Source organism: Sinohyriopsis cumingii, chromosome 9 (genome assembly GCF_028554795.1).
Source record: "Sinohyriopsis cumingii isolate HCF-2022 chromosome 9, ASM2855479v2, whole genome shotgun sequence".
Classification (NCBI taxonomy): domain Eukaryota; kingdom Metazoa; phylum Mollusca; class Bivalvia; order Unionida; family Unionidae; genus Sinohyriopsis; species Sinohyriopsis cumingii.
In genome coordinates this window covers 118,330,467-118,402,555 of record NC_142969.1, presented here as the reverse complement: position 1 = coordinate 118,402,555, position 72,089 = coordinate 118,330,467, and the positions used below count along the sequence as shown (strand labels likewise).

Genomic DNA, 72,089 nt, shown 5'->3' with positions numbered 1-72,089 from the left:
TAATCGGATGGCCTGAGGTAATTTGGCCGTGAAAAAGTACAAAGTATTATGGGGAATCATGTCCATGGAACTGTCACTGGATAACGTTAAGTACAATTGGTTATTTATAATTCCAGAGTTCTGCTGTCCGAGTGATCACTCGAGGTCAGAGGAGTGTCTAAAGAGGATTGTTGTTATTGTGACTGTTGGAAGGGTGCCTGACGTTTGAGATCGTTCCATGTCAGATCTAAATTTGGTTGAGCTGATTCCATACTTTTCATCGATTCTATTTGCAGTAATGGAACAACAGATGCGTTGTATTTCTTGGCATTTTCTTGCATTTATATATTTTTTATATTTTAAAAAGAAATTATTCGACTTTCACTGCCTGTAAATCCACTATCCCTTTCTTCCGTAAATGTACTCCGAGTTGTCGGTGCATTTCCATTTCCGCCTTATGGTCTCAAAAACTCATCCATGAATTTTTTTAAATATCCTTAACAGACATCGAGTACAGCTTGGTAGTTGTATTGAAATTGCCTTGAGCCACATCGAGATATTCTAAATATGACACGTATTCGCTAATGCAGCCATGACGACATTATTTTACCGCCATTCATACTGGTAACCATTGATATGACTTCAAGAACAACTCAGACTGGAGTACCTAACGTAGTAAATGTAGTCGTGATTCCCACCACATCAAGGTCAATGATAATTGGCACTGCGATTCCGCAAATAGTATCTAAGACCACACACATTTGCTTGTACTAAATTACGTGGTTCTCTTGAAAATTTCGTATCACAGCTATTGTTCCGCTCCGATTATATTTTCGCGTCGGTAACACTGATAGTCTGCCATAGTCCTTTTATTGATAATGTGATAGTAGTATATTTGCTCGAAAAGGAAATGTACTTCTAACTAGTTATACTTTTTACTGGTACAAATATCATACAGTTGTAGAACATCTCTGTCTGGCGAATATTTAAGTCTTCGATGAGTGTGCGTTCTGAATGCGTAACATCACGTTCATATAGAAACAAACCAACTAAACCATTTAATGCTGTATGAAACGATCGTTTTTGTCTTTTCTTAGAACTGTTACAATATTATTGAATTACGTCCGAGATTTTTCTCTTCTTGGCTGAATCATTGCTGGTGCAAGAAAATGAACGGGGAATGCAGCTAGGGTAGATTTGACGGTGACTCATATTTCATTTTTGTAGGAAGAATCGGTGAGTGTTTTAACGTGCTAATGTTATAACTTCAAGCTGACCTCCAGTTGGTATTACTATATTGGAGTGGTTCCAACGGTCGATTGTTATTTGGTCTTTAACAACCTTAAATCTGAGAGTACATGAGGGTTTGATAACACCACTCTTAGAGAGTTATTTGTTAACAAGTGGAACTAAACTGCTATCAGTGCAAACGTCCGTCGCTAGGTGATCCAATACCCCGTCTGCAAATTATGCAGCTCGTCACAGTGTTTAGTATCCATCACTTTAATGTAATAGCAAATCTTAAACACAAATACCAAAGACGGTTAATTTCACGTACACGTATATATTGAATTCTTCAAACATAATTTCATCGCTGGCGATGAACGGCCTTTTAGTTTTAAAGTGTAAGATTATTTAACATTACTGTTGATGATATGTGATACTATCATATTATCAAGTCGCTTGTCTTTTTCCACTATTGTTATTGCACCCACACCTGGTTTTAATTCCTGTTAAGATGATCAAGTGTATTCCGCACACGGGTACCTTTAAGATAAGAGGTTTAGGTTCATCAAAAGCATATTATTGAAAACATGTCGACGATTTTCTGGGCTCTTTGTTTTCTCCTCAGCTTTACTGTTTTATATTCTTGTCATTTTCTACAGTCCTACACGTACTGGTGAGGGTATGACTGATATTACCTGGGCAGCGTTTTCATCGACGTAGCCTTGATCACTCCAAGTACTGATAGTGAATCGGGGAAGATAATAGTGTTCAATACATTTTCTTTCGATATATTGCAGAGCATGGTCTATTGATTTGATTTCGGCTGAAAAAAAATCGATGTATTATTAGGTAAGCGAACTATTTTGTGTGTGTTTTTCCACTAAAGAGGGCTGCAATAGCCTTTTCTTCATTCTTTGATCCATCAGTGTACATTTTTGTGTAGTTATTAAATTCAGTGAGGAGTTATGGAGGATGGAATGGTTAGTCTCATATTATTTTCATAGTGTAGCGTAAAAAGTAATTTTGGTTGCTTAAGTAACCAGGGAGGTGTTTTAGGGATGGATGTTTTCTGAATTTTAGAAAGATTAATTTTTATACTGTCAAGGCTGGATGATATTCTAATGCCAAAGGAAGGTGGCATTTTGGTTTATTTTCGTGTAATTTTTTGTGCATGGGTTGAAAAACAGACGAAAAAGCAGGGTTCACAGGGTTCAATCTTAATTTGAGAGCATGCTGTATGGAAATCATTTCTAAACGATGTGATAAAGGTGGCTCGCTTGCTTCAACGAGACGACTTTCACATGGTGATGTACAAAATGCTCCCAGAGCAAGTCTTATTCCTTGATGATGAATTGAGTCAAGCATCTGCAAGTAGGACTTTCTTGCTGAACCATAAACAATGCAACCATAGTCCAATTTTGAGCGAATAAACGTTCTATTTAAACTGAAGAATGTTTTTTATCAGCACCCCAGTCAGTGTGCGCTACTACTACTACTACTACTACTACTACTACTACTACTACTACTACTACTTTAAGATTCCAAGCATTTAGCTCTCAAGTTCTTTATTACACAGTAGAAAATTAGAAAAAAATATTACTAACCAATATTCTTCTCCAAAATACTGAAATGTGTACCACTCACAATATAATATATTGTTGGCTACACATCCATAATGGTATTAAAGTTAATGAAAAAGTAGATCGCGCTGCTAAATGGCCCTATCCATACAACCGTAACATACACTGAGTTTAAGCCTAGTATCAAAAGGTCTTTACGTCTGAAGCGGTAGGCTTCATGGAATGATGCAGTGAATAACAAACTTCATGCGATCAAGCCAACCCTAGGAGAATGGGCTTCTTCCTGCAAAAATTTCCACAGGGACGTGGTAGCCATTGTAATTAATAGAACTGGTAATACTTATATAACCTACTCCTACATGCTAAAAGGACAAGACGCATCAGGGTGCATTTTGCAATGAATCATTCACTGTTAAGCACTTTAAGATCGATTGTCTCGATCTCCAACCTATGTGCGACCAGTTCTACAATGTGCACGACATGAAGGAACTTTTTGGTACAATAAACGTCTCTTGCATTTTGAACTTCCTGAAAGAAGTAAACATTTATTCTAAGACATGACTTGTATGCTGTCACCGTGAGTATTTTTATGCATGCAATGTATATACCGTCGTTCATACACAATACTTTTCCATTTAAATCTTCACTGACACACACCATCGGGAAGCTTTATATATTACCGTCACCAGCTCATCATTTTGCTTTTAACTGTTTGATTTTATGATTGCTGGACGATACGAAACGTTTTATCAACTGTTGTAATGCTACATACAACATATTCTATGGCGCAAAATAGCCCAACAGTGCTGATGCGCCGTAAAACTAAAATCAAGCCAACAATCAATCTCTTTTGTGATGCTATAATGAATGGCATTTGTTATATAAAATAATCACGTCTTCATAGTATGTGCGATGCCAGCTGAAATCTCGCACTGCAGATTAAGTGCTGGTTGTAACACCAAGTGGTAGAGCTGTGCTCACTGGAACTTGTGTTTGATGTGAAAACAAGTAGATTCACGTTTGTGGGACTTTCCAGGTTCATGGCCATAGACACCCAGGGTGTTAAAAACGTAGTCGGCCGTGATTTCGCTACTGTATAAACGTAACTACATGTAAAATGATGGAACAAATACCCTGGTTTAAAACACATCTGGTTCTCTGCGAGACTAATATGCAATTACTTTGGGTCTGGAAAACCGATGAATATACTATTTGATCCTAACAACCAACCGGAACCTTGGGAAACACCTATAAACCAAGTTCATGCTACATGTCACTTGTATAATCTTGCTAATAAATCATCAAATGATACCTGTGCAGGTAAATCCTATCGATGACTGGAATTGTTTCTTACGATGTCTCAGATTTGGAGTGAAGGCACGCTAGAGCCACCCCGCAAGTGGGTAGCTATACTTTCATCAGTTATACAAGCAATCGGTGAGGATACCTCACGCACAGTTGGGATAAAACCTGATGCGATGATTCGACTGAATATAATTTCATAACTACCACTCTTCTGGATACTCCGGTCAACTTTATAAAAGTATACGATATCACTTTTACAGTCGTACTTATGAATAAGTACGCTCTCGAGATTGACCCATTGAAACCCATTAACATGCATGGGCTGAATCATTGCCCAACCATAAAGATGTTTCAAAACAAAATACATAATTGTTTTCAGTTAATTGTGGCGCCTCTTGAAAAGTCCTAACATTACATGCATGTCAGCTTTTCTCTCACAAAATGGTATTCGTAACTCACTCTCTAGTGCACATTGTTAGCTTTCTTATGTATAAGGAAAACATTTTCTAATCGAACCATTTTGTATTATTGGTTTTATTTTAGCAGGATCAGAATCCTAACTATCGTTTCACTGAATTATTTGTCTGTTTCCTCAGCAAGGTTAGGTTATTATTTGTATCTACAATTATAGTTTCGGCAAGACATTGCCTGCGCCAGCGATAATTTTCCCTAATAGATCCGCATGGCCTGCAAAACTGTTTACGCGACCATAATCGCATAACATATTTAAGATATGGTCTGGCACAGAGACAAACACGTAGATCCAGTAAATAGTGTTTACATTATTCATAATGGTATGTTTTGCTGTATAGGCCGCGCCTTCTAAGACATACACCTTTACAGTGAATGCGTCCTAATGCCATTTAAGTTTTTTTACGAAAGTTCATATGAGTAACAACGCAAGACCATGTGTTCACTGATGGTAATACGCAATAATGTGCGAGGGTCTTGTAAATATACAACCTTGCCGTCTGACTAATCAGTAATAAACAAATCAATAAATGGTGTCAAGTTTTCCTCGTTCAGCTTGCAAGGTAATTCCTAAGTCAATTCATTTATCAAGACGAGTTTTAAAAAGCATACAACATATTTTGATCATCTTTGATAAATGTGTAAGATTCTTTCAACCGAAATAGTGATCTAATCTTTTCTGTAACATTAGAAACACTCCATTGATTTTGTAATATGATACCCTCATTATATACGCTTGTGCACTCTTTCAATACATTACATGACCAAATTATCGCAGTAACTAATTAATATAAAAGAAAACATCTTATTTAGGCTTGCGCTTGTGAATCGGTATATTTGAGATCATAGGAAATCTACCGATTGTAAGCTGTTACACACGAAGTTATTATGTTGAACCTAATGTGTTTAGTCTATGTCAATTGCAGCGGTTTGAATGCATCACCAGATGAGCCCCCTGGTGTGATAAACGACATACTTGACGGTCCAGAGGTTGATCAATCTATGTACGTCTCAAAGAATTATGCCTGCATCGTATTTGTATTGACATGTACCTGCATCGTACTTGTAATTGACATGTACGTGCATCGTACTTGTAATTGACATGTACCTGCATCGTACTTGTAATTGACATGTACCTGCATCGTACTTGTAATTGACATGTACCTGCATCGTACTTGTAATTGACATGTGCCTGCATCGTACTTGTAATTGACATGTACCTGCATCGTACTTGTAATTGACATGTACCTTATATTACCCAATTAACATTCATTTTTTATCTTCAAACAAATAGAGCTTCGACGTTTTCTCAATTATTTAGAAAAATAAAAAAATTGGTGACTGGGAGTCGAGCAAGCAATATTCTGATTAGTAGTATCACAATGTTAATGACTATGCCACCGAGCACACATAGCAAGTACACGAACAAATTCATTCTTTATATTTAATTGCTGGTGGAAAGATTACGCACACCCTCTTCATATTAAGCCAGTGTAAAAGCTACGCCATTTTGAATTACTATTCCATGGCTTATTACGTACCTATCCATACATGGTCCCGTGTAATGGTAGCCTGCCTAGCCTAGGAATAATAACTTGTTGGTCTCTCATATATTTGCTAGTACTTCCACCAACCTTAATTTCAGTAGCATTTATAGTGGTGAGCTAGAACTGGTATAAAGACAGTAAATACATAATTTCGCTTTGAGACATTGGCGCGCCAGATTTATACATTTCTTGACAAAACCTATTTTCCTTTGAGAATTGAATGACACGCGAAAAGAACTGAATACATCATTATACAAGAACCAGTCTCCGCTATACGAAGAAATAACAGAGATGCAACAGAAGTCTCTATGTAAATATTGATCGATCTGCAAGCACTGCTGCCCTAAGAAAATATAATCATATTCACATTGTGTGCGTGTAATACATTTTCACACTCGTGTTCAAAGATTCTTTCCACGCATGAATTGTTGCAAATCATGTGTGTATTCGCATCATACGTGTAGTCCTTGTGGAGCGTGTACTGAGTAGTATATTAATAGCGCGTTTGTTGATTACTGAGATAAATAGCTATTTTGTTGATTCCTGATCTAAATAGTGGTTTTGTTGATTACTGATCTAGGTTGAATCCTTCTACCTATCATAACTTTGTTCTTACAGGGGCATCTGTTGGTAACGTTCATGTGTGGATATATGCGTGTGATATGAAGACAAAACCATGGGGTTAGAAAGATTTAACCAAGGTCCAAAAAATCACAAACTTCTAATACCATACTACTTCCAGATAAACTTTATTTATAAGATCTGATTTTGTATTTCTTCCAAACCATTTTGAACCTTTCTCTGAAACAACAGTACTCAAAATTATAAGCTAAGTTCATTTTATTTTGTCAGGAATTTGCGCGCAAATCTAGACAGCCAGTGATGATACGGAGAAAACGAAAATACTTCATTTGCAGATAGATCACATGTAAAGATGCTATTGAAACTGTAGAGTTATTACAGAGACATACATTACACTGAGATAGGCAAATCCCAAATATACTGTGCTGTCTGATCCCACTTTTTTTTAAATGAAGTCGACGACATGGTGAGTGCCTAGAAAAAGGTCAGTTTATGCGTGCGCGGTGGATCACGAGTCGGAGATAGTTTGGTTTGGTTCTTCTGAGTTTAACGTCAGTTTTCATCATGTGACAGACTTTACATATCGGCCAGTATAACTGGTTGAGAATGAACCCGAGTAAACCTTGGAAGAACCCCCGACCTACGTGAAACAAGTGGCAAGCTTTATGACATGCCCACATAAGTAGAATGGTAAGGATCGGTAAAGACCTGCGTCTCAGACCAATGTGCCCACAGTGGTCCCATGTCAGTCATGTAACTAGCGGTAACTTTATCATAGTAAACAGGTGATGACACTTTAGCTGGTTGTTTAAGAACGACACTTCTCAGATTAATGGGTTTTATAAGTCAAAAATGCATGATGACATTTCCACAAGAATACAGTCAGTTGATGAATATTGCTGATGATAAGCTGCAGCACTGTTTCACACGTACGCGTTGGACATTCCTTTATCATACGACAAAAGTGGTTAGGCTTTATCTCATTCATAGACCTTAAATACCGTCCTTAAGCCTTGGATATGGCCATTCAGATTAACGTTAGCTTTACGAACGTCTGTGCAATCAAAACAATAATTATTTAGCTTTTAAATAATACTAAATATGGTCTAATTAAATGGGAGATGAAGAAATTTATAGAATAGAGACACTGGTATGTAATTCACTGTTTCAGTGGAAAAGAGGTACACGTTATTTCAAAGACAGAATTTTATGCGTGTGTATAAACTTTAAATGTGGCATTCAAAATTCCGACCATGACTTGATTTAATGCAAGATATATATTTTAAAAAAACGCATAAGCGATAGACAATGGAAATATTACCCGCCTAATTAACTATCGATATCATCACACTCACCCACCCTTCGACTCTTTATTCACTGAAATCCTTGGTACAAAATTTCAAAGAAGAGATAATACTGATAATACTTTGTTAAACATAGATGACATAAACATAGATGACATAAACATAGATGACATATCCAGGAGATATCACAGAATAATAGGATGAAATAATCGCAGAAATATCAAATTATAATAATAAAATGATATATTCTAGACATAGCACAGAATAATAAAATGATATATCCGAGAGATACTACAGAAAATAAGATGATATTTGCTAGAGATATTATAAATCCAGCTTAATTTCGAGACGCAATATGAAGATACGTGTTCTTGCAGCAGACTCGAAATGCAGCTGCCCCGATTGGAATCCCGCCTAGTCATGCAACTCCACGCGATTTCGCCGAGACAATAACACGCGATTTGGCGGAGATTTGCCAATCTCTGTGTTAAATATGCATGTAGTTATTGACCAGTCGTTTTATCATCGTTATACTAATTAGCACTTTAATTAACGGTATTATTACGCCAAAATATAAATGCAATCTATTATGAAATTGTTTAAATAACTTTACCGTCACTTCGCCATAAATACTATATTCTGTAAAGCTAATTCGAAGAAGAACTGAGGCTGTAGATAATACACCCCAGTAATAATTTCATCGAAATAATAAGATTCTTGAACTCTTCTTGAATTTCGCTGATAAATACAAGACAAAATGAGAAAATGTACAGCATGAGTTACATCAGTGCATAAGTCCTAGCTGAAGATAATGGTACCAGTAAAGTACAGTTTGACTCGTGACTTGAAAACCTCAATATAAAAAACGTGACTTGAAAACCTCAATGTAAAGAACGTGACTTGAAAACCTCAATGTAAAGAACGTGACTTGAAAACCTCAGTATAAAGAACGTGACTTGAAAACCTCAATGTAAAGAACGTGACTTGAAAACCTCAATATAAAGAAAATGCTCATTAAGATCCCGATGTGTATTTTGTGTTTAAATGGCCTGCTCTAAGTACTTCTCTCCCTCTCTCTCTCTCTCTCTCTCTCTCTCTCTCTCTCTCTCTCCGTATTGAATAATTGTCCATACCTTCAGCGTCAGCTCATTGGGCAATCTGTAGGGTTATTATAGCAACATTGGCTAATAGGCAAACATTGGCCAATAGGTAAAAAACTTGATATAAGCACTGGCCAATAGGTACAGCACTTGATGCAAGCATTGACCAATAGGTACATCACTTGATACAAGCATTGGCCAATAGGTACATCACTTGATGCAAACATTGGTCTTTTGACCAATAGGTACAACACTTAATATAAGTATTGACCAAGGTACAACACTTGATACAAGCATTGACCAATAGGTACAACACTTGATGCAAACACTGGCCAAAAGGTACATCACTTGATGAAAATACTGGCCAGTAGGTACATCACTTAATGCAAGCATTGGCCAATAGGTACATCGCTTAATACAAGCCTCGGCGACAATGTACATCACATAATGATAGTAAATTGAGCACCTGCTACTCACATGCTAAAAACTATTTTATCTGGTCTTAAACACGCAGGAAACAATTTACCATAACAAACATATATGGTCTAAATCGTGATACGTTCTTTTTGTATTGAAAAAGTTTAAAATTCTTTAAATAATGCCTTTTCTGTCACTGATGGCATCCTTGGAGACGATTTTAAATTTGATATAAATTTTTTATTTAATTTTACACTGGGTTCTTTTCTTATCGCGACACAATTGAACGTACATGTAACACATGCAGATTTAAGTCTATGAATCACGAAAGATGGCTCTTTAATTTTACCTCGGAACTTAAATGGACTTTTCTGGTGAGATCAAGTCTGACCTGGAGTCTTACGGCAAGGTAACACCATAAGGTGTTTACTGGAATAAAGTGCCTCGCCTGTGAACATACCATATTAGCATACTAGCAATTTGGTCTATGCTACAAGGGGCCTGGCGAGAAGAAACTAAATTTTTTTACATCTCAGCTATTTAGATTATGTATTCCAGATAAATGAAAAAATAATCCCGAATACTTTAAATCAGTCTAAATAAGAATAGTGACCTAGTTCACTTGTTGGGACAGGTAATCAATTAAATTAAAGGGGGGGGGGGCGTGATTAGAAAGAAACATTTTCATCGAAAAAGAAATAACATTCGCAATACGAGTCGAGTCTTGAAAATGTAAATTATAGAAGTTACAATTGCATTATGATAACATATTATATACGGTAATACCGCGCGCTTATATAATATATATAAAACATATTCCAAATATTGTCAGTCTTGAACAAACGAAATTTCGTTTTTAAAAACTATTTAAAATTTAATAAGGGTTTCGTCCTTAGTAGGTCGGGTATTTTTCCCAGTACACAACACATTACTTTTTTTCCATTGTTCTAAAACTGCATATAAAAACTGCTTCACTTCAAAGAGTACGTTACCGAGTATTAAAACTATTTTAACCCCATCATTGAATAAATAAGCTTTTATTAGCACATACATTAATGTCAGAGCATGAATGTGAAAGCATCAACACCCACTGGCCGTCTTTAAATTTTCAAAACTTTTCGACATTAGAAATCAAACAGAGACAATGAAAAACTCTCTCTCTCTCTCTCTCTCTCTCTCTCTCTCTCTCTCTCTCTCTCTCTCTCTCTCTCTCTCTCTCTCTCTCTCATGCAACGGCACTTGCTTTGTTGTTGTTATTTTAGGGTTTAACGCCATTTTTCAGCACAAGATAAGCTATACATGGCGGCCAGTATAACTGGTGCAGGAAGAACCATGGAAAACCCAGGGAAGAACCACCGACCCACGAGAAGCTACTCGCAGGCTTTCCCGCGTACCCACGCTAGCCGAGCCTTGGAGTCGACAGATGTGAGATGGCAATGATCCGTAACGGAGAGCGCTTTAGACCACTCGGCCACTCGGGGCCCCGCAACGGCACTTGCACTGAACTGTATATTAAACATATGCTTTACCCAAAAGGTGGTAGTGAAATATTCATTTACTGAATTATTCATTTTTTTATTTATTATTTGGGTGGTGATTATCAGTGCTTTTACAATGTTATTCGTGCCTAGGAAATCAGAGCCACTAGCCTTTCCCAAGATCTCAACGTGGAGTCGACCCAGGCTGGTTCGGTATGTACCAAACCCACGACTGTTGGATTACGACTCCAACCCTCTACCAACTGAGCTACAGCGGTTCCCTATGGAATGGTTCAGCTAAATTTGTAATTTCATACATGAACATAAAGAAGAACGCCAGATATTTAGGAAATAAAAACAAATAGAAAATAATTAGACCCAAACCTTTAAACAATCGTATATTACCATGACCTTGATCCCAAGGTCAAATAGACAAACAAGTATGCTGCAGAATAAATTGCCTTATGCACATATTGATTGAATTCATGTATGAACAAAATCCAACCAGGGTTTCGGAACTATAAGCAAACTAAAATTCTTTTAAGAAGAATGTTCACGGACATTTTTTAAAACTATGACCTTTACACCATGGTAAAAGGTGAGAGTAAGCGTGTCATAGAATGAATTGTTTTGACCTCTTTAATGATGCATGTCAAACATGATGATACTCTTTCAAGTGGTTTACAAAATGGGTAGGTTTTTTGTGGGTTTAACTATATTTCTCAGCATAGGGTGAGTCATGCATGGAGGCTATCATATCTGGTGGAAGAAAAAACCGGGGGGGGGGGGTAATCCACCGACCCACGGGAAGCTTCTGACAAACTTTCTCACGTACCCACGCTGGTCGAACCGGAGACTCTAACCCACGAGGACATATGTGAGATGTTTGTGATCGGTAAAGGCTATCCTCTTACACCAACAACCCACCCACACCCAGGTTTTAGAAAATATATTTAAATGAAAAGCATAAACAAAATCCATAACAAACTGTTGACGCTGCCGCTATCGGAAAAGAGACTATCACATCTCGCTTCACACTAACTTGGAATCGACAAAAATCTCTTCCACTACAGAAGAGTAATATTTACTATTTATATCTTAACCGAAAATAATTTTAATTCAGAAAAGTGAAACGTATATTTTGCACGTAAGACAATAACTTCAAACACTACGTAGGTTTCAATATAAAGTCTATTATGCTATAATGTATATTTTCATCTTTCTAACATCAGCAAGATGTGGGTGGGAAACAACCAGTGAAAAGCATGAAATTTTAAAACGAATGTGCATAATGTATACAAGTATATAATCTAGCATGATAGCAAAGGTATAACCCATTGTTATGGATAACTTTATATAATCTAGCATGATAGCAAAGGTATAACCCATTGTTATGCAGAACTTTATATAATCTAGCAAGATAACAGAAGTATAATCTATAGCGATGAATTAAGTTTATGTAATCAAGCATGATAGCAAATGTATAATCTATCGCAATGGATAATTTTATATAATCTAGCATGATAACAAAAGTATAATCTATAGCTATGAATTAATTTTGCCTAATCTAGCATGATACAACATATAATTAATCGATACGGATTAACTTTATTTTAATCTAGCATATTAGCAATGCTATAATCTATTGTTATGGATTAACTCTGCATAACAGAGCTTGATTACAAAAGTAGAATCCATCGATTTGGATTAACTTTGCATAATCTTGCATGATAAAATATATAATCTATCGCTATAGATTAATTTTATATAATCTAGCATGATAGCAAAAATATAATCTATCGCTATGGGTTAACTTTGGTATCAGTCCAAAATGACATAGTTCGAAACGAACAAAGCTAGTAGCAACACCATAATAATAACGTATAAAAATAATATATTTGATTAGTTACTTTCCATTGACCTTTCATGAAGGTCAAGTTTATTGAAAATTAGTCTCAAGGACATGCTAGGAATACCTTATATTTTCCAAATCATATTTCGTACTAAGTTCAGCTTAATTGGACTACTGCAGATCATCTACGATACCGTACATAATTAAAAATAATTTAAAAAATGCCATCAGAAACATATTTATGCCCCATCACGACAATGGCAAAGCATACAAAATTGTCATTGAACGTCTCTACGTCCATGTGTGACAGCTTGGTTAAGTTTAAAGTTTAGGTTATTCCAGACATCCGCGTTCCATGAAAACACATGGTTTACGAAATCATACTAAAGTTTCAACGAATTATGAAAACAGTACAACAAGTAGAGTGAAAAACACTAACAACTGAAACTTACATGTGTGTGTATGTGTGATTGTGTATGTGTGTATATATATATATATATATATATATATATATATATATATATATATATATATATATATATATATATATATATATATATATATATATATATATATATATATGTGTATGTATGTATGTATGTATGTATGTATATATATATATATATATATATATATATATATATATATATATATATATATATATATATATATATATATATATATATATATATATATATATATATATATATATATATATATATATGTATGTATGTATGTATGTATGTATGTATGTATGTATATATATATATATGGTTTTAAAGATGTCTTTAAGATGTCAACAATATATATATATCCCCTGAATAGCAATACATTTCTGGTCCATACTGGTATGTATATTCTATTTTCTTGTATCTCATTTAATCTATATTTATTTCAATTTCATTGTTTGTCAGTTTTAAAAATTGAATTTTACATTATATGATATTGTAATGTTAATTTATTCACTAGAGATGATACTGTTTTCAGAAAATAGTTTGACTTTGACTGTTAGTTTATAAACACCAGGTCTTGATCTAAATCCTGACCTTGTTCAGAATTTGTAACAACCATCATAAACAAGGTATATTTTATTTTAAAATGATTGGTCTTTTTCGTGGTCATGGTGGGACTTTGTCTTTAAGATGTCAACAAAACAAATTCTTACAGTAAAATGGTTGGTTTTCGTCAGGGTCACACTGGGTAAACGTGATCTGTAACAAGTACTGGGGCCCCGAGTGGCCGAGTGGTCTAAAGCGCTCTTCGTTACGGATCACTGCCATCTCACCTATGTCTGCGGCGGTTCGAGTCCAAGATTCAGCCAATGTGGGCATGTGAGAAAGCTTGCCAGTAGCTTCTCGTGGGTCGGTGGTTCTTTCCGGGGTTTTCCGGGTTCTTCCTCCACCATTAATACTGGCCGCCATGTATAGCCCTATCGTGCTGAAAAATGGCGTTAAACCCCACAACAACAACAACAACAGTAACAAGTACTTGCCTTCTATAACCGTCGAGAAGATGATCACGTGACCCCTTGTTTACGTTAAGAACAAGATATAACCCATATTATAGAGAATTAATTTCAGTAGAACTGGGCTGTTAAACTGTTAGTTGAATGTTGTGCTGTTTGGAGTTATTTCAAATTACATGGTTGGGAGTTATTTCAAATTACTTGGATTCAAAAGGATTAATCCCTGTTATTTTTCTGGAAAATACGTGTGCTCGTGTAATACTGTGGGAAAAAAAAACAGTTATTTTTATAAAAATTTATTCAGCAACCAGAAACCGGAGTGATAATTCTTGTTTGTACACTACAGATTGCAGCATAAGTCATCGTCTTCCATCTTGGATTCTTCGTCGGGATTCGAACGTGAAATCAGTAGAACATTTTGTTATTAGGACTACTAAAAATTTATTCTTGGATTATTCTTGGATTATTTTTGGATTTGTTTCTATAAAACTGTAAGTTCATAATTTTTTTTCAATTTTACAGAATTTTTCCAGGGAAATAAATTATTGTATTTTTTCAAAGCTTGTTGTTTTCACTCTTTCTTGTGTTACTGTTTATTCGAGCCTAAACAAATGACATAAGAATACTTGAAATATTGTAACTCTCCCGACGCCATTGAATTAAACCTTGATGTCACTCATTGTTCGAAATATCATTCATTGTACATATATAATATGTGCAAATATTTTTACGTCACGATGTCTGATATTCAGTTTGGTTTTACAAAAGCAACATTCAACAGAGTTATATCGCAATGCCTTTAATAAAACTGTAAAATATTATATAGAACATGACAGCCCTGCGTTTACATACTTTTAGATGATAGTAAGGCATTTGATATATTTGTTCGTTGAACACTCTTTAAAAAGTTGCTTAATAGTCAAATTCCCATCTACATAGTACATACTCAAATGAAATGACATAGTAAATACTCGAATAAAAAGGTATGGCACATATTTGTACTACGAGAGGTGGGGAAGTGCAGTATCCAACTATTTCCATGAAATTAATGTGGTGAAGCAGGGAGTTGTTCTTTCCCCTTTGTTATTATTAGTATTATATATATATATATATATATATATATATATATATATATATATATATATATATATATATATATATATATATATATATATATATATATATATATATATACATTCACGTGTTAAATCGTAAGCTGGGTCAGTGTCACATGGACATACATTTGACACTAAATGTGTTATTTCATAATAAGTTTAGTTGTGCCGATAATGTCATTGATAAGTCCTTCTATTGTGGCTTAAGGAAATTATTAACAATATACAAACAATAAGCATTTGTGAATACTATCATCTATACTTCACAAAAATCGGAAAGTATGGTCATTCAGTCAACTTCGCTCAAATTACCCTCTCCTCCTCTGTATTTCGTAACGGCCATGCTCTTACATATGTCAATAGTTATACAGATTTGAGTTCTATTTCAAAACCAAGTCATTCAGATGACGAGGATACAATGAAACGTAGCAGATATGTGTACACTGAAAACAACATGCTTCTACATAAATTTCGACATAGAATATTCAAATCTAAGAGCCGCATTTTGTATTGTGCTCTTCTGTGGACAAACTTTAGTGAATGTCTGCATAGAAAACTAGTTATTGGTTATATTAATAGCTTCTGTTTTCTATTACACCTTCCAAGAAGGAACAGTTCCTCTGACATGTGTAAACTATAATGTATTCAGTTTTTAAAAAGCGATGAGAAAGTATGTGTATTCAATGATGACAAGAATATCTAATACTAAGAACCTTATCTTGAAATCTCTGTGGAACTACGACAGTCATTTACATTCCCGGATTATAGATAGAGGGAACAAACTGGTCTTTAAATGTCTTACATAATTTCATTCTTAACGATGCCGTTCACATTCTGTCGTTGTAGATGTGTTTGTATATTTATACATAAGATATCCATGATCTTTCATGTTTTAAAAACTTTTTATATTTTTAGATGTATGGACTATGCAGTCTGAACAAAAAGATGTCTTATCTTATTTGAAAGTCACAATTACTCTGTGGAACATGTGCATGAACACAACACATTTCATTGGCAGCTCCTTTTTGAAATGTCAGTAATATCGACTAATCTGAATTGCAGAGGTGATTTAAAGTGTCAACAAGCACTTTGTCTGTCGACAAATCTGAATTGTAGCACCTTGAAATGTCAGCAATATCGACTAATCTAAATTGCAGACGTGATCTGAAGTGTCAATAAGCACTTTGTCCCTTGACACATCTGAATTGTAGAGCTTTTTCGAAGTGTCAACAAGTCATTTGTCTATTGACAAATCTGAATTGTAGAAAGATTCGAAGTGACAAGCCCTTTGTCTACCGACAAATCTGAATTTTATAGGCGTATTGATGTGCCAACAAGTACTTTGTCTAATTTCTCTCTTTCGACAAATCTGAATTGTAGATGTGATTTGAAGTGTCAGCAAGCACTTTGTCTATCGACAAATCTGAACTGTACAGGTGATGTTGGGGTTAGAGTGATGGACCTTACAGAAGTAAATTCCTCGTGGTGATACTCCACCTTAAAATTCTGTAGAATCTGCAAAAGCAATTTAATGGAAAGGTATTAATACGTCGAAAAATTAAAATGGTGCCATTCTACAACCTGCTAAATAGTCATTTAATGCTATATTCGATAATAATAACAATATAATAATAATAATAATAATAATAATAATAATAATAATAATAATAATTATTATTATTATTATTATTATTATTATTATTATTATTATTATTATCATCATTATTATTATTATTATTATTAAAATTTTGCAAAAAAAATACAAAACGTTTGACTTATTTCCCTTTAGTTTGAAGAATCGTCATGACATGATAAAGTATTTGTGATTTTTTACTTCATATCTTGGAGGCTACGTACACACTGACAAGACCAACCACCAACCCAATTAACGAGATCAGCAACCAACCCACCCCTCACTCGTAACAGTGGGGCTTTCGCATTTATTTGCAACCACCTACCCTTCTCCCTCTGGAAACAGTCGAACATTTTACATTTAAATCTGGTCAAAACGTTTTAGATCGCTGGGTGGCTACGGGTAGCGTGGGGTTGGGCAAGTATTTTCTAAACTTTTGACTTTAAAAGTTGCCCCACAACTCTCTGCAGACTGGAACGGTCATAAGGTCTGCACCGCTATTACTGAGCTAGATCTTATGGGCGCTCGAAGTTTAGTCGTGGAAATGTGGGAAAGGGGCGGGGTCATTCTATGCTAAGGTACATGCATATATCCATCAGATATAAAGTTGGCTTGGATTTTTTGGCGTAATAGTTATCACAAAATTTACCGACTTTCTGCAATAATTTATTTAATTAAACATTCATCAAGCTGTAAAGAAAAGATTATATTTTTTAAAAAATGACCTACCTTTATTATGGCTAACAAGGATTCCTGGTCAGCGAAGCGTCTCCCTATGCATGATCTAGCACCAATGCCAAAGATAAGGCTGGCGAAGGGATGACTCGTCTCAGATCGTCCGTCTCTAAGCCATCTCTCCGGCAAGAACTGCTCAGGATTCGTGTGGTATGTGTCTTGCGTACAGCTCCAATGTGTGTGAACTGCGACAAACGTCTGAAATAATTTACTAAATCCAAATGTTGTTTATCTCTCTTCGTATCTTTTTGTTCTTTCATATGTATGTATGTATGTATCTATGTATGTATGTATGTAAGTGTGTGTGTGTGTGTGTGTGTGTATGTGTATCTACTTTGGTCCTAAGTACTTAAGCACCGTGCAATATAGTATTTATATTAATCTTAATGACAGTCTTTATGATAGTCGATGATTTCTGACTCGCATGTAATATATATATATATATATATATATATATATATATATATATATATATATATATATATATATATATATATATATATATATATATATATATATATATATATGAAATTAGATGATTAGGTTAGAAGTTACACAAATTTTGATATTGTACATATTATATAGCCAAAATTGCCAATTTTACCCACAAGGTTGCATAAACTCTTTTGCGTCAACAAAACTATATCGTCAAAATATGCAAACTACATGAGTGAACAAAATTAGACAGGGGCCATTGGAATGTATGTTGCATTATAGTTGACTGATATACATTGATCGCAGACCAGAGGTCAAGTATCGGATGACCAAATGTCACTCAGCCCCTAACACGTGCCAATACCTATTGACCGCCAACCAGTATTATCCCTGACAAGTTGCGATGATCACATGATTTACAGCCGCTATGTCAGCTTGTCGTACTTTCAGTAGGTCAGATCAATAGGCTGTGGGTATGTCTACTCTGGCGAATAGATCAAATCAATGGGGTGTGGCTATGTGTACTCTGGCGGATAGGTTAAATCAACAGGATGTGGTTATGTTTACTCTGGCGATAGGTCAAGTGAATAGGGTGTGGTTATGTCTACTCTGGCGATAGGTCAAATCAATAGGCTGTGGTTATGTCTACTCTGGCGGATAGGTCGATGGCCCACCAGGTATGCGTGGATCGAATAGCCGGATATTATCTTGCACAAAAATGAATTGGAGAAATAGCAAAAATTTCCCATAAAACATATACCAATCCAGCTCTGTCTAATCACCACATTTTTTTCCGACTTTCGTAAATGTTTCACAATAAACTTTGAAGTCTTGTTTCGATTAATAGTTTGTTTCTTTCAAGACGCAACGGAAGATTTAACAGAAATAAATATGCAAGTGAGTAGGTGGAGGATTCGCCGTTTTCTGATGGATCCATTGCAATTGACAATGCATAAAAAGTGATCCTTATTCCAGTCGTGTTACACGAAGTATCATTTTCTGTCATGAAATTACAGTGTTTTACCCTACAACATATATTTCCTTTAATTTTATTAAAGCAGAGAGAACAATTTTAAAAAAGTACCCTACAATTTAGAGAACCCAAACCATCAAACCCCAACCCGCTTTTTCTGCCCAATTACATCGCCGATCCATCCTCGGTCAAAACTGACCTCTCCCTTTGTTATACATTTTACATCTAACGATGATGCGAACGTATAAAATTTAAAGTACTCAGATATGATGGTATCCCCACCCCTTGGGTATGTGATATGATGGTATACCCACCCCTTGGGTATGTGATATGCTGGTATACCCACCCCCTTGGATATGTGATCAGATATGATGGTATACCCATCCCATCTGTGTATGTGTTCGGATATAATGGTATACCCACCCCCTTGGGAATGTGATATGATGGTATACCCACCCCCTTGGGTATGTGATCAGATATAATGGTATACTCACCCCCTTGGGAATGTGATATCCACTGCATACGATGTCCTCATTGAGGGTTCTGCATGTGCCACCCGTAATATGATGGAATCTGAAAAGGAATCATTATTATAAGTTATTGTTGTTGTTGTTGTTGTTGTTATAAGTCGTTTTGCGAACATGCGCTGTTTCGCGAGCATGACCTGGTCCTAACAGAACGACAGGTCATTTCGTGACCTTTGGCAGTCCTGAATGGTACCAAGCGGTTTCGTATCCAAACAGTTTATTTAGTCCTGAAACAGCCAGTCGCCGTCTCGTGATGAAACGTGTTCTTAAAAATAAACAGAACGTTTCGTAACAGAGCAACTTTTGTCTTTTATCATCTGGCGCCAAGACGCAACGGTAAAGTCTCGTGGCCTAGATTACTTTTGCCATTGTTTGCTGGAATAAAATGGTTTTGCATAATGACAAATTATGTCATCCGTTTTAAATTCATTAAACATATTCCTTACAAAATATGTATAACTATATGAATAATGATGAAGAGCTTGGATAGGAAAGACGCATTCAAAACAAATCATCGAACGGTCGTAGAACATTAAAATAGTACGGAATCTTTTTAAGTGGTTTATGCATAAATGAAATCTTCACCAACTGATTTTTAAAAAGAAAAAACAAACACGGATTTCTTTTTAAAGTAGTTAATACATAGTTAACATATAATTCCTTGCAGAGAGAGAGATCAGTAAGTTTTAAGTTATTAATCACAACTTATTGGTAAATAAAAATAACTTAGCTCAATCTATTTAACCTATCGCAACTCAGGTGTACCACACGTTACGTCCCCTTTCTAGCCCCTACCCCCCTCCACCCCACCCCACCCCCCGTTGGTTTATAAATTCGGCATTAAATCTAACTTACCTGTGAGCTTCCTTGATGAAAGCCTTCAAATATTTAGCATTCAGTAATGCTTCGTGTGTTACGGGTGACTTGTTGGGCAGAAGTCTTTCGATCTCTTGAAATAGTTTTTCTTGAACCTCTTGATGGTCAGCCAGACTCTTCAATGTATAACACAAAAAGTGTGCCGTCTGCAAAATACGATTTTTGTTTTGTATGAGTCACATCGATATAAACAACCACTTGCTTATGTTCCCATCACTTTCGCGTAAAATATTCTTTGTTGAGTTGTTTTAGAGTTTTGTCTGAGAAGATATGTATTGAAATGATTTTATTAAAACTTGAATGGGGCCCGAGTTTCACGCGGGTGTGTCGACTGAAATCCCATTAGGATATATATATATATATATATATATATATATATATATATATATATATATATATATATATATATATATATATATATATATATATATATATATATATATATCTAACTGAAATGGTTAAATTACACTAAAATTGTCACATAAGCTATGTATAGTTACAATGAAATCCTACTAGAATTATATTGCAGAGTCATCTGTCTCTGCGTCGAATAAAATTCAGATGTCTCACAGAATGATCCATTTGGAATTTCATTCATCAGAACTAACATGAAACAGGCAATGTGAGCAGTGTGATCCTAAAAACAGTTACCCAGTCACCCAGAGGGCTACCGAATACCATTGCTGCTTAAGTCCAGTGAAAAGCGACCCGATGCCATAAGCCGCCTGTGTGCAGGTCTGCAACTACAGCTCCTAGTAAATCCATACCCTCTGCTGTGCCGTTCACCATCGTCACAGGACCTGAAGGAAACATCTGATGAGGGGACGAGAGTAGTGTCATGTCTTGCGCGTGACTAATATTTAAGTGAGGAAAGCTGCGCAGAGCCGCCCTCAGTCTCTTGCCTAGGGCTGTCCTCAGTCCAGTGACACGATAGTGTCGATACGTCTGGAGACAGGTCCGGATGCAATGGATGGCTGCCATTCAATCGTACTGCACTTAAGCTGATGCAGATGCTGTCCCAACATCTCTTTCCATCTGCCTTCACAGCCAGGGGATGGGCGTATCTGCTAAGCCACCTGAACCGCTAGAACGGACTAACCAGAGGGAGCCAGTCAGATGTAGCTGTTGACTCTGGGTCAATAGCCACAGGTAGTACCGACTACGGTAGCAGGCGATGTCTGAACTAGCAAAGGAAGATGATAGGGTCCAGTCAACATGCATGTGTATTAATACGCGGATATGATGGACTAAGGTTTGCATGATCCGGGGATAAAAACAGCCTAATAGCAACGATATATTCTAAAAGACTATGGACTGTGAGGAACATGTTCAATGTTTTTATTGTCAGAAACGATCGAGATTCTGTGAAATACATTACTTCGAACTATTTTGATTTATCGAAATTATGACTATTAAAAAACATCTTGGTAATAATATAGCAATACAATTTTTATTTCTAGTGCTTATTTTTACGACATTTTCTGATTATGTAAGCATGTATGCCCTTTATATAGAGTACCATACAAGTTTATCAAAGTATATTGTATTTAACTGTACTACCGCACCACACATATATACAACACAATAAACGAAGGTTCTTAAATGGATTGATCATATACACTACCGTCGTGAACAGTTTTGACATACTAAGGAAGTCATCCACAATCTGGGATTTTTCTTGTCCCAAAGTATGGAATGTGTTTCAAAACAAATACAAATATGAATCATTAGTCAGACATTTTATCACATTTTTGCACAACAGAGTGTAGAATAGTGATTAAGATTTGGAAATTCGAGGATGAACAATAGTACAATTTATGGTGAATTATGGATAATACGGGTTTTGTTCAAATTTTAAAAATGATTTTTGTTGATTGATCTAATACCATCCCTTTCTATCTATTTTATCTGGAGATCAAAATCTAAAATCACTAGGACCGCTTATGTTTCTCCTCCCATGCTTTTTAATTCACATGCAAATCATAATTACAAGCATACTGTAAAAATCTATTACGCTTCCAACTTCATCTTTGCAGACGATAGTCAGTATTTCTCTTGTTCCTGTAATTGCTTAAACAACCATTACCAACGCATGAAATATAATGAACGTGATAAACAGTTTAACAGCAGATATACTAGTAAACTTAAATATTATCCGTTGGATTAAATTTCGGTATTATTGATCTCGTCAAATAAAATAAATGAATGTACAGGATTCAAAAACCCACAAAAGGTCTCCGATTCAGTAGATGTCTCCAGACATCAGTGGAAATTGAATCTTAACGATTTAAAGTTTTAGTTGGTTATAAAATCTGTTTAATTAATGTTCTAAGTTACAAAAACGTTTGAATTGGTCGCTAAGCGCCCTATATCAGCTTTTTCATGATCGCTTGCAGTCATTCCCCGTTTGACTATAGAATATATTCTCTGTAATGAAACTGATTACATATAATCTCTTGCATAAATTGGATTATAAAATAGATTTCTTTTCCAGGCCAACCATGAGTGTAATACAACTTTCCATTTATGAAGCACCAATTATGAAAGTTTACTCTCAAGCAATCTCTAGATACGGAGTGTCCGTTTACTTTGCATACAATTATTTCGTACCGTTTACACTGTATTCTCTAGCTTTCTATCCATCTGCTGTACATTCTATAAACGTGTCGTAGAAATAGAAGATCTCAAATGGGTTATCATAAGTTATACAGATCTCAAATGGGTTATCGTCAGTTATACAGATCTCAAATGGGTTATCATAAGTTATACAAATCTCAAATGGGTTATCATCAGTTATACAGATCTCAAATTGGTTATCATCAGTTATACAGATTTCAAATGGGTTATCATCAGTTATACAGATTTCAAATGGGTTATAATCAGTTATACAGATGATAACTTCAGTTATTACAACCTGGGCCAATGGAAATATAAATCGATTACAAAAGCATCTACTATACATCGCGAGGTGTTGACGCAAGTTATTAATTTATCAATAATTTAAGTACTGTATAATTAGGACGTTGTGTGTTTTCCTTTCTTCTTCCCATGCTGAGTAAAAGTTATCAAACCTGCACTCAGTGCAAAAACAGGTAATCACCACCTACATGATCGAAATTCAGCAAAGTATCCAAAGTCATATAATATTCTTTCAACTGACTGTAATTATTTCAAAGTATCAATTGTCAACAATTTACTCATTGCAGATGTTAAACCTAATGTTAAAGTATCTAACAAAGATTTTTAAATTTGACTGATCAACAACAATTATAACAATTTCATTATATGTTTTCTTAGTTTGCTAATTCACGTTCTATTAATTTTTCCAACTAAATGTCAGATAAAATTATAGCAGTGGTTTTTTTTTTGTATGTCCCATTTGCGAAAGTATTATTAATTTGTATTTATAATATTCTTCATAACTATTCTCAATTTTGTTTTCACCGACAAAACTCTTATAGTTTAATCTTAGTTTTGTCCATATAATAGTGCAAACGTGGCTGAAGATGGCGAAAGTAATTTTGATGAGATGAATAAAAAGAACAAACCTCTAATGCAGCAATTGATTAACCTTTTGCTGATAACTGATCTATTGAGAAAACGAATTTAAAATTCAACAAATACCCACGACTTAAGTTCCTCAATAAAAACAATTTGTTAAACTAAGCTTAAATATAGACTAGCACAAAATAATATACGTATGCGTCATTTAACAAACGAAGGGAAAAAAAACATTGTATGACCAAGAAATAGGCAATGAACCAAAATAAACTTCGAAATAAGCTGTTGACGTATAACTCTATAGCTGCAAGTACGGATGGAAGTGGTTTCCCCAAATCCTTTATGTTGGACAAAAAAACGAAATATATGACTGCTACCAAATGACAAACATATATATTTTGAACAGGCTTTAAAATATACAATTAAATCAGACGGCCGAAGTGGATATCAACATTCAAAACAAAAATGGGCCATTAGAGCAAGCTATCGCAACAGGTAGAAAATACAATTTTAGGTTTGATACAGATCCGGAAGAAATTTACAATGATACGAAAAATATTCACAATGATTGTGGAAAAGGACAGACAGACAGACAGAGGGAGGGAGAGAGAGGTGTGCAGTATTACCGGCATATAGGTTTACCACTGTATTTTTTTCTGTTGGTACGTACTACAATTCTTTTTCACTTACCGGAACTTCAATAGTTTTCCGTGAGTAAAGAATGTACGGAAATTCCCTAGTAATTTTGTCACGAGCTGATACTGACTGCAGTTTACCTATTTTTTTCAAAGCAGTTATATTTCACACTAATTAATATTTTATTATAAAAATTATAATTTTATTAATGATCCTTGAATCACATGCACAACACGTGTCACGTATGCCAACACAGTGGCAAAATGTAATTCTGTGAAATATATTCAAGCCATCCCTTTGATGCCATTCTTTCCTGACATTTTAATGAACTGGACAAGTTCCTTTGCTGGCTGATAATGTAATTTTACTTATTTTAGCGATAATTACCTTCTTCTTTGCAACTGTAATTAAACAGTCATGTTTTGCAGGAAACAAAATAACAAGAGAAAGAACGAAAAAAGTAGAAACTTAAACTTTATTTCAGTAAATTAAACAGCTTCTGAAACCATAGACATAATTATGAATGCTTCTTCGCTTGCTTCGTGATCTCTCTTGTAAATGAAATGACGTTCTGATTACAATATTCTCGCTATTTTGGCTATTCTTGACTACATAAGTTTACTCGCGTTCTATTCTTTTATTGTGTTGTCTCTCTTTGCAAGAATTGTTCTAGACTAGGTATCAGCTGCTGAAATTATTTTCTTTACCAAATTTGAAATTATATCAGTATTTATTATTAGAATAAATGTGTCGGATGACTTATTAAATTGTTTACGTATCCAATCGCTACGCAACAAAAAGCGGAAATCGCTACCGATAGTTTATTGTAAATTTTAATGCCGAAATGTATTACTTAAATCGTATTGTAATATGTTTATTTTTGTCTGTGTCACAGCTTGTTCACCTAAAAATTTCAAACAATTGTTACAATGCATCGAACTTTAGAAACAGTCTGTGTAATAGATATTCTAATACGAACTTGATGACTTAAAAATACTTACCACATAAGACCCAATACTTTGATTTTACTTACATATTCGATCTTCTGTCAAACAATTACTAGTTTGTACAAGTAAATAATGACGATCAATACTATTTTTCAACGTACATCGTCAAATAATGAATAGGCGTTGATACGTATCTTTCACATCAGCTAATGTAGGATCTTCAAAACCTTGATGTGCAGTTTTATGTTCTGCAGAAACATTATCAACAAAATATTGATTGTTCTATAAACAGTCTTTGATTATGAGAAGGAGGGATATTACAGTTATTAAAACCCATCTGAGATCCTTTCAGATCCATATTTTTTTTTACTGGATTAAAATCTTGAACATCAGGTGGTACTGTGCATTTTACAACCATTTTCATGTCTGAGAGTACAATTTAAACATGAATATCGATTCTACTAACTCAGGTACACTTAGGTATGTTATAGTCCAATAAAATATTCATTTCCTTGTCTACCTGTTGTAATCGATACTGACCAGTTCAACTGCATTTGCCAAACTTTCATATCATATCACACTGCACCCTGTATTTGTGCATTGGATTATCGTTGCCAAATCGAAAGGTTTATATATACAAATATTTCCTAAAAATATTTCCTAAAAGAAAAATAGTATGGCCTGTATGCAAATAGTTACATTTTATATGTAGTATATGTTGACCTACCTATATATATATATATATATATATATATATATATATATATATATATATATATATATATATATATATATATATATATATATATATATATATATATATATATATATATATATATATATATATATATATATATATATATTTATTTATTTATTTATTTATTTATTTATTTATTTATTTATTTATATATATAAATTTTTTTTAAGTGTAGGATTTAAGTGACCAGGAAATTAAAACAAAGTTTTGGAGGTAGGGTTCTGTGCTATGTGGCCAACAAACAATTCTGAATACAATGTGGGCTTTCTCTTTAAATTTTAGTTTGGATAGTAGGGTGTTTATCTTAAAAGATTAAAAATGAAAAGTATTTTAATAGTAAACTAGCAATAAAAGAAGACGTGTCAGTGCTGTCCGTTTATTCAGTAACAGACAAATGAGATTTACATGGGTGTCCCAATTGTTATCACAGAAAATATCATACAGGTTTTAAGACTGAACTGCGGCGCATTCAACGACACTGGGCACAAGCTTGAGTGTAGGAATTATTGACAGTTCCTGAGTTGAGACAATTGCCATACAAGAAGTTTTGGACAGATTTATGTGCATGTATTTCGCGTGTACCAATACTGACTCCTGCTTTTAATGTAAGACTTGAGCAAGAGTGCATAACAATTTATAATTTCTAGACTGCTAATTTCTTCGCCCCACAAATTGTGATCAGTACTATCAAATGTCTTTAAAATCGATGAAGACAAATCCCATTAATTCTACCAGCGTTAATAAAGTCAACGTTTCTTATTTATTTTTTAATGACGATCACGATAAAAATATGTCTATAATTTGACGAGCCATTTGGGTTCGTCTTTACGAACTGGAAAAAAATTGGTTTGCTTCAAGGTGTCAAGAATACGCGTTTCTAGGCAATGATATAATATCTAACAATCTTTTATATCTGGCACTAGACTGGTCCAGTATATTAAACGATATACTATGTCAAATCTTTTACATTTGGCACTAGACTGGTCCAGTATATTGTTGTTGTTGTTGTTGTAGGGTTTAACGCCATTTTTCAGCACAAGATAGGCCATATATGGCGGCCAGTATAACTGGTAGAGGAAGAACCCTGGAAAACCCAGGAAAGAACCACCGACCCACGAGAAGCTACTGGCAGGCTTTCCCACGTACCCACGCTAGCCGAGCCTTGGACTCGAACATACGCAGACAGAGGTGAGATGGCAGTGATCCGGAACGGTGAGCGCTTTAGACCACTCGGCCACTCGGGGCCCCTGGTCCAGTATATTAAAATATATACATGTCAAATCTTTAATATTTGGCACTAGACTGGTCCAGTATATTAAAAGATATACTATGTCAAATATTTTATATTTGGCACTAGACTGGTCCAGTATATTAAAAGATATACTTAGTCAAATATTTTGTGTGTGGCACTAGACTGGTCCAGTATCTTAAAATATATACTATGTCAAATCTTTAATATTTGTCACTAGACTGGTCCAGTATATTAAAAGATATACTATGTCAAATATTTAATATTTGTCACTAGACTGGTCCAGTATATGGAAAGATATACTATGTCAAATCTTTTATATTTGGCACTAGACTTGTCCAGTATATGGAAAGATATACTATGTCAAATCTTTTATATTTGGCACTAGACTGGTTCAGTATATTTAAAGATATACTATGTCAAATCTTTAATATTTGGCACTAGACTAGTTAAGTATATTAAAAGATAAACTATGTAAAATCTTTTGTATTTGGCACTAGACTGGTCCAGTAACTTAAAATATATACTACGTCAAATCTTTTATATGTTGGCGCTAGACTGGTCCAGTAATTTAAGGCTATACTACGTTAATCAACCTTTTGTATTTTGGCATTAGACTGATCCAGAAATGAAAAGCACAACTATGTCAGTATTATTTTATAGTTTGACTCTAGACTGGTCCAGTAGTTTGTTTGCGTATCAGCACTGAAAAGAATGTTGAAGACTTCATGAACAGAAAATCTAGGCATAACAAGTTTTTAATTTCGGAAAGGTACTGATTCTACATCAGATGGCACTAGTTCTATATCAGAAGGTACTCATTCTTTTACAAAATAACGATAGAAGGAAACGTTCTGTTGGCTGGAATAACGTTTTCATTCAGGCGATTGCTGAGATATACGGCCAGTTATTGTATCTTCTTTGTAACGTCTTCTTCTTATTGGACTGCTTTATAGTTTATAGAGTTGATGTGATAGTGAAGCGATTAAATATATATATGTGTCTTTGGAATGCTTTTAGTTAGCTTTATGTTCAATTTTTACACTAACATAAAACTAAGGTAATATTTTCCCCTTGCACTTATTGATAAGATAATCATAAATTATTTTCTTCTTTGTTTCAGTTCAGTAAAATACTTATAAAAAAAAAATGGATAACCACAGCGAGCAAATAGAGTTAACTTCATGTTAACCATTACTCAAGCCCTCTGGTAATAGAGAAAAACAGCGTCCAAACAGAATTTTTCCTGAATTCTTTTAAAACTAGCGAGTTCATCCTCGTCCTAACACTATTTTCACGCAACTGGGCAGTGTCACATCACAAGAGAATGTTACCATTAAATTCGGAACGCTAAATCAAGTGTGAATTTGATAACTGCACTGGATGCTGCGAAATTAATTGATTTTGTATTCCCAAACACTGGAAAATTAGAGGTGATAATTCTACGTGTTCAGCTACAGCATATGAGGCAACATTTGAAAAAGAAACTGTGATTTGAGCGTTTAGCGTCTTGAAGAAGTAATGACTTACAAAACCTATTTTGGGTATTTCATTGCTTGGAATACATCTTTGTAGTATGATATTACATAACTTTGTGGTTAATGTGTCATGCTAGTTTTATGTGCGACATATATTTAGCTTTAATTGTCATATACTCTACTAGAAAAAGATGAGAAAAGTAGAAATTAGTTGATGTTAAAACTTCTCTTCTTTTTTTATAAAGAAACACACGCACACACAATCGCACAAGTTTGATGAACATCTCTTCGAGTTAGGTTAATCAACACACATTTTTTGAACATTTCTATAAATTTGAACCAAATACGGTAGATATGTTTACAATGAAAACCTCATTCAATAGGTTTGATAAGATGAGCTGTTACGAATGTGTGACCGTTAAACGAATCCTCATTTGAGTTTGTAATGCTATGCAAAACCTACCGTATCAACTCCAGCAAAGAAGAATTCGGTAATTATCGTGATAACATCAGTTTGGGTAAGTTCTTCCTTGGACAAAAGGTATGGAATTAGGTTTCCTTGCATTTCCTCTGTACCACTGGTATTATCCTTGCTTTTCTGAATGACTTTTTCTGCGTATTTCTCGGCAAGACTAAAAAGGGAAATGAATTTACATTCTTGCAACAGTGTGCTGTCGATTCTAGGCCTATAGATCAATGATCAATTTATTTCCTCTCATATATATATATATATATATATATATATATATATATATATATATATATATATATATATATATATATATATATATATATATATAATATATGTATGTATTATACACACGTGCGCGCTTGTGAATACAATGCTACACTTTATTTCGGGCGTAACCGCTCATTTAAAATGATACAAAATTACAAAATAAGGGTATGTATCTCTTAAGCTTTTTTTAATCTTTCTGTCTTTTATATTTAGAAAATAAACCTTTAGTAAAAATTCTTAGAAATATCATGTACTGCGATTTGTGACATATATAATGCTAATAGATAATCATACGAACTTAGAAACGTTCTTTCTCGTGGAAAATATTCAAACAATCCTTTTGTTGTGTTTTTGAGAAGTTGAGGATTTATCATTGCACGGAGCTCTGATGTGAACTTACTTCCGGATATATGTCATAACTTCCGTCATGCGCCTCATGGTTGGCGTGTTAAAAAAGAGGTACAGAGGTAGGCCTTGGGTCTCGTTATACGTAATTTTCATCAAAGTTTTTATGGCACTAACGAGATTTTCCACTTCAGACTGGCCACTGATGGAATTAAACGAATCCAATCTAGTGTCGAAGCAAACGACCCCGATACCTACAAAGAAGATTGGGAACCTTCAGAATGTATCCAAGTTTGATATTCAGCCAACATGGTGAAGATTGAACGTAGCAGTTACTAATCCCTTACTTATGTAAAGCAAATGATGAAGTCTTTATAAACCACAAGCTCATAGGTTTGTAACTGTGCTCTTGGAAAAATTCAAGAAGTGTAACAAGAACAGACTGTAAGAAAGTGAAGCTGAAATTGTAAACTCTGAGAATTTTTGTATGAATGCATTGTTCGAGTTTTCAGCTGCTTCGACTTATCGTGGTCGCATGCAATAAAAATAGTTCTACCAGAGGGACACATACTAGTAGTTTGTATATTCTTATAACTGGCACTTTTATAAAATAAAAAATTAGAAAACATTTTTTGAACAATGATACTTTAGTTATTTAACTTTCACAGCACAGCTACTGAAATATAAATTAAGGCTTTGAAGATACAAGCCATGTTTGTATCTGTTTTATATTGGGACAAGCAATGATATTCTTTAAAGCTTTGATAATTTCAACTTTGCATTTAATACGAAGGTTAAAAAACAGATCCAAAGTTCTGAACTTTCAGATAAAACTATGCGCTCGATAAGTTTCAAACTAAAGTGTCTGGACCAAACCCTCTGCATAACTTCCACATTACGGTCCCCCCACCCCAAAAAAAAAATATATTCTTACTTTCGGCAGCAAATCTATAGAGGAAGTCTCGCATGTCTTTCACTTCCATATCTGAATTTTTCATTCTATATATAGCCTTGATCATGTCGTCTGCCACTGCCTCTTGGCCCTTTAGATATACCGTCACAGACTTGGGTTTCAGCGTCTTCTCCTGCACGTGCGTCCTCAGCTTCCGCCATCTTTCTCCCTGACTATATAAAATAATTAATGAACGAAACCAGGCATAAATCTTTATAAATCATCATCGACATTAATATCTTCATTATCTGCGTTTTCTTACCAACAATTTCTCAGTGTTCTTGCCATTGGTGTATGATTACGTTATGAAACATTCTTACTATATGTTCCGCTTAAACCTACTTAACCTACTGACCCATATATATATGATGAAAGAATGATAACTATCCCATATTTCTAAGATAAAAAAGCAGCTGCCGAATTTTCAATGCACAGCGGACTGCAATTAAAATTATGTATATTCCAGAACATTATATATATATATATATATATATATATATATATATATATATATATATATATATATATATATATATATATATATATATATATATATATATATATATATATAAACTTCACGAACGTATTATACAGGATCAAATTCACTTTTAAATAGGCACATTAACATGAGTAGCAGTCATATAGAACATAATGTTTGATGTTAAATATACATGCATATGCCGTCAGGTGTGACAGAGTCAATAACATATCCAGGTGAAACTATTTAGCAATCACCTCTTCAGCTCAGAGCTGCTATTTGTAAATCCTTGCGAGTACATTAGTATGTTCCATTTATCTGTGTATTTTAGTTCTGAGTATTTACTGCTACAGGAATATTGTCATTTTCGTAAAGGTCTATATAGATCTGATGACGCATCCGGGTTCTGTCAGTATCTAAATATTGATCTTAACAAGGTATGGATGGAATCGCCTGAAAAAGGAGTGTAGAGCTTTTTCTGCACGTGCATTAACTGCAAAATTTGCACGTGGAGATATGCACCTGGTATATAGTGCAAATGGTGCAGGTTCGTTATTCTCATTTATACTTCGTTATACGTAGGTAGTACGTCGTTCTATAAAAATTCATTTTGTAATCTAACAACAATTCTTATTTGCATATTGTTTCTACACTGAACACCCTGTTTACCAAATAAAATATTCAACTCACCAATGTTTCAATACGGTGACACGTTAGATATATGTATACTTATAATAAAAATATATGTGACTGAATTTTTTTAAGAGTTCCCTTAAAAATCCAAAACACACACACACACACACAGACAGACGCACACACAGACGCACACACAGACGCATACATACAATTATAATAAAAACACAAGTCCGCTTTCGTTCGTCAAGGAGAGCCTTCAGTAGCATCAGCAGTGTGAGGTACAATCGTTGATTGTCTTGTTTTTTTCTTAATCAGTTCAATGATTTTATGACATTATAGACGTATCCGCCAAATCTAACGCTCGACAGTGACTCTGTTGACTACATTTCATATTTTCGATTTTTAATTCTGCAACAACACCAGAAGGGCGTTTCTTATTGATATCACGCGAGTATTAGATATCGGATATCACTGGCATGTAGGTTACAAAATATTGGTAGACATGTGACTAGCACTGCAAATGGCGTGTATCAAGTCAAATTTCATCAACGACATAGTTTCGTCTCGTCTTCAGCGGATTAAAAACATTATGAATATTTCTAAGAAATCTCAAAATTTCTGAGAAAATAAATCATCATCAATCAACATCCTATTGATTTCACGCATGCAGGGCTCGAAGTTTGTGTCGTTTAAGTTTGCTAGGCCCGTTATTCGAACTCTAACTTTTCAAAATGCAAATGCGAGTCTAGGATTCGGGCAATGTAGGCATGTGAGAAAGCTTGCCAGTAGCTTCTCGTGGGTCGGTGGTTCTTCCCGGGTTCTTCCTCCACCATTAATACTGGCCGCCATGCATAGCCTATCGTGTGCTGAAAAATGGCGTTAAACCCCACAACACCAACACCATCAAAATGCAAATGGCTCTAAGCCCACACCCCAACATAAATGTCAAAATATATAAAATGGGACTGGAAGAGTCAGAGGAAACTCGGACCAGAGAGTTAAGGGATTTCAGCGTCAACAGGTATCGGTTTCTTCATAGCTGGACGATTTCGCCTACTTTGTCATCTTGGTGGATACGACCACCAGAGAATAGACTTTGGACTAATTGTAGTGTCGTAGCAAAATGTATAGCCGCCACTGGGTGTGAACATTTTACTGTCAAAATAATCAATTATATCACTTGACTGAGACATTTAATCGTCCACACCTTTATAGAGCGTCAAGTAAACACAAGTCGTATGCTGATGATAAAGCATGACATAACAAGTCGTTTGATGACTTCTGTAGCATTATCGTAAGATAGGTACATTCTAATGTCAGTTTCACTTATAATGCATAGCCTAACGCATCTATATCTTCAAATTTTTTTAAAATAAGATAACACGTGCCATATTTGTTAGCCATTCAAGCTTTGGCGGTGACCATGACGCCAATGCCAGTGCAGAAAATTTTAAAAATGATGTAATTCTAAATAAATACTATTTATATTGATCTGATTACTTAGTATCTATAAAAAAAATCATTCTAAGAGATTGCTACTTGGTTTAGATGAATTAATATTTGGTTTCTACGTGTTATTCAATCATTCAAACGGATTGCTTTTCAAACAGATTAGTATATCGCTAACAAGAACTAGAAAATCATTATGAAAGATTAGTACGTCGTTATAACGGATTGCTGAATCGTTAAAAAGGATTAGTTGATCGTTTTACAAGGGGTCGGAGGTGGATATTGAGTTACTTTACAAATCCCGAAAGTTCAGCACTTCCCGTAACATATTTGTGTTTTAAAGCAAAGACACAAGAAAAAAAATTACAGTCGACTCCGGTCGATACGAACTCCTTAGTTCAAATGTATTAATAACTCCAATTCAGCAGCAACCAGTTTATATAATCCGAACTTAGTATTAAATAAAACAGGAAATGTATGCAAAAATAGTAGATCCATTGATAGATAAAGATACAGAATTATGTACTGGTTGACATACTAATTGATTTTTTAATGTATCCTCACAGTGCTCCTAATTGATTTTTAATGTATCCTCACAGTGATCCTAATTGATTATTTATGTATCCTCACAGTGCTCCTAATTTATTATTTTTTGTATCCTCACAGTGCTCCTAATTGATTTTTAATGTATCCTCACAGTGCTCCTAATTGATTTTTAATGTATCCTCACAGTGTTCCTAATTGATTATTTATGTATCCTCACAATGCTCCTAATTGATTATTTAATGTATCCTCACAGTGCTCCTAATTGATTTATAATGAATCTTCACAGTGCTCCTAATTGATTTTTAATGTATCCTCACAGTGCTCCTAATCGATTTTGAATGTATCCTCACAGTGCTCCTTATTGATTTTTTTAATGTATCCTCACAGTGCTCCTAATCGATTATTTAATGTATCCTCACAGTGCTCCTCTTAACCCCACTTGTTATCGATGATTGCGAAATATGCTTTGATTTAATTTGTTTCTTAAAGTATTTAGATTCTTTCATTTGAAATGAACCACTGATATCATTACGACAGATTAGTACTTCGTTATATCGGATTGCTGAATCGTTAAAAAGGATTAGTTTATCGTTTTACAAGGGGTCGGAGGTGGATATTGAGTTACTTTACAAATCCCGAAAGTTCAGCACTTCCCGTAGCATATTTGTGTTTTAAAGCAAAGACACAAGAAAAAAAAATTACAGTCGACTCCGGTCGATACGAACTCCTTAGTTCAAATGTATTAATAACTCCAATTCAGCAGCAACCAGTTTATATAATCCGAAATTAGTATTAAATAAAACAGGAAATGTATGCAAAAATAGTAGATCCATTGATAGATAAAGATACAGAATTATGTACTGGTTGACATACTAATTGATTTTTTAATGTATCCTCACAGTGCTCCTAATTGATTTTTAATGTATCCTCACAGTGCTCCTAATTGATTATTTATGTATCCTCACAGTGCTCCTAATTGATTATTTATTGTATCCTCACAGTACTCCTAATTGATTTTTAATGTATCCTCACAGTGCTCCTAATTGATTTTTTAATGTATCCTCACAGTGCTCCTAATTGATTATTTAATGTATCCTCACAGTGCTCCTAATTGATTTTTAATGTATCTTCACAGTGCTCCTAATTGATTATTTATGTATCCTCACAGTGCTCCTAATTGATTATTTAATCTATCCTCACAGTGCTCCTCTTAACCCCACTTGTTATCGATGATTGAGAAATATGCTCTGATTTCATTTGTTTCTTAAAGCACTTAGATTCTGTTATTTAAAATGAACCATTGATATCATAAAATGTATCAATGGCATAGCTTCTTTGTTTATCGCTTACATCACATTCAAGTATTCAGAATTAAATCGTGCTGGATCGTAATGAGAAGTTAAGAGCTATATTGTATTGCAACTGGGTGCTCAGTCATTGGATTTATGGCACTAAATCGTAATGTCGATACGCCCAATTTTAATGAGCCCGTAAAACAATGTTTTTATTATCCCTAAAGGGAAAGAACTGAACATAATTGACCCCGTATATTAAAAATGTTCAATCTACCTTGAGTTCGTATTATTTTTTTTTTATTTATACAATTCTGAAAGAGTCTGGTCGCTGATCTGTAATTCTGTGTCGTATTTAATGGAGGAGACTGTTTTTTTTGTTTTCTCTTTTTAATATTTAATCCAAAGTTGTAAAGCTCTTTATGATGCAAAAGACATATTCATCTCTCTCTCTCTCTCTCTCTCTCTCTCTCTCTCTCATATGCTAGTTCTCGCTGCTTTCCAATCACACAGTTCTGAAGGCATCTATACTGATTTTTTTTTTCTTCCCGAGATGAACCGGACGTTGCCTTCACATAAAAGTGTACCTGTTCTTCGTTTTATACGTGAAATATTTAGGTACGGGCATGTACGGAAGAGACAGAGAGAGAAAAAGAACCACCTCTTTTGAACGGAGAAATTACCTCACGGGAATGTCTCCCATTAGGAATCCTTTATAACGGTTCCGTAATTAGATAGAACGATTTGTTATCCTGTTAGAACAATTAGGAGATCCGTTTGAACGAATTCCTTTTTGGTTAAAATGATTTACTTATAAATACTTAGTAAACCAATCGAGCGATTTAGTAATCAGCTAAACGATTTATTAAATCAGTTCCAACCAATAAGCAATCCGTTTAATTAATGGGTCAATTCAAAATGTTTTGAACCTTGCAAATTACAAAACTAACTTACAATGAATCTAAAATATATTTTCCTTGTATCTTTCTTTTGTAAATGAATTTTGATTCTTTGAATTTCTTTAAGTCGCAAGCCTCAAACTAAAACCCGCTATGCTCCTTTTTCACCCGTGGTTGACTGAGACAAGATTTCCGTGTTGACCATTAATATGTATAATCAAAATTAGGATGTCAACAACTCACTAAAACAAGCGAAATGACATTTTCCTCGATCAGCTGACTGTGTTAGAAGACAATCGTTTATTAGTTCATTCAAACAGCATGAAACTTCATGCTGGGCCAACTTTTCACGAAATGTTTACAAGCTAGCATATATTGATTAATCAAGTTTATGCATATTCGTGAGAAACAATAAAATCTTTTCGCAAGGTGTCCTCGGAAAATGGAGCTGTAGCCAAGCCCTAGCCTCTACACTAATTACATCCTTAGGGTCAAAATATGCATAGATATTAAAATATTTTCCCCATAACGTATGTCTTTGGTACAAGTCTTAAACAGATGCTTTCAAAGTTTGCACAAGCCTTGCTTACAGCTTATGTTGTTGTTGCGGGTGTAACGCTATGTTTTGCAGCACTTGATATGCAAATACATGGCGACTAGTATATCTGGTGGATTAAAACCCGAGAAAAACCTGGGAAGAACCATCGACCCGCAAGCACCTACTGGCAAGCTTTCTCATATACCCACGTTGGCCGATCCCGAGTTAAGATGTTAGTGACCTGTAAAGGAGAGCGCCTTGGACCACTCAGCGTCCCAGGGCCCTATATAGTTTATAAAATAGAATGAAATAGAAAGTAATTTAGATACCTCAAAATGTTTCAGAGACACACATAAAGCTTAAACTTGACGTATCTTATTTTTGCCTTTATTGTAATGCCTATATCTAAATTAGTACAATGTAGCTTTGTCTCTTACAGCTGCGACTTTGGCCATGAAATTAAAATATTATTTTCGGCTACATTAATTTTTACAATGTGTCTTTCCATATTCTTTTATTTGTCTGTGCATTTTGAAGCGAATGGGACTGCTACATTATTAAGATGATGCTTTGCGAAAACTGTTAAATTCAATGCTTTGCTCAGACGGCGATTGAAATTTAATAATGATACAAATGCTTACTTGTTTTACACATGCATACAACTACATATGCGTTTGAGGGCCCCATGTGGCCGAGTGGTCTAAAGCGCTCTCCGTTCCGGATCACTACTATCTCACCTCTGTCTGCGTGGATTAGAGTCTCAGGCTCGGCTAATGAGGTACTTGAGAAAGCCTGCCAGTAGCTTCTCGTGGGTCGGTGGTTCTTCCCGGGGTTTTCCAGGGTTCTTCCTCAACCAGTTACCAGTTATACTGACAGCCCTGTATAGAATATCTTGTGCTGAAAAAACGGCGTTAAACCATATAACAGCAATAACAACATATGCGTTTTGTTATGCATCAGAAAAATGGACGAGCTCGGTATACCTGCACCAGACCCTGCGACTTAAAAACATGAAAAACGTTTGGTATTTAAAATATGCTCCCATTTCTTTGTTTTCTGGATAATTGTAGCAGTCTGAATAGCATTCAGAGCGATCCAGTGCGGTCTGAATAGCATTCACAGCATTCATTGTAGTGTGAATATCATTCAGTGCGATCTAGTACAGTCAGAACAGCATTCAGAACGATCCAATGCAGTCTGAATAGCATTCACAGCGATTCAATGTAGTGTGAATAGCATTTAGTGCGATCCAGTGCAGTCTGAATAGCATTCACAGCGATTCAGTTTAGTGTGAATAGCATTCTCTGAACTGTGTTGATATACCCATATCGATGTGTACTAAATAGCATTTCCTATTAGAATGTAAGATAATTTCGTTTCAATCGTCTTCAGTTAACGCCACCTATTGCAACTTAGCAACCATGTTAATGAGCTTGTCCGTAGGGTTTAAGACACTGCGCACGTGGGGCTATTTTTAGGCACGAGGCCATCACATCCGCCTAATTCGTAACCTGCCCTATTACAGATGAAAGATATTCCAAATCATATTCTCTACCTTGTTATCAACCCTGGCATTAGCTGGTTCCGTTTATAGTACTGAGACAACATGAGAAATGCTTGTCGGGTCGGTGCCCTACCATCGACTCGTGCAACTGTCTGCATGTCCTCGGGGTGGAACACGTGCACAATTGTTATCCCTCCTGGCAGACTTTCTTTCACAACTGGCCCATAAAGTTTGTACAATGCCGCCATGGAACTCTTTAAGTCCATTCCATGAAAACGACCTGGCAAATAGGTTATATTATTAGTTAAACATTATCAGGCATTTACACATCGTTTGAAGAGCTAATAGAGCATACAGCGCACGAAATTTTGGTCTTAAAAATAAAATTTAAAAGATGCTGTTAAACTTAGCTGATGATAGAGGAATATTTTAGACTGAAAACACACAGCAATCATTTATATTACAGTTTGTGCAACGAATGTATACATAAAATAATACATCTACTGGCCGTTACGGTTTATGCGCCCTTTTTGACAACTACACCGTTTATTGTGTCTATACTTCTTCAGATGAACACAAGAGAAATTATACATAGTAATTAATTCTAACTGAGAAGAGTACCTACATCGCATTGTTGTAATGACGAATATGTATAAATAGTTAATTGGCTGCCACTAGAACAAGCAATTTAATATTATGTTGGTTTTCAAAACTTAACCAAAAATGGACCAAAAGATCCATATTTTATCACGTTAAGCCCCAAAAGATGTAGCTGTACAGTTGAGGTTTGACTAGATAAATGCCATAGTTTTAAGACACCTGCGCGTGTGCTTTAGAATATTAAAAAGAGTTGTGCCATCAATGTTGTGAAATATTTTTGAGCCATTTTCGGCTTGAGTTTTAAAAACTACAAAAAAATAAAAAGCCTGTTTAAGTGGCAGTTAATTAAATGTTTCAACCTGTTTTTAATGACAATACTATCAGTAAAAAATAATTATAATGTATAATTTCTGCTATGCTCATTGTAAATCGTATGGTCAAAATACAACGTGTAATGACCAAGAAGGAAACATAAACCTTAAATTTAAATTGACCAGTCTTACAAAAACCAGAAGGAGTTCAAAGATAGGTATAATGATTTAATATGTAGGTGTTTGGATTGCATAAGTACGTCTTTGAATTGTATCAGTATGCACATTGATTGCACAGGTAGGCACAGGTAGCTGCCAGGATTCCATAGGTAAGTACAGTTACTATATAGGTAGGTGTAAGGATTGCTGAGGTAACGATTGCATAGATATTTGCAAGGATTTTATAGGTATTTGCAAGGACTGCAATAGTAGGTTTAAGAACTGCATGTGAAAGGATTGCACAGGTGGACATTCCATAGGTAGGTGTAAAGATGTACAAAATTAAACTTTTACCGATATATATATATATATATATATATATATATATATATATATATATATATATATATATATATATATATATATATATATATAAAGAGAGAGAGAGAGAGAGAAAGAAAGATACGGCATGATTCTTTTGAAGCTTGCATTTACAACATTCATTTTTCCACTTATTTGTATAACACGGTTTCATTCTAAAGCGAGACGAATATACAAGAGACTAACTTCTTGTAATATATTATTTCAAAACACAGTGAACACATATCAACACCTCTTAATTTTACTTCACGCTCGATTTCAAGTCAATTTCGTACTTTAGGAAACATGGCAAACGATAGAAGTAGCACGTGTATATCATTGGGAAATACAATTTAGATGTCCATTTTAAATTTTATAAATTGCCACCTTTCAAATTAAAATACATGTACAAATATTAAACAAAAATCATTTTCTGTCACCCGCTATATCCATTAACTTTGAAATTTGTATTATTCATTTATTAAAATTCGCCCATTTAAACTCACATGGATGAAATTCTCGATTGCATATCAAACATTATTATAGACAATGATAAACTCACCACCAGGGAAATATTGCCAAATAGTGCCAATCAGGGGTACGTGTCTGGGACCTGGAATGCTTTCTATCGGCAAAACCTGGTTGTCACTGGTAACCTGAAATAGCAGGGAATACATTTTAAAGACTGACCTTAGTTGTATTCATGTGAGCAAGGTTACATTAGTCACCAGATATCATTCAAACTCTTAGTATTAGGTAAGTCAGTATCATTAAGACACTTAACAATTGTAATACATTTACCAATACAAAAGGAAGCCTTTACTGGAAAGTGTTCAGAAAGCAAAAGTAACCAGCCTTAAAGATAAATACCACTATATACGTGGTAAATACCTTATCAATCCAATTTAAACTGGCACTATATACGTTGTAAATACCTTACAAATACTATCTAAATTGCCACTAGATAAGTCGTAAATACCTTACCTAAAATGACACTATACATGTCGTAAATACCTTGTCAATTTCTATCTAAATCGACACTAAATATGTGGTAAATACTTTACCACTCCTATCTAAATTGACACTATATACGTGGTAAATACCTTATATATCATATCTAAATTGACACTATATACGTCGTAAATAACTTATCAATCATATCTAAATTGACACTATATACGTCGTAAATACCTTGTCAATCATATCTAAATTGACACTATATACGTGGTAAATACCTTATATATCATATCTAAATTGACACTATATACGTCGTAAATACCTTATCAATCATATCTAAATTGACACTATATACGTCGTAAATACCTTATCAATCATATCTAAATTGACACTATATACGTCGTAAATACCTTATCAATCATATCTAAAATTGACACTATATACGTGGTAAATACCTTATATATCATATCTAAAATGACACTATTTACGTCATAAAACCTTATCAATCCTATCTAAATTGACACTATATACGTCGTAAATACTTTATCAATCACCGCTCCGGTGGCCTAGTGGTTAGAGCGTCCGTCTCAAATACGGGAGGTCGTGGGTTCGATCCCCGTCCGAGTCATACCAAAGACTTTTAAAAAATGGTACTAACAGCTGCCTCGCTTGGCGCTCAGCTTTAAGAGGTTAGCGTTAGGACTGGTCAGCCTGGTGTCACGATAATGGCACTGGATGGGAAATCGTGCTACATGTCTACGGCATGATGCCCCGGTGCTAGACATCACTATAAACTGCCACATCGCATACATCGTAGCGATATGACTCAAATCTTTTAAAGCTACGTTAAAAATCCAAATCACACACACACACACACACACACACACACACACACCTTATCAGTCATATCTAAATTGACACTATATACGTCGTAAATACATTATCAATCATATCTAAATTACTATATACGTCGTAAATACATTATCAATCATATCTAAATTACTATATACGTCGTAAATACATTATCAATCATATCTAAATTACTATATACGTCGTAAATAGTTTATATATCATATCTAAAATAACACTATACATGCCGTAATTACCTTATCAGTCCTATCTAAATTGACTCTATACATGTTTTAAATACTTTGTCAATTCCTATCTAAATTGACACTATATATGTGGTAAATACTAGGGGTGATACGATTCACGATTTGCAGCCTGCGATACGATACATATCGATATACATATGAACTTTATGGTCTTTCCATCTTTGGAAGGTAGGTGGTGTCCTTTCATGTATGTTGATATTCTGGTCCTATTTTCAGTATGCAAACTACAGACAGACATATAGTTATCGTATATTTATATGCAATTCTCATTAATGAGAAGATATCAACAATACTTTCAAACAGATTACCTGTTGACTGCAGTGAGTTTTATTCAACGTTTTAGGTCATTTTATGGTAGCTCCATTTATCTTCCTTTGTTTTGTACAATATGGATGATTTGAAAACATCTTATTACCAATTCCATGTCTCAACAGTTTCCTCTTGCAAAGGAAACTCTCATAGGACAAATTCGGGCATGGGAGTTAGACTGAATACCAACAAAATCTATCAAACTTTACTTCCTGCAGATGCAAAAGACTGCTGCAACCACATGTACTTGTTTTGTTAGTAAAGACTGAAAACTATTAACAACATCCAGTCCTATTGTAAAAAAAAAATTTAAACTTACACAATGTGATAAACTTGAGCATTTTGATATCTGCCCTATAGCTCATTCTATGCTAATTTCATTTTTTCCATCAGCACCTTCATTTACTGGCGAAGGTGTATCTCTGCATACAGAATAGAAGTTCTAAATTTATTCATCATGTACAATTTAAAGAGAGATGATGACATTATGTTATCTGAAGAGAGACCTCCCTCTTTATCCAAAAAATAAAAGATTGGTAGGAAGAAAGGGTCATATATCAATATTTATCTAAACTTCAGTATATGTCTCTCTCTCTCTCTTCCTGCTCCACTTTCTTACAAATCTACTGACATCAACATCTTTGACAGATGTCATCTCTAGTTGTATAAGCATTAATCTGTTAATTATTTCTGAGCATTCTCTGTTCCTTTTCTTTGTATCAGTATTACTCTGTGCTTCTTTCTGAAGGGGCATATACTTAGCTAGCTTTATCAGCTTGAATATTTTGGGAAACTGATATTTGTGACTGTTATGAACAATTTTCCAGAGCTCACATATATTATCTTTTGGATACATCTGCTCCAAAAAAGGATTTTTCACTAACATAAACTTCCTTTGTTAAATCAGTAGTTTGCTGACTACTCTGCCAAAATGTTTATATGTTCCTTAATGCTGAATAAGGGTATTTAGTCCATCAATGGTCGTGCAGACAGTGGTATTAAAAAAACTATCTTTACTTTTTAATTTAATTTTTTTACCCTTATTTTATTCACTTTATCTATACCTTGATATGGAGACGTGCATACGATTTTGCAGCATATGATCCGCAGGGCGAAACGGATTATTTAAAAAAAATGAAAATTGCATTATATTTTTTAAAAATTGTCTGTATTTTAATTAGGCTCATTAATCTGCCCTTTGTACATTTAATTTCTAAATACCACTGAAAGGGTAATGCCGTCTATTTTTTGTGCATCCAGCATGTACATCTGACTGGTATTTATCACCATTTCGTGCTCAAAATCACCCACTGGTATCTCCGTTAAAACTTACTTCATGAATGGTTTCAAACTACGCCATATTGCTTTTTCCTGGACACACTGTGTTAATCAAATTTAGTTTTACAACTATTCATGTCGTGCTAGAATAACCCAGATGTGGAATAGTTGCCATCCGAAAAACAAATATCGCGACAAGAACAGTTTAATAAAAATTGTATACTTCGCCGAGCACATTTTCATATGTGGGACTTTCAACGAATTTGCGGGAGTTTTCACGTTTCACTGCTCTCTAAGCCTACCAATTCGTACAAATTTTGCACGATTGGCGCAATGGCACACCCTGACAACATCTCCGGATAAGTACTTGACATATCTAATGACGTTCCCGTGAAGCCTCTGTTGCTCTGCAAATACTTCCTGTTTGTCACGCAGAGAATAAGCTAAATTGATTTCTGATTGGTGGTTGTTGTTTAACATTGGACCGGAACAAGCAATAGCCACAAATGAGAATACGGTGTGACATATTGCACACCGGTAGCGTAGTTTTCAAATCGACCAAAGGAGTCAAGATACAGTTCAATGTAGAAACTTCACATTAAAGTAGTTCATAAATGATGAGTAAAGTACTTCATTATACATGTGGAACATGTTTGGAATGTATAGTATATGCTGAACATACTTCTGGGTTCAGATAATTAGCATGGAATGGGGAGGGGGCAGATTACGAACCATGTCACTTTGTGTTAACTTGTAGACGGCGAATGTGTATTCTCAAATAGTCTGTTTCGTTCTTACTAACAAACACGAGTGACTGTGACTGCAAATGCTGCTTCAGATGGATTATAATTTTACAGAATAAAAAGCAACTAATAATAATTATTCATGACTGCTGAAGACTTAAATAACATGCATACGGTGAGTATCGTTTTGTATAGGTTCTCCGTTTTTTGTATCGATACGTGTATCGTTTCAGCTAAAGTATCGATATATCGATGAATCGTTTCACCCCCAGTAAATACCTTGTCAATTCCTATCTAAATTGACACAATATACGTCGTAAATACCTTATCAATCATATCTAAAATGACACCATATATGTCGTAAATACCTTGTCAATTTCTGACTAAATTGACACTATATACTTGGTAAATGCCTTACCAATCCTATCTAACTTGACACTATCTACGTGGTAAATACCTTACAAATCCTATCTAAAAATGCATGAGAATCTTTTTGAGATTACAAAATTCTTATTTTTCAAACATTTACATGATTTTTGCAAAACAAAAACTGTCAAATCTAGTAATGAGTCTTGAAAAAAACTGTCAAACCGTGTCAATGAGTCTTGTAGAAAACTGGATAATCGCTTTAAACAATCATTTATGACTGCATTATTTATGGATCTATCCACTGCTTTCGACTGTTTTACAAACCATACTCTTCTTGCTAAAATTTTTCTATCGACTCATGTAACGCAGTCAAACTCGTGCCTACCGTTCGATGTAAATTTAGATCTTAACTTTTAGTCGGAACTATATAGCTATACATACATACATACATACATACATACATACATACATACATACATACATGCATGCATGCATGCATGCATGCATGCATGCATACATACATACATACATACATACATACATACATACATACATCTGGTAAAGTTTCACCAACGCTATATCGAAGGACGAAGTTTGAATATTCAAAGCCGTTGGTTCCACTGCATTTTTTATTTGGGGGGGGGGGGGGTATAGCGCAATCAAGACACACATTTGATCAAAAAATTTAACAATGAAATAATAATGACTATTTATTTTGAGGGGCACATTACATCAAAATTACCTATTTTGAAATGAGACGCTCAAATTTGCCATTCTTGAGTAACGTATAATAAATACATCGGGACATTATCTGACAAATGCATGGAATTATTTTTCATTCACATCGTATAAGCAGTCGAGGAGGTCCGAATAAAATGCGGATTCTGTTTTCAAAGGAATTTCCGGCGAAAAAAAACTGATTTTTTGCTTCTTCTGTAAATTACAGCCGCTACGTACATCTGAGACAATAGACATGTTTTGGGCTGGCAGAAATAGCCGAGGTGTTCTGAATGGGCAATAATTATCTGACTAAAACAGGAAGATAAAGGACCGTTTCTAAAAATAGACAAGTATCATGAAAATGTACCCGATGATAACACTTGATGGCATAGGTTTGTCTTTAGCAAAACCGAATACTGATGCAGACTGGATTGATTGGTTCTCATTCATTGCTGTTACATAATGATAATCCATTCGAAACTTAGTCGTGTAGATAATATCTGGAATGTGTGTCGATAGCTGCCATTCTGACCTCCTCTGCTAGTTATGAAACAAAGACTGACCGAAAAGTTGTGAATTCCTGGAACTATTGTTTTGTTCGCAACGTCTTGTTAAATGCTACGGTCAATCCAATCGTAGAAATAGCAGAGGTGGTCCCAAGAGGTAGTGGTGTCTCTCTTCTTTTTCTTTTTGCGGATAAATTTGTTGCCAACAAATTGTACAATTTTTCTGCAAATTACCAAGCTAACATACATCTGAGAAATATGTTGTGTCCCGCAGATATAGCTGAAGGGGTCCGTATACGAGGGAACCTATCCGGGACTTTCTCGTCTCTTTCCGATGCGAGTTGAAATAACTTGGAGATAATCGTTGTGACACTTTCCAAATTGGTAAATATTTGGAAGACAAACATCTGGCTGGATGTGCAAAGAATATAGAGTGACATAAATGTCTTGAAAATAAAATTCGACAAAGCTTCAACACTCCAAAAAACACATCCACAATTCATTTTTAAGGTTATTTATTAATTTTTTAATATTATTCCATTTTTTTTTTTAATGTCATTCCTGCAACTTTTTATTGAAGCAAGTTTAAGAAATTATTCAATTTAAATGGTCTACAACTACTGCTTGCTCTGCTGTTAGTTAATATACGTTATATATTCATTGTGACACTCTGAAGTTATTCTGACGAGAAAAGTACCATGGGCTTGAGGGCGCTTCAAAATGGTCATTATCTATATCGGACTTGTTTTGTTTTTCTTCTTCTAGCGTGCAATTGAAAAGGTCAACGACATTCGGAATGAGTGCAAACCGTTACACAAAAGCAAACAGAGAAACACCGACATTAAACAAGTCTATTGTTGGGAGTACATTCACCCATCAATCTAAAACATTTTGACACATTCCTTTGTTAGGCCTTTGTGCGAATATTTAAAGAAACGTATGCTCGAGTGGATCGTAAAAGGTTGTGCAGTTTAATCGTCAATAGCAGTTTTAATGCTTATGTTGATGATATTTTTGTCTCAAAACCAGATCTTAAGATACCGAATAAAACCTAGCAGCACAATTTGCTGTTGTTGTTGTTGTTATAGGGTTTGACGCCACTTTTCTGCACAATATAGGCCATTCATGGAGGCCAATATAATTGGTGAAGGAAGAACCCGGGAAAACCCCTGAAACAAACCGGCGACCCACGGGAAGCAGCACAAGTTATTTTAACTGACTGGATTAAACTACATTGCTCGAAAGCCAGCCCAGCAGATCACTACCTTTGGGAGAATAAAAAAGCTTGAAATCTTTATAATACTGTCGCACACTTTTGGTCTTATGTCGAGGCCAACCAATCACCTGCATGAGCGTGACTTGATAGTCCATGTTTTCCCCTATTTCCAAGAACCTCAAGACTAACATTGTCAACTGACAGGTTCTTTAGCGCGTATATGATAGAGTAACTTTGTCCTTAATCATCCAATGGCAACACATCACGAAACTCCAATTTCACACTTGCGTGGTTTTTCTTGTTTCACATTTGTGTGATTTACCTGTAAATTTTCGAAGCTAAATATTAGTACTTCAGGTCATGCAATACAAAACACGACCCGAACACTTAAGACAATAAGGTATCCCTATCTCAAATTGCTAAACACATATATCTACAAATTTCCAAAGAATTCCATGTCACAGAATTGTATAAATCCTTTTTTTATTAAATACATGTACTCGGGTTTCGTCTTTTGCATACAACGATACCCGATGGTGATTTATGCATACTGTACAAAGATTTCGAAACAGTGAAATTCAGTTCATCCTATGCAGCACGTGTGAAGTGCTTTCGATGATAAGAACCGAATACTTTCAGCGCACAGACTATGTATTGCGGCATCGTCTGTGCATAAATGCCTCACCGTAAGACTAAATCTTTACAATACGGAAGTCTTGTCAGTGAGCGGTCTACTATAGTGATGCAACAACACATTATACCGGAACAGACATGGTACGAACAATGACTCTGATTCAGAATAATGGAAATTCGAAAGGAACAGGACGAATAAAGAAATGTACAAGGACTTTGATCCAAAATAATGGAAAATAGAAATTCTAAAGGAATGTACTTCTAAGGAAATGAAATCTACAAAACAACAAAAGGAACACACCATAATTGGAGTGAACATGGACTTTGACTCAGGATGGAATGAACAAGGACTCTGACTTAGAATAACGATTTAGGATACGGGATTTTACTAAAAACATTACTTAATACTTTTTGTGAAGTATAAAGAAAGCTCTAAAGAAATGGAGCCAGTTTCATGACTTTGGAATTGAACTTTGTTCAGTACTTCTTTTAAAGCATACCTCGCAAAACAGACTCTATAACCGAGCCACACCCAGAAGAGAAAGAAAAATCAGGAAAACAATGGTGGTTAAAAGGGCAGGAGCCAGATGGATAGAAAAAAGAACTCGAGAAAAGAAGAATTAGTTGAATGAAGACTTTGATGAAATACTTTCAAAATTATCCAATGTTCAACTTTTTTGAATTTGATCATAAATGTGAAACTCATTTAAACTACTTCAATCTGCCAAAAACCACTGATTAAATAACTCAAAATTTCAATTTAATAACTCAGACAACTTGGTTTTATTTTAAAATTTTGCTTAGGAGAATAACTCTGCCTCCGAAATGTTTGTTTCTTTCGTCTTACGATCCAAAACTACGAATTGACAATGTATAACGAATTAACAGTGTTTTCCATCACGTCCGCGTGATCGACGATCTCAATCTTTCCTTCTTTTTTTTTTGGCACCAAGATGCAATAAGAAAATTAAACGCAGTTGGATCAAAATATGATAAGGCATATTATAAATTGGTAGCTAGGTATAACATTCAGTTTGCCGAAGCAATACTTGCTAATTATTTCCAAATCTGTTTCTCAAATAACTTGGATTTATATTTTAATAAATTAAGGGAACAATTCTCCCTTCAAACTTATTGTAGCTCGGTATAACTTTCAATTTGCCGAAGCAACACTTACCCATTATTTCCAAATTTTTTAGATACAACAACTCAAACAAAATGTCTTTTACTATTAAATAGCATAGGGGAATAACTCTCTCTTCTAATTTATTTGCATTTTAATATATAACCATATACCAAGAATTGATTTTGTTACTATATAAACTTTAACTACATACCAACAGTGTTTTCCAACACGTCCGCGTGATGGAAAATTTCAATCCGCTTTTTGCGCCAAGGTGCAATAAGGTCACAGAACACAATTTGATCACAATATGCTAAGGCATATAAACTAATCCGAACACAATTAAAACAACGCAGTGCATGCACTCGCTAAACAAAAACACAAAACACATAGACATTTTACTGTTTTTCAACATTAAATACTTTATTTTCAGCTTTAATCTCATACATTCAAAATGTATTACAACACAAATAGGTGTGGATAAGCAAAAAAACTATAAAATATTTGATCAAAGTAGAGCTGTCCTTACAGATAAAGGGAACACTTACAACAAAGTACTCACAACTGCATAACACAAGGACAAAAAAGACGTTGGCAGAGTCACTCTTAATATACAAAACTATTGGGACCAAAACGAATGGAATCCAGCCCTGGGACTTAATAGTCCCTGGGGGATGTTGTTGTTGTTGTTGTTGCTATTGTTGTGGGGTTTAACGCCATTTTTCAGCACACGATAGGCTATGCATGGCGGCCAGTATTAATGGTGGAGGAAGAATCCGGGAAAACCCCAGGAAGAACCACCGACCCACGAGAAGATACTGGCAAGCTTTCTCACATACCCACATTAGCCGAATCCTAGACTCGAACCCACGCAGACAGAGGTGAGATGGCAGTGATCCGTAACGGAGAGCGCTTTAGACCACTCGGCCACTCGCGGCCCCTCCTGGGGGAGGTAGTACAATCCTAAGTTCTTAGCAAGGGAGGTTAGTATCCAGGCCCACTGCCAGCCCAGGCAAAGGAAAAGAAACATAAATAGAAGCTTCTTTGGGATAATTTTAACTCTTTGATTTTATGAACAGAACATAGAGAAACCCTGACAGAATTACACTTATTTTATACAAATTTTATTATTATTTTAAACACAAAAATTCGTAACACAAACTGTGTGGACATGGAAACCCACACCAAAACACAAACTACTTCAGAACACCAGGGAGTCACCTTAAAGGTCAAACCAGCTCACATGCTGGGGAGATCTAAAGGTGTCAACACATACTTTAAGGACTTGCATATCTTCAGCTGCAGAGGTATGTGAGTTATTTATTAATTTCTTGTGTATAAGTTAAAACTATTGTACTACCACGTTTTATTTTATATATTTTCTCTGTAGCTTCAGCTTTCGTAATATCATGCAAATATTTTCTATTTTTGTTTGTGGCTTAGCAAGAGATTTATATTAGCAATATATAAAATTGCATTTTTATGAAACGCTTAGTACCGTAGGATTCTTGTCGGGCACGGTTAGGTTCACATCTGAACTTGTGTATTGTTTCGTAATTGTTGTGCCGATAATGTAATCTGTGTAGCTTACCGTATATAACGTCATTACGTTTTATCGTATATGCCAGTGTCATGCATAGTACATGGTGTTAGATGTATTTTCAGCTGACCAACGTGATTGGAGTCGCAGTTGATCAGAGTTATGGAGTGATCGGAGTCGACGTTGTACCAGCTGCAGAGCTAACCTTAGAAGTTGACCATAGTAGCAGTGAAGCTGAACCATAGCAGCCGCAGAGCTGAGTAAACAATGTTGCTGGTCGAGAAATGCAGGTGAGACCGAGATTGGTGGGCGCTGATTGCTTGATTGACCAACCTGGAATAATGACTGCTTGATTGACCAGTGTGACTGGTAGCCAAGTGTGCTGGTGACGGAGTGTGAAACTCCATACATGTAATCTTTTAGCCGTGAGCTAATTTTTGGTGTTTTTGGGACTGTAAGGATATGTTGTACATCTGTCCCTTTGTTTTCATAATTTTTCACTATTTGAGTGAATACATTTTTACTATATGAGTAAAATATTCAGTTTTACTATTTGAGTAAAACGCATCATTCTTTCGTTGTAAAATCACTGTAAATCATTCACTCCTTGTCCTTGTACTGTGTAAGGACTTTTAATTTTATTTTCATTATTTAGTTCGTGCGGATTATGTTAATTGATCCAGTATTTGGATATTATACGCAGGTATTAATCATAATTCTTTTCTCATTCAAGTCATTCGTCATTAAACATTGTATTTGTTTCACCATCAAAAGTGTTCTGTTGTAAATCCGAAATCCCAACCAAGTTATCTTGTTACATTCCATATGTCAAGAAATTAGGAAGGGTCAATTTACAGACCAGTCCGTGATATCTTAAAGTGTAGCAGCATCTGCTCCTGGAAATTGGCAGTCTAATCGGGCTCAGAAAAAGCTTCCCAGCACCGAGGCTACATAGCCAACAAATATTCAGTAAAATCTAACAAAACTATAAACGGAGACGATATTACAAGTAGCACATGTATGTTTGTTACAAAGCTATTTCCTGTAAGAAGGAAAGGAGTGTGAAGCGCGAAGCTTCTTCCAAAAGGCAAGGGATGTGAAACAATCGGAACGTTTCGTATTTATTTACTTTTTTGCCTCTGTTAAGGAAGACATCAGGAAAAATTAAAGAACGCTGCAAAAACTTGATATATTAAAGCCATTAGGCAGGTATAGCGTACAGGTGTATGCTGTAGGCTAATCACAGTTCACACTTCTGCGTCACTTAAGCAATCACGTCCTCTTAAGACATTTATGAAATCAGACAATTGATTTTAAAAAAATAGCAAGAAAAGATAAAACTTAGATTATTACAGTTCTAATGAGATAACAATCATACGTATAAATATCTGCTCTAGAAAAGAAACGTACCCTCCCTCCAGACAAGCATGATGGTCTTCATTGCCTGTAAGAATGACACGGTGTGTTCAGTCTTGCCTACACGATCTGGTAAATGGTAAATACACGTGACCAAACGGTCTCATCAATATTTAGAACTCACTGAAGAGCCTTCGGGAAATGTCTGTCTAAATACAACTTTGGCCAAGTTTGTTTTTCAGCGATAACATTTTAATCTGTATTCTACTAGAAAAGTGCCAGCAATAACATTTTAGTCTGTATTCTAACTGAAAAGTGCCAGCGATATTTTAATCTGTATTATAGTATAAAAGTGCCAGCGATAATATTTTAATATGTATTCTATTAGAAAAATGCCAACGATAACATTTTAATATGTATTCTAGTGGAAAAGTGCCAGCGATAATATGTTACTGTGTTCTAATAAAAAAGTGCCAGCGATAATATTTTAATATGTATTCTAATTTTAAAAAATGCCAGCGATAATATTTTAATATGTATTCTAATAGAAAAGTGCCAGCGATAACATTTTAATCTGTATTCTAGTAGAAAAGTGCCAGCGATAACATTTTAATCTGCATTCTAATAGAAAAGTGCTAGCTACAAAGTTTATTGAAGACAACTACCGACAATAAAATCAAAAAGGTCCAATCCGAATAGAATGGAAACTTAGTCGATGATCAGATTTGCTTATTTTTATTTTTCGTGCAAAAATGGTAAACTTGTGTCAATAACCACGCCAAATAAATGAATACAAGTTACCCATAATTCGGCTTCAGACCAGTCCACGTGTCTTTATTATTTGTTCATTATTTATCTGTTTGAGCTATCTAGGAATCTCATTAATTATTAATTTCTTTGGCACAGTTTTGATTGTTTTAGTATGTGATCTAAGGCTAGATTTTTCTTCTACTTAATAATTCACAAGGTGCATGTTTGTGGTGAGATGAAAAGTTACTTGCGATTCGCAATATTTCTTAAATGTATCTTTAATCCTACTAATTTGAAACGATTTAAACACTCGTACACACACACACACTCACACAAACAACAAGATATATTTAAGAACGTAAATTGTCGATTCGACTCTTCTTTGTATGTTGTGATAATGTTCTAGTATGCTATCTTGGCCACTAGTAATCTAATTCAATAGAACATGGCGTGGTTTACTAACTCGGTTATTCCACATAACGAAGTTGCTGGGCCTGGTTTACTGACAATCCGACTAAAATCAGATCTCCACTGTTATACATGACGATCTGACAGCGACCGCTTAGGGGTCATGTTCTGGTAACCAATGTTATTACCTTAAAAGTTAATTTTATCAACCAATCAGATGAAGTCTTATATCTTCGCGTTTGGAGACTGAGTCGTGTGGATGAAGAGCATGAATGTGTGCCAAAGGATTTGATTCGCTTTCGCTTTCACTTTGGCTAAATCAAAGGTGACCAGAACATGACCCTTAAGCGGTCGTCGTCAGATCTTCACGAAGCACAGCAGAGATCTGATCTTAATAAGGTTGGGTTTACTGAATTAGTTATTCCATATAACGAAGTTGTTGGGCGTGCATTAGGGGCTTAGTTATTCCACATAACGAAGTTGTTTGGCGTGCATTAGGGGCTTAGTTATTTCACATAATGAAGTTGTTCGGCGTGGTTTAGTGGATTAGTTATCCCAGAGAACGAAATTTTTGGACGTGGTTTACGGGCTTATTTCTTGCACATAACGAAAGTGTTGGACGCAGTATACAGGCAATGTCTTTCAGCAAAAATGTCAAAGCTTGAGAAATTGTTACCTGGTCAACGAGAATACGTGCTATTACAATGTGACCTGACACTTATCTAATAAGGTATTCATTATTTACAAAAGTATTCATTCTCATTAGTGCTATTAGTAGCAGTAGCAGTAGTAGTAAAGAAATAAAATATCGGTCAGCTAACTTAAAGAATAAAAAACATAGAAAGATGTACTTCTGGCTTTAGCATAAGAAATTTATGTCTAGAATGTGCTTGTACCATTTCCCTCTGTGTGATTCAATACAAGAGAACATTTACCCCGACATGTGAAAATAATAGTCAAGCCTGCATCAATTTACGTAACACCAAAGATATTTATCTTTCAAATTTGCACTAGTGTAGTACAGCTGGATATGAGCTCAAGTATGCGTGTAACCTAGTGGTCTAGATTCCAGAACTAATGACGCAAATAACTTTAGTCGCTAAGCCATGTATCTCACCTATAATGATGCACTATTTTCACATTAATTTTTTTTAGCCGCAGAATAAATTAACAAAGCAAACCCAATTTCAATAGTTCTCCAAAGACATGTACCGTATCTAACAATAGATGTCACACATCCAAGTACCGTATCTAACAAAATTATGTTTCATACCCAAACGCGCACAGAAGAGAACGTCGCACGATTCCGCGCTTTTTTCACGAAATGCAACAAAACGAGAACAGAATAGGCCACCATCTGCCAGTGTCTGATGCGAAGACAGATATGTACCACACCCTATGTAAAATAAGTTAAATGTACCTTTCTGCATCTTGTAAGAGGCGACAAATTAGGGCAACGTTTATTTTGTTGTGGCATGTTTTCGTGAATGATGTTCCAGCTTTAGAATGTCTTGGAATGTTTTCATTGATAATGTTCTAGCTTTAGGATGTTCTGGGATGTTTTCATTGATGATGTTCTAGCTTTAGGATGTTGTGGGATGTTTTCATTGATAATGTTCTATCTTATTGAATGTTCTGGGATGTTTTCATTGATAATGTTCTATCTTTAGAATGTTCCTGATGTTTTCATTGATAATGTTCTAGCTTTAGGATGTTCTGGGATGTTTTCATTGATAATGTTCTATCTTTAGAATGTTCCTGATGTTTTCATTGATAATGTTCTAGCTTTAGGATGTTCTGGGATGTTTTCATTGATAATGTTCTAGCTTTAGGATGTTCTGGGATGTTTTCATTGATGATGTTCTAGCTTTAGGATGTTCTGGGATGTTTTCATTGATGATGTTCTAGCTTTAGGATGTTCTGGGATGTTTTCATTGATAATGTTCTAGCTTTAGGATGTTCTGGGATGTTTTCATTGATGATGTTCTAAGAATTCTGAGGGGTGTCGTGTAACAGGTATGAAAGATCAAAGCTTCAGGACAAACGGGTCTGCCGGGAATAACGAGATTCTCGAGGAATCCTTGGGCTGACTCTTTGCTGTGTGGTTGCCACTTGACCAACCTTCTACAACCGTGGAACCATAAATGCATCACGCTCATCGACTGGACGCCAAGAGATACATATATGTTTCATCTTCTAATCAGAGCTATTCATTGTCACTATATAGGTGAAAATATTATTCAATGACGATATGTTACTGAGAATAATTAAAAGATGCATTTTACTTGTGGATAAAGCATACATCATTGATTTTTCTTTATAAATTCCTTACATTGTTCATCCTATTAAATCTATTGTTCATATTTATTTCTAAGTTATATACACTGATCAAAGATAAATATGCATATCAGTCACATTTGTTTATAAATGCTGTACATGAATCGTCTCTTTTGGTGGATATTTTGAGTTCCATACGTTGATCCTTGATTGATTAACTATTCCTTGAATTTGCATGTTCTGATTAGTTCCATTTAGGAACGATACCATTTTCTTATATCAGTTTTTCACCTCTGTGGGCATCATTCTGTTAAATCTATTAGCACGAGTATCGTATCAGATTCATTCACGGTTTAATTACATTATAAAGAAAGATCTCGTTCACAAAATTGTGTTCAGTGTTTTTGCTAGATCCATTGTTTTCGTTGTCTTCGCTTCATCTAATCCCAACCCGGCTTCTTATTACCGCAATCGTCGAACAAAAGAATTATTTAGGCTTGAATAGTTCAAAAATAAACGTTGCCGATTCATTAACACACGTCATGAGCCCACCCCCACCCCGTCTCTCTCTCTCTCTCTCTCTCTCTCTCTCTCTCGTACAGGCGCCCACACAATGCTTTCGAAGTAGTTGCATGGTAAATTTACCTCCGCTGCAACCTTTGGATCAGGTGATACTACACCTGCGTGGTCGGTAACTGTGGACCCGTGGGAAATCCGCATGGCCCTGGTCACTTGTCGGCACGAAGTCATCCATCTCATCGTACAATTCATTGGATACATTTCCGGAATCTGAAGAAGAACAAAATACAACAGTACAAATAATCGTCAACATCTGTAAAATTCATCTTCAAATTGTACAACTTTGCGAAGTTTAAATTGTTATTAGCAACCAGCATTCTGGTTAAGATCAGATCTCCACTGTTATACATGAAGATACCCAAATTAGCCGAGCCGAGACAAAAACGAACGCGGACGGAGGTGATACGTCAGTGAGAGCGGTACTGGAGATATATAATTCTGGCAATTTTCTGTTTCTGTTTATTTCCATGATTTGAGACCAGAATTTCTCTCACTCTAGACAGTATTTGCTATCTGGTTCAATAAATAGAAAGGGTATGGAGGCAGATGTCGCGCTTGATCACTACAACTACTAACATCCACAATATTTGGTAACGCTGTCATCTTTATCCCATATTTTTTGTTTCTAAATCGTTTGCAGTATTTATATCATTTACATAGATCTATCGCAAAGATAAATCTGTGTATGACTGGTAGACCCCTATGATTGAACTGGTATTTCAAGCCTTAAGTGGCTTCAAGATGACGGTCGTATCAATTACTTTTCTGACTTTGTTCTCCTTTCAGAGATAAAAAAATAACATAATATTTTGTAATAATTTTTCATTTATAAAGCCGGATGTTTCCCTTTATGTACACAGTTAATTTAATTGGAAAATTGGTGCTCCATCAAAACATGTTCCAATGAAAACTTCTCATGGAATAAGATAATAAAATCGGAATTTATTTCACGCTGAATAAATTTTAATATCATCCTCTAAAGTACAAAATGGAACGTTTTAATTTCAGTTTTCTCTTAGTGTTATAATAGCTGGAATTATTTTGAGTATTTAGATAAACGCATGATATACTTTTCTCTCATCCGCCTAATTGGGAACCAGACGAACACAAGAGTCTCAGTTGTCAGACAGTAGTTTCTTGATGACGCCACTCAATTCCAACTAGAGTGAGTTATTTGCAACCTGTAAATTACACAACCTGGTCGACTGTCAAGTGTAGGCTCTTATTCTTATGTAAACAAATCCAACCCAATCTTGTCACAATTCCGCGGAAATAAATGCAACGTATGTACGTCCCAAAGTACCAGCAATTAGAAAGTTTTCCTTTCAACAGGCTTTATATCTCATTATTATCTGCTGCTCTATTTATTTTAGACTCTTTCAATGTGAGAGAAACTATTTAAACAAAACCAACAAAATGCCTTTAATTCTGCATTGAGAGTATATACAACAATATAATGTATATATACGGACGAACGGACGGACATACATACATACATACATACATGCGTGTGTGGGTGCGTGCATGCGTGCGTGCATACATACATACATACGTACGTTCATACATACATACATACAGACAGACAGACAGACAGACAGACATGCATACATACATACATACATACATACATACATACATACATACATACATACATACATTCATACTTTATTTCTTATTTGTGACTATCAATAGAGACATACATCAAGACCATGGTAACAAAGAAAACGCAAAATTAGAAATAGGTTCACTGATGAACTGTCGCGCTAATCATCTAGCCAGACCAACAACAAAAACCCACAATAGTTTGAATATAAGCCTTAAACAATTCTCTGTCTTTCAGACACATATGTTAGCTTGTTCTTTTCTGGGGAATTACAAAAATGCATGTTTTTTTCTATATAAGTTTATTTTCATGTATGCGTTTATTATCAATAATTTTAGTAAGCAAGATTGTTTCTTTTGTCATCAAGATGACCAGCAAAGGATGATCTATTATTCATACATCCCAGGAAATAAGAAAATACTTTGTTATGTAAAATCTGAGAGAGAGAGAGAGAGAGAGAGAGATGGCACTTGCGTGGTCTAGTCTCTTTTCGCTTGTTTTTTTTTTTTTTCTTTGGTTTTTTTTTTTTTTTTTTTTGTTGGTGGGGTCCTTTAATTTGTTTTGTTTGTTTTCTTTTGTTAGGGGATTTTTAAAAAAGCGGATTAGTCATACGACATTAAAAAGCTCACGGTAACCCTGGACAAAGTAAGGCAAATATTCATGGTTGAAGAGTTTCTTTTATACGTAAGCTGATCGTACTCCATGCGACACTTAAAAGTGCGTGCTCTAGCGACATACACACTGGTGCATGAAGGTTTTGGATCTCATTATCGTCCTATTAACTGTCATTAAGACTAAGCACTTTATCTCAAATACTTGCATTGTACCTAGATTACGTACTTCCATCCATCCAACTGTCATTCATACATACAAAATAATGTGCATAAATGCATAGATACATAAAGCCGTTAGTCAATCCATAGATACACGCATACACACACATACATACATACATACATACATACATACATACATACATACATACATACATACATGCATGCATGCATGCATGACTACAGTCAGTCAATCATACATTCATACATATATACATGCATAATCTCTGCTGAAGAGGAAATAGTCACACACACACACACACACACACACACAATATATATATATATATATATATATATATATATATATATATATATATATATATATATATATATATATATATATATATATATATATATATACATACATACATACATACATACATACATACATACATACATACATACATACCGATAATCCTGCTTGTGTGGGCGATTGCGTATTTTTATTGCTTAGGTATAGCTGAATTTGAGCATATTATTGCAGTAAAACAATGGCAACCGGCATTGCCGTGTTAGTTGTTTATATTTTAATTTTCCGTGCTAATTGTTTATAATTTAAGTTGCAGAGCGCACTCAATAAATACTGTAGAAAATGGTTACAGATCAAGTTTGTAGAAGATGCAAATACCTTCATTTAGGGGAGAGAAAAAAGAAATTCGGTAAATTTGAAATTGTGTCGAAAAGTGGCATCATGGAGATCATGTTAGTTCCGCTCTTAAAGTTTCATTAGTGCCAGTGAAAATTATCGTTTAACATATTGGAAGTCAGCCACAAAATCATTTCCAAACAGACAATAGCTGCTTTAAGCCTTGGTTACGACTGTCTATCGCCCGCCAGTGTCGTCACATTATGGTAGCTTTAGTCTTTGTTAGTTCTCCGTAAATAGCCGTACTCTTGTTAGAAAACGAGTTGTTTAAAATCCTTTCGTTGAGATTTGTAATAAAATATAAATATCGCTTTTATTACGTGTTGTGTCACGATTCTGATTTTATTTCTAAAATGAATTCCGCACTTCAAGAAAATTTGATACTTCACAAAAGGTTACACATTCTGAGTTAAAGTTTACATGTGCTGACTTAAAGTTTACACGGGCTGAGTTAAAGTTTACATGTGCAATGTTAAAGGTTACACAGTCTGAGTTAAAGTTTACATGTGCTGAGTTAAAGTTTACATGTGCTGAGTTAAAGTTTACACATGCAGAGTTAAAGGTTATCATCTCATATATTAAAAATTGAATCAAGTAGATATTTGCAGGGTTCTATCATCCCCAACAGAGAGCTCCTAACGGCAAATCCAACACCAAACGTTCTAGCTTCGTCAACGTTCTTTCCTTGCCAGAAGAACGCATTGTTCTTTCCTTTGAGGGACCCGGAATCTGGTTGCCGTGTCTCCTGTAGTGAGACGATGTCGACCTGGAGTCTTGCAAGTTCGTCGTTGATGACTTAAGTATTTTGAACATCACTGATTGCCTGGAGATCATATGAGAGCCCAGTCAGCATGGTCTAGGCATCCTATGGACCTAGCTTGAGGATTGGAGGTTTTCTTGCTGGTTTTCTTTTGTTATTTCTTAGTACAGTCGTTACAGTCCGCTAGTCAGGTACTCGCGTACCTTAAGCCCTACGCACCCAGCAAGGCAGGCGAACTATGGCGGGACGGCACCTTATTGGCTGGGGCTGCCCAGCTTGTAGCGGGCTTTAGCTGTGCAGTGAGAACTGTTATCTCTCCCACCGTCGGAAGCAACCCCTGGCGTCTGACTCTACGCCAATTGAGTGGTGACTTACAACCGGTAAACTGCTGCTTCCCGTTTTGTGTCGACGCTGTGAAGCGAAGATGGAGTGTCCTCTCCAGGGCGCATGCCTAGGCAGGGTGATATGGAGAAGCAGCTGTTAAGCATACAGCTGATTCCCCGTCTCCATGCAGCTGATGGATACACGGGAAAGGATATGTCATGGCACCAGCAATGTCCCAGGAGTTGCTGAGATGTCACTGAAAGCAATGCAAAGTCGTCGTAGGGACTACGACCCCAGATTTTCTGTTGGGTTTTATTCCCTTAGCCTTTCCCGTGAGAGGATATAGTCGCAAGGCAGCGAAGGTTTGAAGTCGGAGTTTACCTTCTCCTAGATGGGCGACCACCCTAGGTTTTGAGGCGCCAGAAACTCGCCTGGCATCCCATCTTCAGTCAGTTTAAACAGGTTCCACTGGGCTTAGTTAAGTCACTCGCGAAGGCATGGAGCTGGATTTGGTCGTCAGAGGCTCAAATCAGACGCATGCCATTGGGGGATTTCCAAGGGAAGTGGGTACATATATATGCTTCAGACCTGTATTTTGATTTTTTCTTACCATATGATAATTATTGGAAATGACGACACTTTGAGGTTTCGAAACCTACCGCGACCGAAGAGACAAAGAAAAAATATATTTAAAAAACTTGACGAGGCCTCCACCAAAATAAATGCCTGAAATGTAAGCAGTAGATGAACTACTCCGAGGCAATACAAACCTTCACTCAAAGACAGAAATGTTGAAGGCCTCGAAAACACTCAAAAATAATAAGACAACAGGCCACGACGATGTCCCAACAGAAGCTCTTAAAGCTGATATGGAACAGACAAATAAGTGGTGCACCAATTACTCATAACATATCTGAGAGACTAAGCCATTTCCTATAGAATGGGAGAAGGGACAAATGGTGAACCTGCCAAAGAAAGGAAAGCAGGATATATGTAATAATTTGCGAGAATTATGCTGTTCTCATTGGCCAGAAATATTCTCACCAAAATCATCTCTGAAACCTGAAGAATTCCCCCGAAGCAAAACCTAGAGAAGAAAGGGCATGCATCCGCAGAGACAACTCCTGCAAAGATCAAATCGCTACAATGCGCATTAATAGCTGAACAATCGTTGGAATGGCAATCACCCCTCAATCTGAATTGTTTTGAACTTTGCGGGAGCCTTTGGTTGTATGGACAGAGAAGCGATTTGGAAGCTGATGCGTAGTTACGGAATCACAGGAAATTTCACATCTTCAATGTAGCAGTTATACGACATTTCCACTTGTCATGTGATTGACAAGGAGAATCTCTCAGAACCCTTCCAAGTCCGAAATGGAGTCAGACAGGATTGTCTATCCTCGCCAATGATCTTATTGATGGTGATATACTAGCTGTCGAAGGCAACTACTAAGGATCAACGAAATGAAATACATTGGAATTTCATAAAGCAGCTAGAAGACCCAGTATCTTGAAGATGACATGAGTTCCCGGTAACACAAACACCAGCCCATGCAGGCCAGGACCAGATGTATGGCAAAAGAAGCAGAAAAGACTTCACATACAAGCAGTGAAAACAAAAATAATGAAAATCAACGATACAGCAAAATACAACTAGATGAAGCTGACCTGGAGGAAGAAATGTCTCGACTGGGGGAGGGACCAACCAAGACATCCAGAACAAAATTGGGAAAACCAGACAAGTATTTAGCACTGTCAAAGAGGCATGGAGATCAGAAAAGAATCAAGATCCGACTGTTCAACACAAAAGTGAAGTTTCTCATGCTCGGTGGTTCATAGACCTGGAACGTGACCAAGACAACCTCCAACAAACTGCAGTCCTTTGTGAACAGTTGCCTCAGCCGCCTCCACAACATGCAATGGCCAGAGAAGATCCTTAACACCGACTGTGGGCAATCACAGGCCAGCTACCTATCCACCAAGAAATCACCAAAGGTAACGGGGGTGGATCGATCATACACTGAGAACGCAGTCAATCACTATCACTAGACATACCCTGGAATGAAACCCCAGAGGCAAACGAAAGGGAAGCAGACCAAGGAAAGCCTGTCGCTTGCCAGTCGAGGAAGAGATCAGGGCAGCCAGAACAACATAGACCGAACTGAAGAGGACAGCCCAAAACTGGGTCCACTGGCAAGGTGTAATCATATCCTTAGGATAACAAGGGGGCGTAAAGGCAAAAGAAGATAACCACAATCTACGTTTTATGGCTGCTTACGGAAGTGACAGAGGTGAATACATACGTCATTCTTCATGATCACACATGTGGTAGTATCCATGAAACTATGTCACATGTAAATGCAACAGCAATAAAACAATAATAATAATAATAATAATAATAATAATAATAATAATAATGATGATGATAATAATAATATTCAGTGGAACATAAAAAGTGCACGTCGGCATTCGATGTTACTTTTATCTCAATGCTCCCTCTATGTAGTGATTTCAAATGTGATCACACTCATGCAGCTGTATATTTACATCTTTGAGTTTTTGGAGTACTTTGCAAAAGTAGTCATCATGATCGGTGAGTTAAACTAAGTTCACAATATGTTTTCAAAATCTTTGGTTCGCATATCGCACTTATTTTTCGGTGCCAACATTCATTAGAAATGTCAACAAATTTGCTTTAAGTGGGTCCCCTCTCTTGTCAAACCTATTAAGCGTTGCACTACTACTCGTGAAATTCATACCTGACTTCAGCAGGACGTCCAGGGACTAAACACGATCAATTATTTGATGCACATTGTTTTTATTTTCTTGTTAGATCACGTAAAGAGAGTTGAAGCCACATTTTTACGATTCAGTTGATCACCAATTCACCATCACTCCTTTAACTATGTATGCCGCGAAAGTGTGCGTGTGTGTGTGGTTTGGATTTTTAATGTAGCTTTAACAATGTTTTAGTCATATTGCAAACAATGTCTACAGTGTAAGTTTATTGTGATATTTAGCACTGAGGCATGTAGCTTAATGTTCCACCCAGTCTCATTATCCTGACACCAAGGCTAACAGTCCTTACACTAACTTCTTAATGCTGAGCGCCTAGCGAAGCAGCTGTTAGTACCATTTTTATAAGTCTTTGGCATGACTCGGTCGGGGTTCGAACTCACGACCTCCTGCATCCGAGGCGGACGCTCTAACCACTAGACCACCGGAGCGGTCGTATGCCGCGAAAGCGAAAAGGGGATATGACATCATCGATAATAATACATTATTGTCGGATACACTATTCTCAGTACATTTTTTAGTGTTGGGTGTACCCTCCTGTTATAGGCAAACGTTTCAGTCAAAAACAGCACAACAGTCAGTTCAATATTGTCACCACGCTGCTCTCTTTATATCGCGAGTGCCTGTAACACCCATTATCCCATTAGAGTCAATCTTTATTGTAAGATGCTGAGATAAACAACCCAAAAGGAAATAGTCATTAACTTCAAGAAATAAAAAGGTCAAAATGTCCGCATCTAATAAATCTAACCGAGTGGATTCCAAACCACTATCCAACCAAGTCAATTCACACCTTTAAGGAGGAATGCTGTTAGATTAAATTAGCTGTGTATTAACGTAACATCATGTTTATTATTACCTTGTTTATTAATATTATTAATATTTGTATAGGTTTATATTAGCTCAAAATCATTTTTGACGGCGTGTACGTTATAACGTAATGCACTCGGTAACGTTAAAAGTTTTTTGAACGCTAAAGTCAAAAGATACCCGCTTGACACAAACAGTCTGCAACGAAACGCATTTTCGGTCGTAATTTCCGCCGACTGATACCGTTAAATTGACCCTAACTAAACTCAGAAGGTAATCAACCATTACGTTGCTCACCTCTACGAAACTTTTAGTAGTCTCCATTAAGTAGTCGTTGTAAATATTATCACGAAGAAAATAAATCCAGTCTTATGTAACCTTGAAAACGAAATGATGACCCTTTTTATTTATTACTTTTGTGGAGATTTAAATCACGATATTTTTAGAAATTAACTTTTAATCGGCAATATAAAACCAGTTTTGCTCTGGTATCTCGCTGGCATCTCGTTAAACCACTTATGTACATGTATCGTACTTACATACTCCGACAGGGCATAACAGACGTACACTAACAAAAAAGAATATTCTTTCTATGATACCGAAGGCAAAGTACTATATATAGCTGGCAGAAATTAATGATTAATTTGTTTATTTGTTTTTTAATCAGTGTCCTTAAATTCTGCTTCAGTCGCGTTTATCAAGTTTCATCACCAGAAGCCAGGCTTTGCTAGTTTAATGTCACTAGGTTTGAGTAAGTAGAAGCCAGATTTTACTAGTTAATGTCACAGACTTAAAGAGTGTGTGTGTGTGTGTGTGTGTGTGTGTGTGTGTGTGTGTGTGTGTGTGATTTGGATTTTGAACATAGCCTTAACAATTTTTCAGTCATATCGCTACGATGTCTGCAGTGTGGCAGTTTATAGTGATGTCTAGCACTGGGGCATCATGCCGCAGACATGTAGCCTGATGTCCCACCCAGTCACATTATCCTGACACCAGGCCGACCAGTCCTAACACTAACCTCCTAATGCTGAGTGCCAAACGAGGCAGCTGTTAGTACCATTTTTGTAAGTCTTTGGTATAACTCGGCCGGAGATCGAACCCACGACCTCCCGCATCCGAGGCGGACGCTCTAATCACTAGTCCACCTACAGGGTTAAAGTAACCAGAAGCCAAATTTGACTAGTTAATGTCACAGGGTTTAAGTAACCAGAAGCAAAATTTTACTAGTTAATGTCACAGGGTTTAAGTAAGCAGAAGCAAAATTGTACTAGTTTAATGTGACAGGGTTTGAGTAACCAGAAGCCAGAATTTACTAGTTAATGTCACAGGGTTTGAGTAACCTGAAGCCATGTTTTACTCGTTTAATGTAACATGGATTGAGTAACCTTGTAGTGACAATAGTATTAGAAATATGGTTCATTCATCCGTAATTGGCTTGATTAACTAGACTAGGCCTTACATAAGCATGTGGGTATGTAGTCTACTGCTGTAATTTGTATTATCAGTCAGATATACAGTACACAGTTAAGGGTAACCTATCACAATATACCATGTTTAATGGTATTAATATGGATCAAATCTATTTGGCATGAGTTAAATAAAAATGCTTAACTTATATTAGTAATGTGTAAAATGTATGTATTTGGTGTAAACATGTAGTACTAACAAAGATCCGTATCGGTATCAAGTTTCATGAGTTGAAAATCAATAAGATCCAATAAATGAACTTTAAGCAAAAATATTCAACAAAGTCATTGTAGCATGAGCTATAGGTAATACAAACCAAATTTTGCAATAACGATGAAGTACTTATCATGATGAGCCTACACGCCAAGTTTCATGAAGACATGCATTTCATCAAGTATCATACATTTTAGCACGAACAGTTAGTTCCTGAGAAATGAAAACCAAACGCAACATGTAACCCAAGTCGGTAAAGCTTCAAATATGGGCTATAATGACCTACTACTGTAACGAGGAAGTAGTACTCAGCAAAATATATCCCCTCACTAAGTTTCACTATTCTAGACAGTTTAGTATTATATAGCATGAAACCCATCCACCCTTAAAAAACAAATAAAAAACAAACAAAAAAACACAATATTTCGCCATGAACTAAATGCAAGAACTTTATCCAAACGAGAAAAGTGGGATATATAGGGCACAGGGACCTGTTTTATACAGATATGGTACCAACAGTGATGTATTCAAGCATTTAATTTAATTATTCAAGCACGAACAGTTTCAACACAAAATTGAACTTAAGTCAGGGAAGCATGAAATATGGGTTATAGGGACCTACATTTGCGAGGAATCTGGAGTACTTACACAGATGCATCCCCTTACCAAGTTTCACGATACTGAATATAACAGTATGTAGATACAAAACGAAACAAAACAAAACATCATCTGGTCATGGCTAAGCTCAAAAAAGCTTTATCTAAGCCTGCGAGATGACCTTTTGTAATAATCATATAGTACAATTATATATGCACGGGGTCATCTAGTGCAATGATTTTAGCATGAACAGTACTTTAGGAATAAACTTAACACGCAAAATTGAAATCAATGATGTATCAAATATGGGTCTCAGCGACCCTTTTTGTGACAAGGGTGTAATACCTATCAAGATGCATCACCTCACCAAGTTTTCGTGATCCTTGGTATAACTGTACGTATGCTGCAAGAAAATAAATCCTGTTTCGTCATGAGCTGAACGCGAAAACTCATCATAACCTGAAAAAATGTGAAATGTACTTCACAGTGACCTTCTTTTCCTGTAAAGGTGTGATTCTAATGCAGATGCATATAATCATCTATTTTGATGACTCTAGCAGGAAATGACATTGTGAAGCAAGCTTAAAACACAAAATTGAATACAAGTCAATTAAACAAGAAAAATGGGTAACAGTGGCTTACTTTGGTGATTAGGTGCAGTACTAATCAGGGTACACCCCCTCGCCAAATTTAATGAATACTAGGTATTATAATCTGTATACGTATGCACACAATGTATTTGGCCATGAGCTAAACCGAGCTGAAAGCCAAACTGTAACCCTAAGCCAGAAAAATGTGTAATCTAGGTCACGGTGATATTGTATTGTAAAGGTGTGGTACTTAGACTTCGATGTCTCAACCACGAACATTTCTTGAGAAATAAGCTTAAAGTAAAAAAGATATCACAGTCAAAAAAGCTTAATATATGGGTCATTGTGACCTAATTTTGCGATTGTGGAAGGTACTCGTCAAGACGTATCCCTTCACCGTCATTCGCAATTCCATTTGTAACATTATGTATACACTATGTGGAGAGCAAAAAAAAAAGACAGCTAACACAAAACGTTTCACCATGAATGTACAACTAATGTGCACGTATAAACACATATATATCCCTTATCCCCCGCCCTAGGGGATAAGTGCTATGAAACCCCACTCCAAGCTGCTGCCCCGGACCAAGAGAAAAAAAAATGGTTGAGACTCTGCGAAGCTGTACGTGTGTTTATGCTTTTATATATGCCAGGGGTAGTGCAAAAGCTTGTATCTAATTCTTCGAGGTGTCATACAATGAATATGTAATTGAAGGAGGAGGAGTTATGGGTCTCCTGCGGTATGAAAAATTGTTGAACTTTCAATCATTTTAGGCCTGCATGCACAAAGTCAAGTGCGCCTGTAAATCATGTGATGTCTCAAACCTTTGCCAGCGATCCAGAGTGGTCCAAAGGTATCGATACGGGTTAGGGTTTGAGCCATATACGATAGCAGGCTAATTCACGTATTGCAAATTGTCACTCAAATCCTAATATGTGCCGATACCTATGGACCACGGACCAATCCTATCGTTGGTGAAGGTACTAGCATCACGTGATTTAAAGGCGTAATGCAGTGCTGTCCAACCCGGGGGCCGCATGCGGCGGCCCGCGGGCTGATTTTAAATGGCCCGCCAGAGCTCGAGCAGCTATATAGTCGTTGCTTTTCAGTTTTCTGCTGCGGCCCTCGGCTTCAAGAAAAACATTTTTCAGTGGCCCATGGTGTCAAAAATGTTGGACTACACTGGCGTAATGTTAGCCTGAAGGACTTCAGGCTTAATGATTTTCACCACGGCTGCCATTACGTAATGCACAAACTCAAATCCTCATAACCTCAACATTGTTTCAACAAGTTTAATGAAATGTTCAATGCATAAAAAAAAATCAGAGCATTAACTGACATAGGATAAATGTCAACATAAACTACTTTGATTTTATATGATGTTATATGCTAATGAGTAGGGTGTGGTTATGCTTGCCCTGGCGATAGGTCACATGAGTAGGGCGTGGTTATCTCTGCTCTGGAGATAGGTCAATTCTCTATACAGCTATAGTCTGGGCAGACCGAATCTAATGACCAATGCAAGATGTTGAATGAAAAGATAAATCCGGTTGCTTCAAGTGAAAGACACCCTATAATTCTAGTAATTTTGAATGTAAGACACCCCATAATTCTAGTAATTTTGAATGTAAGACACCCCAAAATTCTAGTAATTTTGAATGTAAGACACCCCATAATTCTAGTAATTTTGTATGTAATTTGGTTTTCGGTACATGACTTGTTAAAGTATACACAAAAATATAAACACTACTGAAATATATCACAAATTCCTTTCGTTCAAACTTATAATTTAAATATCATAAATTCTTTAACCAAGAACATTCTCTTTTTTTTTTTTTACAATACTCTTCTGGTGAAATAATTTCTATTTCTTCGAAACATATAAGGCAGTATCCTACAGCTCCAACCTGTAGAATGGTGTTACCGTTTATCTGGGAGAGCTGAAGAAGTGATTTTTCTTCTTTTTCTTCTTTAAATTACAAATGGTGCCGAAATATAGATATTTCTGCAGGTATATCTCTAACCGAAATAAGATCAAACAAATTCCATTTTGTTTTAAAATCAAGTTAACACTAACCTAACTAAATGCAAAGAGAACAATCTCCAAATGAATAAGTATACCTTCAGTTTTTGAGAAATAATTTTACCATTATGAAAATGTAACAAACTAAAAATGTTTCTTCTGACATTCACGAAATTATCTTCATGAAAACGCAGACAATATTTCTTTAGAACAGCTGGAATAAAGCTGTTGTTCCGAAATATCGGTCTATCTATTTTGTTCCCATCCGTCTGCCTAAATGTCTGTATGTCTTTGTTCGCCAGTCAGTGCCGGATTTAGGACAAATGAGGCCCTGTGCTAGTCAAATTATGAGGCCCCTTACTTTGAAAAACATTTGAAAAATTCATCGTAAAAATTTTTTTGGGCCAGGAAGATGGGGCCCCCTGGCCACGGGGCCCTGTGCTTAAGCACACCTAAGCACAATGGTAAATCCGGTACTGTCGCCAGTCGCTATTAAATCTAAGTTTTGCGACTGAGTTTTTCTTCGTTCTTATTTGCATTATTTATCTAATTTTTTAATGTCGACCCTTATCCATAAAACATTTAAAAGCAGTATAAGGCGTGATTTACTTAAAATTCACACCACTATTTTACTCCCTTGTCGTGTTACAATGGAAACATTTGATTTTTATCATTTTTATCACATAATTCATTTTTATCTTTGCATTCTTATCAAAATAAAATATGCTTTCATCTAGGTAGTGTTTACTCACCAGTAAACCTTTCGCCTTGGAATTATCACACCTGTGGACACTCGGATATCCACGGAAGAAACCTCTTGTTAAAGATTTACTGTACAGACGCGTACTTACGTGTGTATAGATCGTCTTCGCAGAGCGCGTTCATTTATATACTCCAACGCCTTTTAGAGGGTGTCGAGTGCAAACCGTCTATATAAAAGCGGGCGTGCAGAGAGAGAGAGAGAGAGAGAGAGAGAGATTCGCTGAATAGGTTGGCAAACGTTGAAGAAATTAGAAACATCGAGACCAAAATATATTAAATTATATTTCGCGGTTATTCAATCATATAAGTTTATAATTTATTTTCTTTCTTTAATCTAAGCTAGGTTATGAGCCACAATTTTGATACAGGTGATCTATTTGTAATATTTTCAATGTCTCCATCAGACAGATGACTAGGTACAAGATTTATATTTGATAACTTTATATTACTTAATAATATATATTGCATCTTAATTTTACTTTCCAACAGAAAGACTTATCTTAATAGTGTAATACAAATTACGTATAGAAAGGTACTATTTTAAAAATGTCTTTCGTAGATTTAATACTCATAACTAACACGAATTTTGTACCATATCTGTGTTTGCTTTCTGTAAGTGCGCCAAGATTATCAATGACATAAATACTCACCAAGGTAGTTATGTTACCTTTCAGGTAAGTTCAATACCCCTGGTATAAATATACACTAGCAATTAGTAGATTGTCCGGGCCTCCACGAAATTTAACCTAAATACGGGATACGGGATATGTATGTCGGTGCGTGCATACCTGCTTACGTTCATCAATGTCTGCTTTATTAAGTACAAATGCACTCTCCTACCAAATCCAAACCACAATTTTAAACTTCCACGCACAAGATCAAATGTATTTCTCGATTTTCCCGTTGTGACTGTTGTTGAGGGCTTAACGTCATTTTTCACCACACGATCATAGCAGCCAGTTTTAACTGGCAGATGAAGAACCCGGGGAAAACCTCGGTAATAACCACCGAGCCACGGAAACTACTGGCAAGCTGTCTCACACACCTATGTCGGCGGGTCACGAGGCTCGAATCCGTGCGGACGTAGATGAGATATCAATGATCAGTAAAGGCGAACGTTTTGGACCACTGGGTTACTCACCCACCACCACAACCCAATTGTGACAGAAGCAGGTTGCTGATGGTGTTATTGGCGAGATCACGTTATATTAAGTTTTATGATTAATTTTTTAAGTTCAAATTTTTTGCGGTATTTTAAAATAGAAGATGAAATAATTTTTACATGTGAAATCAACACAGTCAGAAATATTACGTTTCAAGCAACACTTGTTTGATAATGGGCTGGAACGGTGGAGTAACACTTACTTGAAAATGGGCTAGAACGGGGATGAGAGTGGGGGTTGCTAATGGGTCCGAAATTCGATCGAAATGGATCTAACCTTAACCACAAATACAGTAGCTCAGACTGGAAGAGATTAAAACTTAGTATTTAGGTCAGTTTCCTGAGATACAAGTTTATCCGAAGTCTGAACTTGTATTTCCCGTCTAGTTCTACAAGGTACGATAGTTAGTCCAAATGATGCCAGTATAGGCCTTTTGAGGGAATGTTTGTAAAATCTTGCAATTTTATCTTTTCTTTTATTTTGCAAATTATCTTTTGATTGGAGGGATTTGTCTTACTGAAGATTTCAACAGAGCCTTTATTCCCTAACGTTTGCTACCTCGCTTCTGCAAGGCACTATAAAGCATTGATTGTGCTGATGTACAATGCGAAAATGAGTTACCCAAATAATTAAAAAAACTTGCATATTACATGACCGTCTGACATATTTTATCGAATGAGCTGGTAAACATTTTATGAACGCTTCGAATTGCCACAAGACTGTTTTATGCACAAGTTGGTCAATGGCCTTGTACATAATCAGATCTCAGCAAATATTTAATACAGCAACCTTGCAGCTAAATATATATCAGATCTCAGCAAACAACTAACACAGCAACCTTGTACCTGTATATCAGTCAGATCTCAGCAAATAACTAATATATAGCCGTGATCTTTGCTCCGCTTTAAATTAGAATCTTTGCATTCCACAACGTCGCTCATCCTGTTTCAATAAATATATGGCTGTATCGGATATTATGGAACACACTGTCCCGTTTTGGAACGCACTATTCTGTTGTGGAATACAATATTCCGATAGAAATACGAAAAATAAACTTCATCCTGTAAATTCAAATCCTTATATCGTGATTATCTTCAGGATGTTGTGAATTTTGTTGCGTACATATAGTTTGATCTTCCTTTGTTATTTTACAATACTTATATTATACTATTTTACAAGACTGTATGATACTATTTTAAAACACTTACATGATACCATTTTACAACATTTATATTATACTATTTTACAACATTTTTTTAATATTATTTTACAACGCTATACATGGTAATATTTTACAAAATGTATAGCCTATTTTAATAGACGTATTATGCTGTTTTACAAGACTATGATACTATTTTACAAGACTATGATACTATTTTACAAGACTATGGTACTATTTTACAAGACTTAAAGATACTATTTTAATAGACTTTATGATACTATTTTACAAGACTATGATATTAATTTAAATCCCATTTTAATAAGCAGAGTTCTAAGTAGGATCATCAATTTTAACTGATGTATTACGTATGTTGTATGTATATTAATTTTTATAATGACCATATCGAGAATTAGCTTTTCATACTAAATATGTTATACTTTTAAAATAAAAACATCATCATCGCCATCATTATCATCATCG

At 35.5% G+C, this 72,089-nt stretch overlaps 1 protein-coding gene and 1 non-coding gene across 2 annotated transcripts; one reads left to right on the top strand and one right to left on the bottom strand.

The window, feature by feature from the left end:
• Window positions 1-15,090: 15,090 nt before the first annotated feature.
• LOC149792543 (putative cytochrome P450 CYP44) lies at window positions 15,091-69,393 on the bottom strand. Its single transcript, XM_089971193.1, has 11 exons — window positions 69,275-69,393; window positions 55,923-56,066; window positions 40,540-40,633; window positions 38,599-38,827; window positions 31,188-31,378; window positions 30,309-30,507; window positions 29,633-29,801; window positions 20,581-20,747; window positions 19,693-19,771; window positions 17,785-17,988; window positions 15,091-16,937 (listed from the first exon to the last, which is right to left on the bottom strand). Exons 2-11 carry the CDS (start codon window positions 56,055-56,057, stop codon window positions 16,818-16,820), a joined length of 1,587 nt encoding a protein of 528 aa, XP_089827319.1. The 5' UTR covers window positions 56,058-56,066; window positions 69,275-69,393; the 3' UTR covers window positions 15,091-16,817.
• Trnal-caa (transfer RNA leucine (anticodon CAA)) lies at window positions 41,490-41,562 on the top strand. Its single transcript has one exon. It is a non-coding gene; the product is annotated as a tRNA-Leu (tRNA).
• Window positions 69,394-72,089: the final 2,696 nt, after the last annotated feature.

Bases quoted from the DNA above. Each gene is read 5' to 3' on its own strand.
- LOC149792543 (XM_089971193.1), bottom strand. From the start codon at position 56,057: ATGTATCCAATGAATTGTACGATGAGATGGATGACTTCGTGCCGACAA. The intron at 31,379-38,598 runs GTAGAGAATATG...TATTTTATATAG, and splicing joins ATGCCAGGGTTGATAACAAG to TCAGGGAGAAAGATGGCGGA. The intron at 19,772-20,580 runs GTAAGTTAGATT...ATTCCTTTTCAG, and splicing joins TTCATCAAGGAAGCTCACAG to ATTCCATCATATTACGGGTG.